At 32.9% G+C, this 72,089-nt stretch overlaps 3 protein-coding genes across 26 annotated transcripts; all 3 read left to right on the plus strand.

Annotated features, from left to right (window-relative positions):
• Positions 1-20,560: 20,560 nt before the first annotated feature.
• Positions 20,561-27,005, plus strand: LOC103498201 (protein phosphatase 1 regulatory inhibitor subunit PPP1R8 homolog). Of its 3 annotated transcripts, none has more exons than XM_017046879.2 (3): positions 20,561-20,759; positions 21,137-21,833; positions 25,921-27,005. In XM_017046879.2, the coding sequence occupies exons 2-3, from the start codon at positions 21,358-21,360 to the stop codon at positions 26,723-26,725; spliced, it is 1,281 nt and encodes a 426-aa protein (XP_016902368.2). In that variant the 5' UTR covers positions 20,561-20,759; positions 21,137-21,357; the 3' UTR covers positions 26,726-27,005. The 3 variants fall into 3 exon arrangements, with proteins under 3 accessions (XP_016902368.2, XP_016902369.2, XP_016902370.2); XM_017046880.2 differs by having other exon boundaries at positions 21,181-21,833; XM_017046881.2 differs by having other exon boundaries at positions 21,232-21,833.
• A 2,211-nt stretch (positions 27,006-29,216) lies between these two features.
• On the plus strand, positions 29,217-36,809 carry LOC103498200 (BTB/POZ domain-containing protein At5g47800-like). 15 transcript variants are annotated; one of them, XM_051079985.1, is made up of 7 exons: positions 29,217-29,403; positions 29,792-29,871; positions 31,488-31,580; positions 31,664-31,730; positions 33,222-33,641; positions 34,606-35,346; positions 36,126-36,809. In XM_051079985.1, the coding sequence occupies exons 3-7, from the start codon at positions 31,522-31,524 to the stop codon at positions 36,552-36,554; spliced, it is 1,716 nt and encodes a 571-aa protein (XP_050935942.1). In that variant the 5' UTR covers positions 29,217-29,403; positions 29,792-29,871; positions 31,488-31,521; the 3' UTR covers positions 36,555-36,809. The 15 variants fall into 15 exon arrangements, with proteins under 15 accessions (XP_050935942.1, XP_050935932.1, XP_050935935.1 ...); XM_051079975.1 differs by having other exon boundaries at positions 31,516-31,580; XM_051079978.1 differs by having other exon boundaries at positions 29,218-29,403; positions 31,419-31,580.
• Positions 36,810-39,980: 3,171 nt separating this feature from the next.
• On the plus strand, positions 39,981-44,379 carry LOC127144262 (regulatory-associated protein of TOR 1-like). 8 transcript variants are annotated; one of them, XM_051079964.1, is made up of 9 exons: positions 39,981-40,200; positions 40,384-40,466; positions 40,559-40,597; positions 40,674-40,732; positions 42,159-42,241; positions 42,321-42,479; positions 42,560-42,676; positions 42,808-42,950; positions 44,120-44,379. In XM_051079964.1, exons 1-9 carry the CDS (start codon positions 40,198-40,200, stop codon positions 44,208-44,210), a joined length of 777 nt encoding a protein of 258 aa, XP_050935921.1. In that variant the 5' UTR covers positions 39,981-40,197; the 3' UTR covers positions 44,211-44,379. The 8 variants fall into 8 exon arrangements, with proteins under 8 accessions (XP_050935921.1, XP_050935922.1, XP_050935925.1 ...); XM_051079965.1 differs by having other exon boundaries at positions 39,982-40,200; positions 40,397-40,466; XM_051079968.1 differs by having other exon boundaries at positions 39,983-40,200; positions 40,384-40,479.
• The last annotated feature ends 27,710 nt before the right edge of the window (positions 44,380-72,089 follow it).

The following is a 72,089-nucleotide window of genomic DNA, read 5'->3' on the forward strand; positions in this document are numbered from 1 at the left end:
TAATAGGATAAACAAAAAACAAAGAAGTTTAGACTTCAAATAAAGAACAAAAAAATCTTAACTATATATTAAAGGTTATTAATTGAAAAATTTTATGATTTATGAAACTTAGAATTTCCAAGTGCAGTAAATGTATTGGGAGAGCTTCTCACAAAGTTGAAAGACTATAGCCAAGGAAACAAAGTCAATATTATAGTTCATAAAAGCACAAATAAATAAACAACAATCTCAATACGTGCCTGGTTCAATTATTTTGCAAATCGAGCGATGCCACAACGATTATATGCCTGTACAATTCAATAACAAGTAAAGTACTTGTGATGAGCTCTAATAAATGCTTCAAATTCAGTGAAATATCTTGTTCAATAAGGCAGCAAACTTGAAGTATATATCACATAAATATTGAAATGACAGTTCAATAAAGAGAGCAAATGTCGCTTGTCATCGTTTATATTAAAAAGAAGTGAACAACATTGCAACCTTGTTTTTCCAAACATCTACATGCAATTTGCTTGGTAAGTAAGCGCTTTAATGAACTCATACGCATGTTAAGAATAAAAGACAGACATTCTATCAGAACAACAACTAATATATACCTCTCTAGAAGGTTCATAAAAAAAACTTAAAAACTGCTAAAGCTACCTAAAGTAAACAACACAACCTAGAAAGTCTTAAAAACATAAGAAGCAAAGGGCAATATGATTCACGAACTCCATTGAAGCTTGAATACATTAATTTCCTAATTAGCTTGAATACCTTAATTTCTGCAAACTCCATTGTAGCGAACTCATAATACATGCTCTAATAACCATAGTTGTTTCTTGCTAGAATGACTGACCTAGTCAAATGTATATGAACCAAAGTGTTGTACAGAGGTCGCCACTAAACTTTGTAGGAAAGCCTCTTCAAGTACTTGTTTAGTATACTGACTAGGATATTTCCCCATCTGACCTATACAAATTAATAGATTCTTCTTTTAGGAAGGGAAAAAGAAATAGACACAAGAATTATATACCCTTTCAAATGTAAAAATTAGCACCTGTGCATACAACTTGTCTTGTGACATGTGAAACAATTCTAACCCAAAATTCTACCAATAGTGTTAATGGATCGGAGTTCCAAAAATTTCCAAGAAGTAATTTGGCAATTTAGACCATTCAAAACTCGTGAAACAACAAGACTAAGAATCTTCATCTAAAAAATCTTTCAACGGTTAAATCCAAAATTTAAACGATGCATAAGAAATTGTTTCTCATCAACAGAACATAAGTCTCTAATTTAAGAATAGAGGCAACTGATCAATCACAACAATCTGGCCAGCAACTTGATCTAAAATTTTAGTGTCGTTCCTCTTGCTTCCACCGTAAATCTGCTTGAGTGCTCCAACACCAAGACCTCCTCTCGAGTAGATCTTCCTTGCCATGGATGCTAAATAAGTTTGAAATGGCGATTGTAAGAATACCACAATCAGAACACACAAAATGGCAACAAAAAAAAAATTGTTTGTTTTATTTATTTTATATGAACACATGAAAACTAAAGAAGAAGAAAAAAGGTAAACTAACCAACTCACATGTAGTGCCAACTGCATCATATGGAGCAAGTTCCTTGAATCCTGCAGCTTTGACAATATCTGCCCATGGTGGAAGTTCAACCTACTCATCAATTATTTATAGGGAAAAATAAGTTAAAATCACACATGTTACAGACCAATGTTTAAACTTATAAATTATTAGTAAACAAGGAAAATATAAAGTAGGGAGTTGTAACCAATCAAAGTCCAAGAACAACATGTCTCCTAAAATCAGATAATCCAAACAAGGGAGATAGGCAAAAACCTTCTAAAGTGTTCTGTTCCTTTGAAAGAAATGTCCATTGATAGTATGAAATATTATAGTAGTGGGAAAAAGCCAAATCCCAACCAATGGATAAGTACATGAAATTCTTCCACTTGGCCTTAAAAACCCATCAAGACCATTTAAATTCCAAAAATATAAGGGCTCTATGGAATGTTAAAAGGTTTTTAAGACAGATAACACATCCACAAAATGTACAAGAACCCAGCAACATTCAATGGCAAGTATAAACTCACTAAAAATATCACGATGTCTTCGATGAAGTGCGACGAGCAGAACAAACTGATAAATTGCATCGAACCAACAAACTTAATCAACAGACGAGGCATACTCAAAGCACACGCAAGTAATTTTATAAGCCGTTAAGGCTAAAAAAATAACAATAATTAGTAGCATATTAATAGAAAAATATACATCTTAAAGCTTGAATGGACAAAAATGCCCTTCCTTTCCTTTCCCTCTTCCACGTTTGCTTTCCCTTCTCTCCACGATCGATTCCTTCTCTTTCGCGTATAGTTCCCTTTCCCTTCTCTTTTCTTTCGCGTAGAACACCTAAACCTACTCCGGCCATCGTCTCTTGCCCATCGTCTCTTGCCCATCATCGCTTGCCCATCGTCGTTTGCCCTTCGTCGCTTGCCCTTCGTCGGTCGTTGTCCAGTGCATTTCGTCGCTCCTATTCGGACCATTCAATCAACTTCGAGCGTTTTCTCTTATTTAGGTGAGTTTCATGTCTAACCGATTTTCAATTTATCTGCTGTAAGTAAATGTTTGGTTGGGGTATTTGGTGCTATTTTCATCCGTAATTGTCTGGTTTTTGGAATTGGACTTATTTGCCGTAAATTAGTTTAGTCAAAGTTTGGTTTTAGGTTCTTAGAAAGTTCAATGGGTAGTGAAAAATGAATTGAACTAGGGGATGAGGATTTAGTTGGATCAAATAGAGGAGGAGTAAGCAATAGGAATAGAAGGAATGAAGGTTTTTTTTTTATCTCGCACGTATTTTTTTTATCTCGCACCTATCTCGCACGTATCTCGCACGTTCCAAACTTTCACTATTTATTTCAAAATCAACTTGGTACACCTCCTAATCCATTTAGAGCTATTCTTTGCATGTTTAGTAACTCTCTTAGGCCCTCATGCTTTATCTCACACGTATCTCGCACGTTCCAAACTTTCACTATTTATTTCAAAATCAACTTGGTACACCTCCTAATCCATTTAGAGCTATTCTTTGCATGTTTAGTAACTCTCTTAGGCCCTCATGCTTTATCTCGCACGTATCTCGCACGTTCCGAACTTTCACTATTTATTTCAAAATCAACTTGGTACACCTCCTAATCCATTTAGAGCTATTCTTTGCATGTTTAGTAACTCTCTTAGGCCCTCATGCTTTATCTCGCACGTATCTCGCACGTTCCGAACTTTCACTATTTATTTCAAAATCAACTTGGTACACCTCCTAATCCATTTAGAGCTATTCTTTGCATGTTTAGTAACTCTCTTAAGCCCTCATGCTTTATCTCGCACGTATCTCGCACGTTCCAAACTTTCACTATTTATTTCAAAATCAACTTGGTACACCTCCTAATCCATTTAGAGCTATTCTTTGCATGTTTAGTAACTCTCTTAGGCCCTCATGCTTTATCTCGCACGTATCTCGCACACATCTCGCACGTTCCAAACTTCCACTATTTATTTCAAAATCAAATTGGTACACCTCCTAATCCATGTAGATCTATTTTTTGCATGTTTAGTAACTCTCTTAGGCCCGCACACATCTTGTAGTTATTTTTTTTTTATTTCTTTACATCTTGCACGCATCTTGTAGGTTCTTAAGTTCAAATCAATTTTTGAAGATACAAAACTACTTAAGGTAGTTTAAGGATGGCACATGTTCGGATTTTAGTGCGTCAAGGTGGTGAATAGGATGAGGGACGAAGAAAATATGAAGGAGGAGTGTTAAAAGGCATTGTTGTCCCTAAAGAAATAACACACAAAGATTTACAGTCTGAACTATATGACCTTACAGAAGTTGACCCTACAAAGTTCGACATAAAGATAAGATGTATATATGAGATCAAAGGGGAAAAGGAAGCTCCTCCATTTGAGTTAAGCAATGACCGTGATTTGAAGTTTTATATTCTTAGTGAAAATCCATTGGAGGTCCCCCTATACCTATCTTTTGAGCCTACAAGCAATTGAAGCATGAAAGTGTTAAACAAAGATTACAATTCAGTATCTGGGAGCAACCAAGTTCAAAATTTAAACCCTCATCCTCCTCCAATTGGAATGGATACATTAGATGAGAATGAAGTTGATATTGGTGAAGTTCAGGTTGGCTTGTGTGATAACATGATAGGGACCAATTCGGCTATATGGGAATCATATGAGTCATATCATTCAATAGATGATACTTTTACATGGGAGTCAGTTGAGATGTACAATGAATTGTTTGACATTCCAGAACAAAGAGATGCTCCTACAAAAGATTGCAAAGGAAAAGGTAAAGTTGACTACAGCTCCTCTAGTCGGAAGTTGAAGACAAAAGGAAGTGGCTGGTCGGAAGAAAGCTCTACAAGTGAAGAGTTGGATGTAGGACAAATCTTTTTTTGCAAGAGAGATTTGTCAATGAGATTAAGTGTGTTGGAAATGAAAAAAAAAATTCAGTTTGTAGTAAAAAAGTCTACAAAAGAGGTTCTTTTCGTTAGATGCATCGACAACAAGTGTGGTTGGAGATTGCGAGCAGTTAGACTGAAGGATTCAAATATATTCAAGATTAAAAAGTATGTGAAAGTTCATTCATGTTCTCTTGAGTTTTTGAATCGTGACCATAGGCAAGCAAAATCTTGGGTTGTTGGAGAATTAATAAAGTCCAAATTCAAGGGACCCGGTCGCATATACAAACCACGTGATATCATAGACAACATGAGGCAAGACTATGGCATAAATATGAGTTATGAGAAAGCATGGCGTGCCAGAGAAAATGCATATGAACGAGTGCGAGGGTCTCCTGAAGAGTCATATAATCTTTTGCGTAGATATGGTGAAGCACTCAAATTTACAAATCCAGGTACAATATTTCACATGGAACTCGAAGATGATCGTTTCTTTAAATATCTTTTTATGGCTGTTGGTGCATGTGTTAGAGGTTTCTTAAATTGCATTAGATCGGTCATAGTCATGGACGGAACATTTCTTAAGAACAAATATCGGGGTCAGTTGATAGTGGCCGTTTGTTTAGATGGTAACAATCAGATCTATCCTCTAGCCTTTGGAGTAGTTGATAGAGAAACAGATGACTCAATACAGTGGTTCTTAGAAAAATTGAAAGGTGCAATAGGGGAGGTGCCTAATCTAGGCTTTGTGACAGATCGGAAAACATGCTTCGCCAAGGGTATTTCATCAGTTTTCCCCTCTGCATTCCACGGCCTTTGTGTCCAACATTTGAGTCAAAATTTGCATGATAAATATAAGAATGACACGGTTGCTACTTTATTTTATAATGCATCGAGAACATATCGTGAATCAACGTTTGTAGAAGCGTGGAGACATCTTCTTGCATTTCCTAATGGTTCAGGGAAATATTTAAATGATGTTGGAATAGCACGGTGGTCTCGTGTTCACTGCCTAGGAAGACGGTATAACATGATAACAACAAATATAGCAAAGTCCATGAATTCTATACTGAAAGAACCTAGAGATTTGCCTATTGCTTCATTCCTTGAAAATGTTCGAGCTTTGCTACAACGTTGGTTTTGGGAGCGTCGAGAAGAAGGCATTAAAGTGACGTCTACATTGACCAAATGGGCAGAGTTAGTTATTCAAAAGAAACAAGAAGGAGCTTTGACAATGACGGTCAACCCAATTGACTGTTACCAATTTCATGTCAAAGATTTAGATAAGGAGGAGGTCGTAAACCTACAGACTAAAGAATGCACTTGCAAGGAGTTTCAAGCTGAGCAACTACCATGCTCACATGTCATTGCTGCAGCACGGGATCGTAATATAAATGTTTATAGTTTATGTGCTAATTATTACACTAATGAATGTTTGTTGGCTGCATATGCGGAGGCCGTCTACCCAGTTGAGAATCAGTCAGATTGGAAGACAAACGAAGACTACGTACATATGACTGTTTTACCTCCAAAAGTAGTCAAAAGAGTTGGTCAACCGAAGAAAAAGAGGATTCCAAGTGTTGGTGAAGCTCCGAAATTGCATAAGTGTGGTCGGTGTAAACAAATAGGTCACAACAGATTAACGTGTACCAATCCAATTTCATATACCGACAAGTCGAGCATACAAGATTAGAAATTTCTCTACCAATGTACTAAGTATTACACTAATTAATGAATGTTTGAGAAGGGAAAGCAAACGTGGAAGAGGGAAAGGAAAGGAAGGGCATTTTTGTCCATTCACACCCAAATTGTCCTATTCACACCCAATAGAGAGCGATAGAAATTTAATGAAATTCTTGTTTGAGTAAAAAAGACTAGCTATAATACAAGCCAAGGTACAAAAATAAAGATGAGAAATAACGAAGAATAGAGCACACTCTCAAACAGAGCCGAAAACACTGCAACTTCAAATTTAGCACTCGCTCACTCTGTTTTCGAAATCAAAAATCAATTTGTCTCATCCAATAAAAGAGATAGAGGCAAATTGAGAGAAGAAAAAGGATACCTTTCCGGATCGTTTGATATGAGCGGCATAGGCCTTAACAAAGTTAAAATATTGATTTTTTGCTTGAAAAAGTGATTTTGACTTTAATGGTCAAGTAACCAAAATGTCCTTAGACTAAGTTAGTGGAAAAATCCAACATTTTCTTGGATAATCCCACTAACACTTAGTGGAATAGATGGCTACATGAGACCTAGCCCACTAAGTTTTACTAATTGTTAGTGTATTATTAGGTATTGAGATTTAAGAAAGTAATTACATGTAATTTGTCTATTTAAAGGTGGTTTTTCAAATTGAAGAAGATTTTTTCCATTTTGTAATTTGAATTACAAAATAAACGTAAGACTATCTAATCTTAGCCTATTTCCTCCAAATTCTATCTCTCTCTAATTTTTCTTTCACTTAACGAGTCCCACAACTCAGTTCTAAGTCTGGACAATAGCGGGTCAACACTAATGGTGCTCCCAGGTGTAATCGTGGGGAGATTTGCAGGATCTGGAGCTTCAAAGGTAAGTGTTTAGTTGCAATTAAGGCTAATTAATGTAATTTTTTCTTTTAACCCTAATTAATGTAATTAAGGCTTATTTAGCATGAAGTGGTTAGTTGCATATAGAGTATTTTTTTTATCCTTGTTTCCGCTGTGAATGTCTCGTATTTCATCAGTTCCGACTTAAATGATCATGCCCTCCGAAGGGATGGTTGTTCCAGAATGACACGCAGGCGAATCATATAAATCTCACAATGCAACCTAATGGAGGAGACCGTAAGATACGTTGACACGCATCCTTCTCCCACTTAATATGAACATTTCCCTCATTCACCTTTTTATTGATCTATACAAACACTTTCCGAAGGGAGGTCGCACCTAGGGTGACACGAAACCGAGTATGGATATCACGTGTGAACTCTTAGGGACGTGAGATCCAAAAAATTGATATATTTTCTTCCACTAAAATGTTCTATCAATTTAGGGTTTGGTTGTACTTAACTAAATTCCGGCTAAATGAATCTAACTAAGTCTATTCTTATTATAACTCTTATAATAAAACTTTACTCTAAAGTTTCTAGGTGTATCAAACCATTTAATTTACCCAATGACATCTTATATGCTAATAGGAATAAGGTTAATTCAATGTCGATTTCGGATCAATTCCCAGTAGAAGGTGTTCCGTAAACCATCAACTTAAGTACCCTCAACCTTAGACAGAACTTTACCGCTGGATTTCCCTTATAACCTTAAATCCTATTTATTCTACTTAGTTTCATTAAACTAAAATAAAACTTAATTCAAATCCTATTAGAATTAATGTGATCTTAGGTCTATTTAATTTTAAACAATTTAAAATTAAATCAAATTAATTCTAAGATCTTATGTTTGCATGCAACTCTTTATTATATGTTCACGGTTTCTAATTATCATAGTTTATAACTATTATAAAATTAGTTAATTAGCCCTATAATCATGCATATATGGTTTAATTAATTAAAATCAAATTATAATTAAATAAAACTATATTACCTGCAACACAATACATTAATATAACAATTATATTACATTGTAGATGTAAATATGCTCAATTCAAATTAATTTTCATCTTAATTAATATAACACTTATATTAAAAAAAAATCTTAAAAGTCAATCAAGCATACACAAGACATTAATTTAAATATGACATATTATATTTAACTAAGTAATGTCATGTATCATGCTTATCCAATTTCATATATTAAAAATATCAACATATTTTAAAATACTCATGAAATTCACAATCATGCATTAATACCATATATTATAACATTTATAATATATAAAAATGTGTGAACATGCTTAACCCTAAGGTGAGATTTATCTAAATGATATCTATAAAACATTTAAATAACAATTGAACTTGTAAAATTGGCCCCTATGACAAAATAAAGCAAAAATTACAATTATTAAGCTTTAAAAATATCCTAAAAATGCTTCTAAAGCTCCAAAACTGGTCTTAAAACTGTCAAAAGGATCCAAACCAAGCTCGAAAAAACATAAACCAGTACAAAACAACACCAAACCGGCCTAAAAATGCTTGAACTGGCCCAAAACATAAAGAATCGACCCAAAATCGGGCTAAACCAATGCCAACAATGTGTCAGATGATGAACTGAAGCTGAACTGCTGAACTGGAGCTAACCAAAGCCGACCACGAGCCGAACCACGCTGAACTGAGTCGTCCGCTAGCCATCAGTGCAAGCAGTAATCAAAGTCGCACCAAGCCGAGCCTCCAAGTCGTGCCACTCAGTGTCTACTGATGTCATGCTAACGTTATGTTGGCATAAGCCCTTCTTCAAGCTTCAAACGTACTACGAACTTTTTGTCTTGTTTCCTATGCCGTACTGAAAAACTCACCATTGAAGGCCTTCCGGTTGTCCGTTTTGGGCGAATTTGGTATCAAAATTCTCAAAAAAACACCCCGAATCCAAAATTGGACTCTAATTTACAAGGTTTACAATAAAAAAATGTCCAAAACAACAGGGGCCTTCACATTTGATCAAATCAAAAAATTGTAAATCTATGTCCAAGTTTTACAAAAAAAAAACATTCATGCAAAGCATATTCACAATGTATAGATCTCATCAAACCAATGCAAATTTTTAAAATTCCCAATTAAAATTGAGATGACTCTGATACCAATTGAATGGATGATAGCCCTTGCACAACGGAAGAATTACGAGACCATAAATCCAATTTAATTGAAATTATAAAAATACCAATATATTGGTAAAAAAAAATACAAAAACTAATTTCTATTACGGTTAAACATGCTAAAAGTTACATTACAAAAAAGAAGAAGAATACTAACAATCGTGGACGACTCTGGATCTACAAACTACCAAATTTGAAGACACCGATACTTGAAAACCTTCCTATTCTCTCGGTTATTTGGTTTGTGGGAACCAATTGGAAGGAAGAGAATTCAAATAGAGAATTTCCTTCTTGAGAGAAAATTGCAATATGCAGAACTCACAGAACAAATCTGTTGTCACATACCAGTATCTCCCTCTCTTCTTTTGGAAGTTGGAAAGTAAAATGGGGAATGTGGAAAAACCACCCACTTTCCCTATTAATTTAACTAATTATTTTAGAATTAAAATTGAAATAAATAAATAATTAATTAATTTAATTAATCATTAATTAAATATGATTTAATTAATATTTCATTTAAATCATATTTAAATGAATATTTCTCATATAACCTTTCGTTTTAATTTATTTAATTTAATTAAATCAAATTAAAATAAACTATTAATTAATTCTCTAATGAATTAATTGTTAAATTAAATATTATATATTTAATTTAATCCAAATTTGAATCATATTCAAATATAAATTTCTCTCATAACTTATAGTTTTAATGTGTATCATATACGCATTAAATTTTAACCTATAATTTTAATACGAATCAAAATCACATTAAATTAATATTTGAACTCATTCAAATATTTTATTCTCTCATAAATTAATTTTGAATCATATCCAAAATTAAATTTATATAATAAAATTTAATTATAAAATAAACTTTATATTATAATGTATCACCATACATTATATTAATTCCCAAAGTAGATTTCAACATTTCAAACTACAACCAATATAAATAAATATCATTACCCTTTACGAGCTAGGAAGGGGATCTAATGGATCTATAGATCAGAAACTACAACGATTTGAGATTAATTGGCTAAACTCATTAACCACGTTAATCAATATTCGTTAACTGTGTATACACTCCACTAAAGACTCATAGCTGAACTCTTCTCACTGTAGATATATTTATGTGTCGACAGATATAGACCAATATTAGTAAGTTAGTCCTTCACAAGTGTTCGTAACACCAGTTGGATCAAATTAACATTTTACCTCGAGGTTACTTCTAGTCCTTAAATATCAGTGCTCCTCTAACGAACAACTTGTTTATGGTCCAACCACTAAACAAAAACCCCTTTCGTGCCATAAAGAGGGTATGACCCTTTGTTCAAGTTCCAAAGATACCATTTAAGGGAACACTTATCTACTTACCCTAAAGTCGAGAAGGAGTAAATTCCGTCTTGTGTGATTATGTTCCCAGCTCCCCACTCGGTCTTGTCCCCAAAATGATAAACATATTGAGTCGGTAATTTGATCACTCTCACCCGTACAAATCAAAGGACAATCTCTTGCGAACAGGAGTTCATAATACACTCAGGATTAAGACTAAGTTACCTACGTCAACCTAATGGAATAGAAATCTAACTAGCTAACGAAGTTACATTTAGTGGTTAATATTTTGCGGTCCGGTTTTATACAAACAAATTGCATAGCTCTCACTCGCATGTCATCTGCATGAATGCGTTGGATCATTGCGTTTGTATCAAATACAAAGTGAGTCGTATCCATAGTGTTACTAGGATAAGGTACCCAACCTTATCCCTATACTATATACACTTATTAATTAAGAGGAGAGGAAAATATAAGAAGACAAAATTTATTTCTTCAGTGTTGGAGATCTATACAAATATCTTCTTTCATTTCTTTGTAAATATTATCTTATTTTCTATTTTTTTAAACTATTTTTCTTTTTATTATTTTTAAGTCATATAGATGAGTAGAATGAAAAATTTTCTTCCATATTCTTTTCTATTATATTTTTCCTTTTTATTTTCTAGCTAAAATGAAAAAGTAAAATGACATAAGAACATATTATTCATTATATCTTTTTCCTTAAATTAGTATAACTCTTTGTTATGCTTTTATAGATTGCTCTAAAATTTCTAACATTTTTTGGAGAACGTGTTTTTAAATTTAAAAATTAGTATTATTATTATATATGATAAAAATTTAATATCGAGACATAAACACAAAACTAAAAGAGTTGAAAATTGAAATATTGTGAAGCTAAATTCAAATCAATGATTTTATAGAGACATTTTCAAAATTTTAGTTTAAAAATATTATATGTTCTTTATATTTCGTAGTTACTATGGACGACTTTTGAATATTTGTAACAAATATTCAAATTCTAAAATAGTAAAAGACAATTAACTATTGAGGTCTTTTAAAAAATATAACAAAATGACAAAATATTTAATCGTATAGAATAATTTCAAAAACGAAAAAGCTCGCAATCCCACAATGAAAAATAAAAAAAATGTCCCGTCAACCACGTCGTCAACAACACGCTTAGTATATTTAATACACGATCGTTTACATTTGGCTGGCTATTGTTTGGTACACGATCGTTTAGATTTGGTCATTTAGATTTGAATAGCCAAATCTAAATAATTTATTTTTTTAAATTCTATCGTCTAATTTGGTTAGACGATCGTTTAATTTGGTTACACGATCGTTTAGATTTGGTTACAAGATCGTTTAAATTTGGTCATTTAGATTTAGCTACACGATCGTTTAGATTTGGATAAACAAAAATTTTCAAAAAAATTTTAGTATACGATCGTTTAGATTTGTTTACACAATCATTTATTTTTTCAAGATTCTTTAGTACAAAATCATTTAGATTTAGCTAAACGATTTTTTTTAATTCTTTTGTTACACAATCCTATTTTTTTTTATACGATCGTTTAACCATTTTTTTCAAGATTCTTTATACACGATCTTTTAGATTTGGTTATCTGAAAAGAAGAAAGACGATGGAAAGAAATCGCAACGGAAAAAAAAAAGAAAAAAAAAGAAAGACTATAGAAAGAAATCATATTTGGTTACCAAAATCTAAACAACGTAGAAAAAGGAAGAGGAAAAGAAGATTGTCGATGGAAAGAAATCGCAGTGAACAAAAAAAGGAAAGAAAGAAAGACGATTGAAAAAAATCGCAGCGAATGAGAGAAGAAAGACGGAAGGGCAAACCTGAAATATTTAAAAAATGACTAACTTTATGGGCTTTATTACACGAGCCGTAAATATTTTAAAAGTTTGTTATATTTATAAAAATTTACCTTAACTATTTAATCTATTCTATATATAAAAGCTTCTATATGGAGAAACTTTTTTATCTCCATTATATCCATTTTCTTAATACATTATCTAGGCTACTACTTGGATTTTATAGTAATTCTCTTCTTAAACTTTGTATTTTGTTTTTACAATAAAATAATAGGCTTTTAATGAATAATGGGTTATTAAATGGAGTTTTTTCAAAAATATAAAAAAGAGGCAAAGTATTTACACTGTATAGAACAATTCTGAAAATGGAAAAAGCCCAGAGGCCCACCGTGTAAAATACCAAAAATGTCTCGTCAACAATACGCGTATATATTTGGTAATGCGATTTGGTACACGATCGTTTAGATTTGACTATTGTTTGGTACACAATCGTTTAGATTTGTTTTTTCAATTTTATCGTTTAATTTGGTTACACGATCATTTAATTAATTGGGTTGCATGATCGTTTAGATTTGAACTTTTTTTTTTTCAAAATTTAGTATACGATCGTTTAGATTTGGCTACACGATCGTTTAGATTTGGCTACCCCAAATCTAAACTATTTTTTTTTCAAAATTTGGTATAGACGATTTTTTTTTAATATTCTTTATACACAATCTTTTAGTTTTGGCTACCCTAATTTAAATGCCTAACCAATTTTTTCAAGATTTTTAGACACCATCAGATTTGGTTACGTAATCTAAACGTAAAAAAGAAAAGAAGAAAGACGATACGATGCATGCAGTGAATGAAAAAAAAAGGAAAAAGAAGAAAGAGGAAGAAAGACATGCACGTGATGGAAAAACCTAGCAGAGACATGCAGCAGCAGAATTTAAAGGATCATGTTTTACTCTATATGCATCTAAACGATTTAGAAGTTAACATACATCAACCATGCGATGAACCTAAACGAAGAGAAAGGAAAGTAAACGATGTACTTACCTTTGTAGTTCTCAACTTCTTCTTTGGTCCAAAACTTCTTCTCTTCTTGAAAATCACGAGCAAGGACAACCACCAAGCTAACCTACTATGCTCAGGACCAAGAACGGAGTTGTGAGACTCGGTTATGCGAAGAGAATTTTTGAGAGAGATGAGAGTCAATTGTTTAGGTGTTTTTTTAGAGCAAAAACTCTTTTTATTTTCTCATTCGCTAATGAGAAGTTTTATATGAAATTTACATGCAAATTGCATGTAAAATTATTTCATATCTTATCAACACCTAATCAAATCATTAACTTTTTAATGAAATTAGTGGCCTTCAATTCATAATCGGCTGCCACATTTCCCATTAACGTTAATTAATAAAGTAATTAGTCAAATGGGCATTTTGGTCATTTGACCAACTTAAGTCAAAGTCAAACTTTGACTTTTCTTAGTCAAAAGTCAACTTTTTGACTTTTTACTAATTTTTCCGTCTTGACTAATTCTAACCTCCCGAATATGAATCCGTATTCATTTCTCTAAAATTCAAATCATATTTGAATATAAATTCGGTCAAAGTTCAAAATCAATATGTTGACTTTTGACCGTTTTCTAAACTTTTCAAGCCTTTAAATATGAATCTATATTCATATTTATTTAAATCATATTTAAATACAAAACTTAAAGTTTATTTTTACTGACTTATATCTTATATATTTGTCGGTTTCTCTCTCTTTATCTTTATTCGAACAATTCGAATTACTTCAACATACTTGTTCTTAGTTGAATCCATATGAGCTAGTAGGGGAACCTAATAGACTTTATAGATCATGTGCTCCGACGATTCGAGATTAACTGGCTAAACTCCTTTAGACCAAAGTTAATCAACATTCGTTAACTAAAGAGTCATTCCACTAAAGACTCTTAGTTGCACTCCCCTCAATATAGATATATTTCTGTCCACCTGATATAACCATAATGGGTAAGTCAATCCTTCACAGGTTGTTCGTAATCTTAGCTGGGTTAAAATACCGTTTTACCCCCGAGATTACATCTTGCTCCTTAAAACCCACTGATTCAATATTGAACAATTGGTTTAAGGTCAAACCTATAAACCAGAATCCTTCTCAGCCCAATGAGAAGGTGGGGCCCCTTGTTCAAGATTTGGATTCAGTCCTTAAGGAAACAACCTATCTACTATCCCATAAGTGGGTAGGAGTGAATTCCATCTTGCACCCTATGTCCCTAGTTATCCACTCGGTCTTACCTCTGAAATGGAAGGCTTATTGGGCCAGCGATGTTGAGCTGCCCTCACTTATGCAGATCTAAGGATACTACCGAATGAATAGAAGTTCATAGGTAGCTCAAGATTAAGATCAAGTTACCTAGGTCATCATAATTAAAATAGCCAGTTTATAGTTCACGGTGTTACAACTAAAAGTGACTATTTCGTGGTTCCAGTCTTATGCAAACCATTTACATAGGGCTACTCCCATGTCTCTATATGAACGATTCAGGATTACAACGTTTGTACTAACTACGGAGCGGGCCGCATTCATAGTGTTTATTCAGAATAAAGCGCCCAACCTTATTCATACACTATAGACCATTTGGGCTATTAACTTGAACTTAATCCATGTTCATGTCTTTACATAAAGTTCAAGTATACATGACAAACTAGTAAATAGCCTCGGGACCTTAAATTTATTGGTTTTAAGATTATAGCATTCAATAATAAATTTTATTGAATGAAATAACAAAGTATGAGTTTTAGGACATAAATTCCAACAGCACACACCTAAAAAAAGAGAGAAAAACAAGAAAGACGATAGACAGAAATAGATTTAGTTACCCAAATCTAAAAAAAAAAAAAAGAGAAAGAGGGAAGAAATCGCGCTAAAGAAGAAGAGTATAGAGGAAGACAATAAAAAAATAGTAGAGAAGAGAAAAAGATGAAAGGGCAAACTTGAAATATTTTAAAAAAATGGCTAACTTTATGGGTTTTGTTACATGGGCCGTAAATATTTCAGTAGTTTGTTATATTTAGGAAAGTTCCCTTATTAAATATCAATTATGGGGTTTGCTATTGAAATTTTCTTTTAGGTTGAAAATAATAATTTCTTTTATTAATAATTTTTTTATTTTAAATTTGAGAAGTCTATATTGAGAATTATTGAATGAATTAAAACACGAGTCTTTCTTTTACAAGTTAGTTTCAACTTCCTCCCTTTTTACCTATATATGAAGCAATTATCTCTATGCACATAGAAAAATAGAAGGATAAAATCTAGAGATTAATCCATCAATAATGTAAAGTTTTTTAGTTTGTATCTTATTTTATCATTTATTTTGATAAATTTTAATAAACAATATATTATTTGAGAAATTTATTAGGTTTTCCTTTCGTACCTCAGTTGCTTTCTCTATATGGTTATTTTTAAATGTTGAATTTACTTACTTATAACTTTGGTTTTAATGTAATTGTCATTTTCATTTCATTTTATTATATTTATAATTAATTATTGCTTTTAATCGAAGAATTGAATATTAAATATTACCTCCACATTTACTTTCTCAATACCTAACAAATAATTAATAGTTAATTGCTTTTATCTATTTTTTAAAGATTTACTTTAAATAATTAATAATTAATTGTTTTTTCATAAACTAAGCGCAATTTTTTTCCATTATTTAAGACTATTAACTACTAATTATTTACAATTTTTTACTATTTCTATGAAAATGACAATAAAAATAAGGAAAACTTTCCTAAATATAACAAACTAGTGAAACATTTACGGCCCGTGGAACAAAGCTCATAAAGTTAGCCATTTTTTAAATATTCCAGGTTTGCCTTTCCATCTTTTTCTCCTCTTTGCGATTTTTTAATTGTCTACCTGTGTACTAATAGTCTTCCTCTCTCTGTACTTTCTTTTTTAGCTGTGATTTCTTTCAATTTTTTCTTTTTTGTTTCTAGATTTGGGTAACCAAATCTATTTCTTTCTATCCTCTTTCTATCGTCTTCTTTTTAATTTTTTTTTGTTTTTAGATTTGGGTAACCAAATTGGTTAGTCATTTAAATTAGGGTAACCAAAACTAAAAAGTTGTGTATAAAGAATATTAAAAAAAATCGTTTATACCAAATTTTGAAAAAAAAATTGTTTAAATTTGAGATTGTGTAGCCAAATCTAACACGATCGTATACCAAAATTTGAAAAAAAAAATCGTTTAGATTTGGAAGCCAAATGTAAACGATCGTGTAGCCAAATCTAAACGAATGCGTAACCAAATCTAAAAGATCCTATACCAAATTTTGAAAAAAAAATCGTTTAGATTTGGGGTTGAAAAAAATGGTTTAAACGAATGCGTAACCAAATCTAAAAGATCGTATACCAAATTTTGAAAAAAAAACCGTTTAGATTTGGGGTTGAAAAAAAAATGGTTTAGATTTGGCGATCGTGTAGCTAAATCTAAACGATCGTGTACCAAATCGTGTTACCAAATATGTTACACGTATTGTTGACGCGACATTTTTAGTATTTTACACATTGGGTCTCTGGGCTTTTTCCATTTTCGAAATTGTTCTATACAATATAAATATTTTGTCGCTTTTTTATATTTTTGAAAAGACCCCTAAAAATAACCCCTAACCTAATAACATTCTAAGTTGTTATTGTTTATTTATTATGAATTTACATAAATGGATTCTTGAAAGTAAAAAAATGACATGTAAATGTATGCCTTGAAATTTTTATTTTAAGAAAATGATAATGTTTATTTGTTTAATAAATAAATTATATGTAATTAGATTTTCAAATAATACAACATTTCCCCAAATGATTAGTATCAATAAAAGAGATAGAAAGAAGTAGAAATGTAAGAAGATGAAATCCTATAATTTAAAAAGTTTTGTTGGTTTGAATTTCTAAATATTAATTATATAATTAATGATTTTACATTTAATTATATTTAATAGCTGAATTTCAAAAGTTATGCAATCGCCTCGACTCCTAGCTATATAAAGAGTTATCCTCTACTAATTTTTTCGAAAAGTTTAATTATTTTTCTTAATTTTTTTTGTTGTGTATTTTTTTCTCAATTCATTCTCTCAATTTTTTTCAAGAATGCATAACAATATTTTTGCATTAATAAGAGATGTATATATGTTTTGACAAATGTTGTCAAACTAAGGTTTCAATCCTTTCGAGTTCCATAGGTATTTTTAAGTTATTTTATATAATGGTCTTACACCAATAATAAAAGGTTCTATAATCTTTTAACTATTTCACTATAACATTTTTCAATAAAACTTCTGACTATCTATCTAAAGTCAACATTTCTTTTTATTAAATAAAACCTTTTTTTTAGTTTTCTATGGTTCACTTAGTGGTAATTTTGTCATTCAATAATAAGTATGTGAAAAGGTTTCTTCCATACTTTTATTTCTAAACAATTAATAAAATAATTTAATGTAGTTTTCTGAATTTTTAAAGTAGTTGGAATGACTCTTAAATTTAATTGATAATTAATGTTATAACCATTCATTATTGCATTTAAGTAAAGAAAACTAATGAATAAATTACGTTACTCAATAATGAAGTTACAAAATCATTTATTCTTATTACAAGTAAAACAATAACCTAACCAAATTTTAACCTTGATCAAATCACATCTATAAAAGGATCAATGGATTCAATCAAAATCAAATAACATAGAACAACATTGAACAATTAGGTACACACATACATGGAATTATGGAAAAATTCACACTAGAGCGTTCTTTTTAAGATTTTTTTTTTAGTGTCTTATTAGCTTGCCACCTTCAAATTGATAGAAAACTACAGAGAAAAATTAAATACAAGCATGAAAGTGAGGAAAAAGGGAAGTTTATCATGTATAATCTCTTATTTCCTAACTTTTCTCTCTTTCATCGTGAGGAAGGTAAACATTAAGAGGATATTTTGTTAACTTATGCTTTTCAATTCCAGCTAGGGCAAAGTGGAGAATGGTTTAAGATCAAGAAGTGATCGATTATGACAAATTAAGAACAATTCAATGGTACTAAATTTGAATAAAGGCGTTCAATGAGGTTGTCAAAAATGGTGAGTCTGGAAAAATTAATAAGAAATAAAAAAGGAAAATCTAATGTTAATTAAGCTTTGAAATGAGCGAATCAAATCAAAATTTTCAATTTGGTTGTCGTTGAAAGTTTATTATGATGAAATTATTCATATTTGAGATGTGAAATATAGTGCATGATTTTAATTTACACATTTCCAAATTAACCATATTAGATTAGTTTGGTTGTTATATATGTTTTTTTAGTTATTAACTTAAATAATAAAGTCATCTAATAGTTATAATGTATATGGGAGAAAGTTTGGTAGCTAATATTATCTTATGTGTGCTTAATTTTATGTTTATAGAAATTATATATATTATGATAATATGAGATCACATAATATGATATTTTACTATGTTTGAATATAAAAATTCATACTATGCTATTTATATAAATTTGACAAATTTCCCGTACAATGCATGTGTTACTAACTAGTCTCATAAAAACCTAACATTTTATATACGGATATTTTTTACATCAATTCTCCAACCGTCATTGCTATCATGTTTCTATATATTACTTAACTCTTTTTTTTTTTTTCTTTTTCTTTATAACTTATACTTCTTTCAATAATCTTCAATAATATAATATAATTTAAAATTATTCTATAATTTAGAGATATAATATTAATTTTTAAAAAAGGTAAATTAAATATTATCACATTTTGATTCAAAACTAAACTAAAAATAAAGAGACTAAAAAAAAAAGTTTGTATCCACTATTTTATAAAAAATAATTTTGAGATATCTCTATCATTAATTATAATTAACAATAAAATATTAATTCTAAATAAAAGTAAAAAATATGGATGTAACTCTTATTAGGTAAAACTTTTATAAAAATATAACTATTAGTTAAATACTATAACTTATATTATTAATTTTATATTTTAAAACATAACATGCACCCAAGTACTTTGTACGTGAAAAAAAACCAATCTATCTATACTATATATAAATACTCCAAAGTGGAGAATTTTTTTCCTTTCCTTTGTACCCTTGCTTTAAGTTTTGTTTTTCAAATCTCCTTTTGGTTTAGTGGTAAATTCATTTTTTATTTTATCTTTTTCTTAAAACAAATTCATATGCATTCTCCCTACTACTTTATTTATAATAATGTATATGTTTTTCTTTTAGGATGTTAAAAGTTGAATTAAAAAAATAAAGTATGAAGAATGTGAAAAGTTTGAAGGTTTTTTATTTACATTTTCGAAATTAATTAAAATTAAATATCATACATTAATTCTAACAAACAATATAAATTTGAAGAGTTGAAATTTCAAAAGTTTTTGTAACAATTTTTTTAACTTTTACTACAAATTAAAAGACTTATTTGATTGTTTTTTTTCTAATAACATTATTAGGTATCTTTTTCAAATATTCTACATTTGAAAGTCTATTAATTTGAAAGATATCAACGTATGAATCCTATTGGTTGATTAAAGATTTGAAGCTTTTCAACAAATCATGGACAATTAAAGTGACAGTTACTTGAAAAACAAACATCCAATCTTGCAGTTAAGAAAAAAATCTATCAATTTTGAAACTCATTTTGGTTGACAAAGAGGTTTGTTTTAAACTATTTTTTGTTCTTTAATTATAATTTTTTTAATTCAATCATTGTTTTCACAATTAATTAAAAAATTAGTATTAAATTTTTTTCCTAACTTCTCTCTTTCATCACAAAGAAGGTCAACATCAAAAATGATATTTTGTTAATTTATGCTTTCAATTTTGGCCGAGCAAAATGGAGAAAGGTTTAAGATAAAGAAGTGATCGATTATGATAAATTATGAAAGTTGGTTGTTAATATTATCTCATGTGTGTTTACTTTTATGTTCATAAAAATCATATAGAACATTCATACTATACTATTTACACAAATTTAACTTTTTTATATACTAAAATAAAACGTGCAGTGCATGTGTTACTAAGTCCGTAAACAAGAGGAGAGAAACTCCGTAGCCCTTTTTAGATAGATGGGATTAAACTTGAAATTTAACCTTTAAAATAAAAAACAATTTATCTATTTATTTAAATCTAATTAACAAGAAGAGAGAGAGAGCATCATCCAGCATAAGGCGTCGATAAGGCGATATAAGGAAGAACGGCAGGCAACCGTCCGCCACTTGGACGGCCGGACATATCACGGAGCTCGACGCTCTCACTTTCCTCAATTCTCCTCTTCATACTTCTTCACCATTCAAAAAATCGCTAATCCTATCAGTCGCAGGTAATTTCTCTCTGTTCCATACAAACGCCCTTCATCTATCAATCAAATCGAATTCACCTTCATCACTGTTTTCTTCATTCCCATGTTGTCTCCCTCGTAATTTCTCTTTCATGTCCTCTCCCTTTCAAACATCATTTCTACTAACTTTCATCAATGTATTCTCAATTTAACATAATCATTCAGTTTCTACTCTCTCATCAATGTTTAAGTTCTCGTTCTTATGACCCTAGTTGCACAAATTCTTGCAACTCTAACTTTTCCCCTTCCTCGTTTTTAAATACCATTTGCCGGAATTTTTTTTTTGTTAGATCCGTGATTGTTATTCACTTGTCACTTTAGTGATGCGCACATTCCTGATTATTGTATGCTTATTGCAGTTGCGTGTTGTCTTCTGATGAAGTTACGCTTTGAGGTTCTGTAGGAAAAGAATTCAAGACTAGAGTTGATGATGGTTCATGTCTTCTTCTTTCAGTGAAATTTTGTGCTTTTATGTCTGTGGACCATTTGAAGTTCGTTGCTGAAGACCCATTGTGCTTCAATTGTAATAAACCTCAGTCTACTAGCATTTCTTTGATCTCAAAGTGACAGACATTAGAGAATGTATGGAAGAAGTGGCCTCGATAGATTTAAAAAGGCTCAGACCCTAGAACCATTCGCTGTAACTGTCAATTCTACTTCACACGACTCTACTCAATCTTCTACCAAAGAAGGCATTCAACCACTGGTTCCATATTCACAATCGAGATCTTCTCACTTTCAAACCATTAATCAACATCAATCCCATGATTCACAAAAGGTTATTGGTCCTGAGGCGGGGCCATTAGTGGGGCAGTCTCAGCAATTAACTCAGGTTGGAGGAAGTCAGTCCACTTGGCAGCCTCCTGACTGGGCAATTGAACCGCGCTCGGGAGTTTATTATCTTGAAGTCTTAAAGGATGGTGAGGTTATTGATCGAATTAATCTGGACAAGCGGAGACATATTTTTGGAAGACAATTCCATACTTGCGATTTTGTGCTTGATCACCAGTCTGTATCCCGCCAACATGCTGCTGTTATTCCTCATAAGAATGGAAGGTTGGATGTCAGTTTTCTTGCCAATCAAATCATCTTTTTGGTTTTGTTAAAATTTTTAACCCATAACTTGTTTTTTGAATTGTATTTCTGATCACAGGTTATTTATATATTAATTATTTTTCTCTACTATTTGATTCATTTTAAAATAGTTTTGATACTGTATGATGCTCATGTTCTCATCAATGCCAGATCTATAATTCTATATTATGGCAGTTATAGTTTGTGAGTTTTTTTTGAGTGAAGGTGATTAATAAATAGAGTGATTTTCTTTTCTTTTTCATTTTTGTTTGAAATGTGTGGGTGTAGCCTAGTAAGGAGATTACTCCAAGATTGTAGAAATGATAGAAAGAAATAATGTTGTCAATGAATTTCGAACTTTTGTGGTTTGATGATGATGCCCCAAGAAGCACATTGGAAGATAGGCATGATTGCTGAAAGGTGTAAAAATTTTCAGCAAAGAAGTCGATGAACACCAGAGAGCCAAGAGAGATGGGAGATCTGGTAATAAACTTCAACTGGGATGAAGACTCACACGAGAGAAGTTGCTATTGAAGAAAGAACCACGCATATTAAGAAAAGGAGTGAAATTAAAGGAGGATATCATAAAACAAAAGGAGAATGAACGGTCATATATGCAAGATTGGTAGTGTATGCCTCCTTTGAAGTGTTTAGATTTTGGTGAATAGGGACAAGATGGAGATGTTATCTTGTTTTTTTGTGATCAAAAGAGTGAGCAAGATAGAGTGGTTCCCTTCCACATCCACCACACGAGCACAACCAATATGGAAACTACAACTCAAATTTAGTAGATGCTTGCAACAAAAATTAAGGTCCCGACTTTGTTCAAATATAGGATGTAGGTTATGAAGAGGGTGAGCCAATCCATAATGAAAACATGTTACTACAATTCTTTCATCTATAGTCTCGTCCATGTTTAGAATTAAACAAAGCTGTTCAAGTATAACCCAATTTGCATAAAGAAGCCACTGTACTTTGGGAAAATGCAGCGAAAGCTATCTTGGCAGAAATTTGGTTTGAAAGGAATCAAAGAGTCTTTCATGATAAAACAATGGGATGTTTTGATTGTTTTGATATAGTACACAGAAATGCTTCTTCCTGGTGTACCTCTCAAAACTTTTTGGAAGCTAGACAATCCAAGACCTCAACTTAAATTGAAGAACTTTTAGATTTCCACCTTAATTCTGTTGCTTTTATTTTTCTTTGATTCCTTTTCTCCCCTTTATTATGGTTACTTCTTTTTGTACTAAACTCCTTACTAGTCATGAACTAGTAAAGATTCATTATCATGGCTTAGTATTGGGTTTATTTTCTCATTTTTGCTTTCGTTCTTTTCGATATGATGAAGTTGCTAAGGGGGTACCAACCTAGTTGAGATGTCCAGGTGCAGCTATTGATCCCTATTTCTTGTTTAGCTCATGTATAACTCTTTTGTACTAAGAGCTACTATCTCTTTTTTATCTATTAATGAAGAGATCCGTTTCTGTTTCAAAAAAAAAAAAAAAAAAAAAAAAAAAAAAAAGAAAACAAAACAAAACTGTTTGCAGTGTACACGCTTGGCTGGTTAAAGGTCAAGAGTCTCTATCTACTAAAATGTGAGAAAACCAATGGGCTTACTGAGCACAGATTGGGATAGTTAACAGACATGTTTCTTCTTTTGTGAGTTTCTATACAGAGCCCTTTGGAATTAGGTGACGTGCCTGACTTTATCTTAGTTGTTAGCCTCTTGTGCTTTTTTTTTTCTCCTTCCTTTCTTCCTTTTCAAGATGAGGGCTATTCCTGGTGATGGTAGATGTGAATAATCTATACTTTCTGTGATCAATTTTGGAGATGGCAAACATGAAGAGCCCTTTGAATGCTAAACCATTCACCTCCATTTAGTGGTACTAATTCGAACTTGTGGAATTGGACAAATTAGCATAAGCCATAAATGGGCAGTGGACATTCTTTTTCTTTACTATGAATAATGTGATTGCGATGGCTTGATGGTTTTAGGCTATACCAGTCAGTGAGTGTGAGTTGCTTTGCCTACTGAATCAATGGTGAGCTGTGGGTCTACTTTGTGCTCAATCGTTAAAAACGTTGTACTTTTTGGTGGAGCGCTGAGAATTTGGTTGAAAGGGGAGAAATGTGTGCAATGGTTGGATGATGGGATATTTTGTTCTAGAACAGGGTCCTTTTGCTTAATGCACTATTGAAAAATCTGCATGAGCAAGAACGTCAGCTGCAAGCCCAGGTTGAAGAAGGGCTCCAGACACTATATGAAAAATTTGCTGTCCTTTCATATTTGTAGTGGGTTGAATTCATTGCCTATTGGTATTGATTAATCTGGAACTCTTTTGTTGCTAAATTTGTGGAGTGAGTCTGTTTGGAAAGGAACTTTTTGCTGGAAGATGTAAGTAGCTTATGTCCATTGGACTCATGCAAGCTTTTCAAGTAGCATATCCCCTATTACGGGAATTTCACTTCTTTGAAGCAAGCGTTTGGTACCAAAGTCTGGCTGCTCTATTTTACAACTCGTCTATTAGGTGGCACTCAATTGCTGGCTGTTGGTGTTTCTTATTCCGTTCCTGTGTTCTGGATTAATAATTGGATTGTTTTAGTGTTATATGAATCATAATTATTGATTTGTTTAGCAAATGGGTTTTTCCCCTAATAATCCAATAGGGCCTTCCCCACTAATCTAGGAGTACCTACGTTTGCCTTCAGGCTTAGATTTGGAAGACATCAATGAATTTCGTAGTAAGCTCACTTAAAGGTTTGAACACGTGATCTCTAGATAGGTGTTAGAGTTACACTGTTACTCAGGAGCCGTGTGCTTTTCCTTAAGGGGCTGCCCTTTTCTTCCTGGTGGTTGGTGAGGTTTTTGCTTCTCTTTCCTTGTTTGTACGGTATATTATGTTGTGTCCTGACTTTTGGTACGGGGCCCCCCTCGTGGACGGAGAGATAGGAAGTAGCCTTCTGTTCTAGAGGTGTCCATGTTGATTGGGGCGTACATTCTCATATTTTGATCCCTTGTTCTTCACAAAGCTTTCTTTTCTGGGTCTCTCTGAATTTTGAGGGTTTTCTTGCTTCCCCCTATCGACCTCTTCATTTTCTTTGTTTTGGAAGGTTAAGATCTCAAAAGGGGAAAGTCCAGGTCTTACACAAGAAAGTTAATCAATACGAGTTTGTGCAGAAGACTAAGGGTGAACATGGAATATTAAAAAAAGACTTAAACCGACAAAAACATTGGTTGTCTCAGTTTTATTATTAATGGTTGTCGGTATTACGGAACCTTTCCAATCCAATGAACTCTGACTGCTGCAAGCTGATGGGTCAATTTGAGCCTAAAACTGGTGCTGACTAACTGATGTGCACCCTTTTACCAAAAGCATCCTCCTTATTAGTTAGGGGTGTGTATGATTGGCTAGTCAATTTGGTCCAAGTTCTTGGATACCTCTAGAGTTTCCCTGGGGCACAATAGGGGTTTCAGGATTCAGAGGAAGGAGGTTTTGCTCAATGTGCCGTTTTCGGTAGAAGGGCAAAATCCTCTTGCAGACTTGTTTGTTTGCCATTATTTCGGGATTTGGCTTGAGAGGAATTATATAATACTCAGAGAGAAATTACGGAATACTTGAGAGGAGGCGATAGGTCCAAAGGGGAGTTGTAGGAGGTTTTAGGTTTAATGCTATGGTCTAGGCATTATTGGTTAGGTCTTTTTAACTACTAAGACTTTACATTTTTTTACTAGTGTATCCTTTTGTATTTTGTTGGAGTCCTTTTGTTGTGTTGTATTTTTGTATGCTCTTGTATATATTTTATTTTTCTCAAAGAAAGCTTGGTATCCTATGATAAAATTCCGTTTCTTCTCATGGAATACAAAGATTACCTCTAGGGTCACCAGTTAAATGCTTTGAGAATTACTTCTGCATGTTAGGAATGGATTTCTTGACCTGTTTAGAAAATGATGTAGCAGCCATGGGGTTTTGTTTTTTCTTTATAATTTATTTATGCCTCGCTCAATTTTCAGCATCTAGAGATACTTTTGATGACCATGCGAATTCACAAGCATTAGTTGATTTTGCAGCATATATGTAATTGATTTGGGATCTGCTCATGGAACATTTGTGGCTAATGAGCGGTTAACTAAAGACTCTCCAGTTGAGCTAGAAGCAGGACAGTCCTTACGGTTTGCTGCATCAACAAGAACTTATATCTTGAGAAAGAATGATGCAGCATTATTTCCTCGTCCGCCATTGCCCACCGAGGTTGATTTACCACCACCTCCTGATCCTTCTGATGAGGAGGCTGTTGTTTCTTATAATACACTACTTAATCGCTATGGTCTTACCAAATCTGGCCTACCTTCATCATCTGAAGACAGCAGTCCAGCAAGTGCAAAAGAAGATACACGACATGGAAGGCCTACCAAAAAGCTTAGGAAGATGAGAGTGGCTTTCAGGGATCAACTTGGAGGGGAGCTGGTTGAAGTTGTGGGATTTTCAGATGGTGCTGATGTAGGGACAGAACCTGGTCCAATAGGTGTTAAAGAAGGAAGTCTAGTTGGGAAATATGAATCTCTGGTGCAGACTACCATAATACCAAAAGGCAAGGAGCCGTCTTCTTTAAGGGGAGAGAACATTTCTCCAAAAGGTGTGACTGGTAAATTACAAGAAATCTTGAATAGGGTAAAAAATCCATCAAAAACCGGAGTTTATGATGACCTTTACGGAGAATCATTTTCAGGAAATGTGGGTTCATCATGGGCATATTCCTCGGCTGGTTCTGCTAATAGATTGTCTTCCCCTCCTAAAGATTTGATCACTCGGAAACTTGAGGACAATAACAGGACAAATACTAATGACAGTGATGATGACTTGTTTGGTAACTGATCAAAATGAGCAGAATGATCGTGAAAGTTTGTGTAGTTTCTTATTGTGACAAAATGGTTGGAGTTCAAAACTGCAGCAATTATCTGAAGATGAATGATTTTTTTTCTTTTTTTAAATGTAACTGGAGACTTTGTTTTAGTCCATCAGGAATTCTTCTTTTTGTAGTTGCACGACCTACTAAGGGGCACATGTAAGCTTGATTATGAATATTTAAGATTCTCTCCTCCTAAGTGTATACTGTAGAAAATTGAGGAAATGGGAAAGAATTTGGTTAGGGAAATGTTATGCCTGTTGCATTACTTTCATTGTAATTGTTATAGGCACATCAAATCAGACGGGTGCTAGTCGCCTGCATGATTACAGGTTTGTTTTGTTAGGAACAACCCCTTCCCCCCAATAGCTGAACTGAATGTTCTTTTTGCTCTGAGTCTGTCTATTGTTTTGTAAGGTTCTGTTTGAGTGAACTTTTTGAATGATGGATTTCTGAAAACTATTCTTTAGAGCAGAAAAGAGATTCCAACACCATTGTTAAGTATTACTCCTATATTATTCCTTATACGTGTAAATGCTCTTAAGTATATACTGCGTAGGTATAGTGGTGAAAAACTTTTCAAGTAATAATAATATGTGGATTTGGCTTTAGACAGAATGACAAGATTTGCAGGCTACAAAAGATATCTAGCAGGAGATCATGGGTAGCTTATTCAAGCTTTTTTGGGCTGAAAGTTCTTTTTGAGGATTCGATCAAAGATGCTTTCGGCACTCAATTATGGCAACAGGTAATTCTCAATGTCTTGGGGCTTTACGAGGTTATATCAATGGTAGAAGTTTACTGTCATAAATGTGAGGAGGAGTCCTTTATTTGAGGACACTGTTTATGAGCAAAGGAGGAAAAAGTAGTTAAAGTTTAGAAAAACAGTGAGATGTCTAGGCAAGTGGGTGCCACTGGAAGACAGAATTCCTTTTGGATGCTTTTTCTGAGTCTTTGTATTATCCCATCATAATCAGAGTGAAGTTTGACTATTCCCATTTTGTATATGTTTAATTCCATTCCATCATGCTTCTTGTATAACTGTCTAACCCACCTTCCTAATGTCCCATCTCCCCTTTGTACCAAAAAGCTCAAGTTCCAAGTTATAGCTTAATTTATATTTAGATGCATTTCCATGGTGGCTTTTTATTTCATTCATGAATCTTTTACTGCTGCAACTGCCTAATGTGTTTTTATTCCCTTCGGTACAATAAGTGGGGAGTAGGGATTTAAACCTTTGACTCCAATGAAAGGAGTGCACATCAAATATGGTGAGCGATGCTCACTTTGACAACTATTTAGATGTATGTTTTTGGTGGATTTTTTTTATTTGATTCATGAATGCCGTTACAACTATACAACACATTTCCTTTTAATATAATAAGTGGGGAGTAGCTAGCTGACTTTGGCAACTATTTAACAACTATTTTTAGGTTAAATTTTTTTATGAAGGATTAAAAATTGTCTTGAAAGATATCCAAATGGAAACAATTGAAAAGTGATGTTTAATGTTTACAAAGAAAGCATATGATGTAGAGATACTGCTCTAGAATATTAATTGTAATGACACTAGTGTGGCTGGAGAGATTAGGGACAGAGAGCAATGATAAGAAAAATCTCTTCTTCAATAATAATTCAGAAAAGTCTCGTTAATATTAAGAAACTGTAAAATTGATTATGGGGCAATGATGTAAAGGAATATGATATTGATGATTGTGATGATCATATTAGGAGGGTGATGTTGATTATGAGCATCATCATGGCCTGCAGTCATCATGATGGGATTGAAGAGGGATGGGTGTGTGGGTTCCATTTCTTCTTTCACTTAGTTACATAATTACGTTATTAAATTACTTCAAGATGATTTATAGTATAGGTTATGTGACTAATATGATCTATTCTATAGATTGTACAACCATGTCCACGAGTTTTCTTAGTGTAGGTATGAAGGGGAAGGTAGAAACAAACAAAAATTGGGGTAGAACATTCCCATCGGAGTTTGATGTAACAAAGGGTAGAGGAGTAGACACGTGGCCAACATGAAGGAAAGGAAAGAGAATAGAATATAAGAAGAAGAAGAAAGAAGAATGTAGGTGGATATTGTATTAGTGGGGGAAAGCATGATGAAGAAAGGCACAGTGTGGGGATCTCTCTCTTCAGTTTTTTTCACTTAATTGGAGCACTGTCCAAAAAGTCTTCCTTTCCCCACTTGCCCTTTTCATGCCTTTTGTTAACTCAATCATACACACCTCCATTTTCCCACTACTTTTCTCTTCCCATTTTGCTACCTGCCTACTAGTCCTTATATATACATCAAAGTAATATCCAACTTCCCTCCACGAATCTCTACTATGATATGAAGTTGTCTACTTTAAACGTAAATCCCTGTAACTTTATTTTTGAAATCATATAATTAACCTCATACTAAAAAGATGTTTAGTCCATTGACTTCTTAAGTTGATGTTAAAGTACTCAACTTGACTAACATCAACCAGAATCGCTAGTTAAAATGAAGTGCTCCATCTTCTCCTTTTTTTCTTCACCTCCCTCAAATGTTTCCTAAATCCAAACTAAACAACTCTACCTTTAAACATAAACCACCTAACTCCAACGTATCAACTTTAGACTTTAGAACTTGACTTTGGAGGTATTGTCTATGATATTTCCATTATGTAGTCATAATAATATGGGAGGACACTGCTCCTCTTTGTTGCATTTCTCTCTGTCTTCCTTTTCTTTTTTATTCAAGCAGATTATCATAACGTACGTGGTTTTGATGCATTGCCATGTTGACTAATACCAACCAACCACGACACTCTTTTTCTCTGTTAAATACATTCATATTTTCCGTTTGGTTGATGATTTTGATACTGCGACTCACAACTTGTGTAGGCTGTATTCATTTATTTTCCATCTCTATGAAACTCCAATTCATTCTTCCTCATATATATCAACCTAATTTCCACTTTGGGATCTCTTGTAGGATCAGTTTCTCTTTGTTTTATATTTGATTTAGTTGCTGTGTGTGTTTCCAGCTGAGTCAACTATGCATTATGGATGAACTTTGCAGCATTTTCCAAATCACAAACCTCTTCTTCTAAAGCTTTCTGTCATGGTATGCTCTCTTTCACTTTCTTCTATCTGTTTTGCTATCAAAGAAATAGATAAATGTCCAGGCCAAATGGAAATCCTATCCGGCTTGGATTTCTCAATTATATAGTTCTTTTATCGGAAAACTTACTGTTATATAGTTAATTTAACAGAAAACTTACTGTTTCCCAGTTAGATAATTTTCAGTGTGAAAAAGAAATAAAGAAAACTCCTAAATTCTTTAAAATTCGGAATTAAAACACCATTTTTCCCCGAAAAAAATGCATGGATTTGGATTTTATGACAAATTTTTTATCTCCTCCATAGATTTGGATTTCATCTTGCGTCATGAAAACTCTAAGACTTCATGCGTCTCAAATTACCCACAAACTTTGAGAATGCTGGTAGACAAGATTCCCATGTTTGGTCTTGATTCAATTGATAAGGTTTTACAGTTTACTTTGAAAGAAAGCTGCAAATAATTGAAGAAGAAGCCAGTGCCACGGGGGCTTTTATTTGTATGTGATGACTAAGTAGGGGTGTTTTAGTGACCTCAAAATATATATGCTTTTGTTTTTCTGTCTTCTATACGTACCCCATATATGCCTGTCATCGAACCCACAGCACTTCCCTGCCTAATTCTCCTCTACTAAAAACATTATTCTCATTTTCAATAATCATCCCTAAGTTTTACTTTTTTTTTTCACTTGTGTTTGGCCTCCTAAGTAGGGGTTAAATAACTAAATTCCAATAGTATTTCAACCGTATTCACGATAGACACATTCAAAGTCTGTACAATTATAAAAAAAACTCCATTTCTTTTGTGCAAATTTATTAAAAGATTTCATCTTATGGTTATGTATCCAAACATAGACTTTCTATGTTTGAAATACTTCATAACTTAATTGAGTATCCATTCTTTGAAATACTTAATTGAGTATCCTAAAGAATAATATGTTTGGTATTGAGGTGATACCAATTTTCATTTCCCATCATCATACATCTATTTTCCTGATCATGCTTTATTCACATGAAATATTTAATTATATTATTTGACTAATATATAATAGTGAAAAGTGTATATGCACGCAAAAGAGACAATACAATAATAATGAAGTAGGGCTATAAACCTCTAGTACATAAATTTTTCGAACCACACATATTTTTAAAACCTTATGTTGGAGATATTATTAAGACTATGTCATTAAATTTATTATACTTAATGTTTCCGATGATTGATGATATAAAATTAATTTAACTTTATTCATATATATATATAATTTAAGTTTTTGGAACTAAGATGATATCAAAATAGAGAATAAAAGAGATCATTTCTTCAACGTCAAACTTAATTAAATTTAGATATATAATTAAATTTACCTTCCTACATGAACATAAGCTTGTGTGTCAATAAATAATTAGAGTTAATTTGGAAAATTAAATGGACATGTTATTAGTTTTTCACATATTTCAAAGATATACATCAATAATCATATATATTACTCAAATCAAAACATGAATGGGAATGTGGGTGGTATGCAGCAAATTGAAGTTATTTTCTTTTTAATTTAGGTGATCTCTTCTCATTTTTGGAACTAAGAAACGTAATTATGTATAATTAAATGGAAGGGGTGTTGGTAGAGAAGCTACCATTTCAACTTGGTTTCAGGCAGTCATGAAGTTTATGAAATTAGGAACAAGGCCAGACACCTTCCACACTCAAGAAGCCACCAGGTTAAACTATTTCTTCATTTTTTTTTTATAATTTCTTTTTTAAATTTAGTTTAAAATTTTTAAAAACAAAATTTTCATTGCAGGACTGTCATTTCAGAAACACCCAGTGACCTTAGTATCAAAATAAACATCACTTATCTCATTCACAAGGTTTGTTCATTAGTTGATTTTCATCGGTCCAAAGAAATGAGTTTTTAGAAACTAGTTTTATTTTAGGGATTTCACTAAAAATTCAAATATTCCTTAAAAAAAGAAGATAAAAACAAGATCATTATCAAGGTAGGCATTGCAGCAAATTCTATTGGACAATTCTACCCTTGTACAGAAAATAATTTGAATATTTTCTACCGTTTCGAAAGAACAATTCTGTCACTTGAAAGCCAAATGAATTACAGTGAAAAATGAGGGTATTCATGGATCGGGTTAAGTGGATTGAAGTACGTTTTAAATCCAATTCAATGGTTTGGGATATTAATTAGTTTCTTCCACCATCCAAACAACATTTATTAAATAATGAATCCAACACAACCTAATCTAACTATGAAACATGTCGAGTTCGTTGGGTTATTCAAATTATTCTTTTAAAAAAAAATTAAAATTTAATTTACACCGTATACAACAATTTTGAAAAAAAAAAAAGCACACAAGCCCATAACATGAAATAACAAAAATACTCTGCGATTAATCAATCATATACAGATGAAAAAATGATTTTGTATCCAGTCTAAACGACTATATACCTGGTCTAAACTATCTTGTACCCAGATCACTAAATGATCTATTAGTGATATTGATCTATGTGTCTATCTAGACTAGACAACTAACTATTTAGATATTGATACACGATCAGTTAAATCTTATATTAAAAATGTTTAAATTTTTGGACCAAGAAGAAAAAAAAGAAAAAGAGTGAAGAAAAGAAGGAAGAAATTTTAGAAGATGAAATGAACAAATTGCAAAAAAGAAATGAAAATATGAGGAAGGAGAATAATAATACGAATAAATTAATAATATGAAAAAAGAAAATAAATTATAAAGAAGAAGAAAAGACAAAAAAAAATTGTCCCGTAATCAAAATCTAATATGGACAAATATGAAATTTATGAAAAAGTAATTGGACCATTTTCTTAAATTGTTATGAGAAAGGGTAAATATTTAGTATTTTGTTATATTTACCTGTATTTATTAAATTTTTATTTAATTATTTTCACATATAATAAGTTAAAATTGACAATCATTTTTAATTTTATATCATGAAAATTTATTTTTAATAGCGTTAGAAATTTTAACTATTAAAAGAATAAATGATTTAAAATAAAATTAGATAAGAAGAATTATAATAGATGAGAAACCTATTAAAAATATTTTAAAAGATATAAAAAATTTTAAATTCTATATACATAGAATATAAAATTTGGTTATATTTTAAGTTATATATATATATATATATATATTTAAAAATGTTAGCATGATAATCGGGTGTGCAAGGAAAGATACTATTTTAGGAGAATCCATCTAACAAACTCAACTCACAAAAAAGTTGTCATTTATTTTGAATCTTGGACTCCATCCAACCCAAATCATACGAGTCAACGGTTTTGTTTGGTTTTTGTTGAGTTTAACTGTGGTGAGTTTTGGTAGCTGCAGTTCCCTGTGGTACCAAAGTGTGGTCTTTTACAGAGACTTTGCTCTAACCATAGCAGCAGTAAGAATAATGGTGATGAGAAAATTAGAATAGAGCTGCATGAGATTCCAGGTGGAGAAGATGGTTTCGAGCTTTGTGCAAAGTTTTGCTATGGAATCACCATTAATCTCAGTGCCCATAACTTTGTGTCTGCTTTCTGTGCTGCTAACTTTCTTGGAATGTATGAATCAACGGATGAAGGGAATTTCGTTTCCAAGCTCGAATCTTTCTTTATTTCTTGCATCCTTTGTGGTTGGAAGGACTCCATTCTCGCTCTTTGTTCTTCAGTTGGGGTTTCTGAATGGTGCCATAATCTTGGTATCACTTCAAAATGCATTGATTCAATCGTCCACAATATCCTCACTCCTCCTCCTAAGGTTCTCATCTTATCCAATCACTTTCCCCTCTTACTTTTTCTCAACACTAAAAAATTTTCCAGTAAAATTTGAAATTCAATCATTAGTTTTACGACATTCTAAGTTTATTAGTCTTCGGGTTTCTTTTGGTTACCATTTGGTTTTTAAAAATCAAATTTTTGTTTGGTTTTTTGAAAACATTGGTAAAGGTAGATAACAAGGTAAATAAGTGTAGAAGTAGAAAGGATGTTTATAATTGGCTTAATTTTAAAAAACTACAATATGAACAACAAGACTTTGGTAAGCATTTGGTTTTGATTTTGGATTTTTTTTATGATTTTCTTTAGGTAGTTTGCCTATTTCTATAGGTTTTTAAAAGCTATTTTTTAGATTTTAAAATTTGACTTGGGTTTTTGAAAACATTGGTAGAAAGTAAATAACAAACCAAAAAATTATTCAAAGATGGAACGAGTACTTATTGACTTAATTTAAAAAAAACTAAAAAAGAAAAAACTATGTTATCAAATTTAGTTTTTATACTTTTAACATCTCTAACAATTTAGTCCACTTTCAAAAAAATTTAATCGAAATTAAATGTCAAGTAACAATCTTAGTCTTCATAATTTTTAATGAATTGGATTTTCAGTTAGTTTATCCATTTATATGTATTAGAAGTTTCATTATATTAAGTCTTGAAATATACTTTTCAAAATAAAAACTATTTTGTTACAAAATTGTGAAGTCCAAGAGTCAAATTGCTGCTTATTAAAGCTCGGTTAATGAATTGTTACAAACTGTGTATATGCATGTTTTAATCTTCAAAGAACCATTTCTTTTGAGAAACCTTGAAAGAATCACTTGGGACGACACACATCCTTTTACATTGATCTAGACAACAAACTCAAAAGTAATTTTTCATTTAAAAAGAAAAGTTCATCACGTGATAAACTCGCATACATTTCTGGACTTATTAACATTGTTGCAGGTCACATGGTCCTACACATACACCAGACCGGGCTACAACAAGAAAAACCACCGTTCAGTTCCAAAAGATTGGTGGACAGAGGATATAGCCGATCTCGACATCAATCTATTCCGCTGTATAGTGCTAGCAATTTCATCAACTTGCATACTACCTCCACCACTGATTGGCGAAGCCTTGCATGTGTACACATGCCGATGGCTTTCAGACGTCCGAGGCAGATCTACGTCGGATAACGTGGAGAAGAATCGACAAATCATCGAAACCATAATCGGCTTGATTCCACCAGATAGAGAATCAGTATCAGTAAGTTTCTCACTTAGAGTCCTCCACCTTGCAAATGTGTTGGGAGCATCTCAAGTTACAAAGGCAGAGATTATAAGAAGATGCAGCTTATTGCTTGAAGAGGCAACTGTGAAAGACTTACTTTTTTCTAATTCTATGTCTAAAGATGATGATAATGGGCAATGTTTGGAATTGGATGATGATGTTGATTTGGTTGTGGGTGTTTTAGAGAGTTATTTGATGATGTGGAGAAGGAATAATTCAGATGATGATGTGGAAAATGAACAGCATTTGAGATCTATAAGAAAAGTTGGGAAGCTTATTGATTGTTATCTTCAAGTGGTTGCTAGGGACCGAAAAATGTGTGTTGCTAAGATGATCTGTGTAGCTGAAGCTTTGCCTGACCATGCTCGCCCAACCCATGATCATATTTACAAGGCTATCAACATCTTTCTCAAGGTACAACTATTATTATATCCTTCCATTTTGTTAACAAAAAGGATCCTATACTAGGGTTACATTTGGCTAACTTTGGGATTTACAAAAAGTTATATTAGATTGTAAATTTGGCTTCTATGATTTGGAATAAGTTAGAGTTTAGTCTATGATATTTGATAAATCTATATATATATATAAATAGTTCATACGGTACCCATTTGCAAGAAGATTTTATCAAACCATAAGATGTAGAAATATTTATAAACCATATAATTAAGACTTTTTTGATGAGATTTTGTTAACAACATGGATTAAATTATACGTTTCAAAATTATAGGGATTAAATTATAACTTTCTCTTGGAGACAAAGGACCATGTTTGTAATTGATTCCCTCGATTATTAGATGATAAAAATTATTTAAACTCACATGTTTGATAATTATTAAAAAACAGTCATGTTGTGAAAATCTCATCAAATAACTTTTAGTAATTATGCCTGAGACGTACCTAATAGCATGGTAGAACATAAAATTTGAAAGATAAATGATTATTAAACAGAAAGCTTTTTCTTTTTCCTTTTTATTACCATTAAACGCAGTATATTCAAATATTAGAGATTTATTTCCATGTATATGCTTCTCACCACTAAGTACACGTCTTTTTTATTGTTATAATGTTGATATAACGTTAAATTTGTATCTAACTCACAAATTAAACAGTCAAAACATCGAGAAGCAGTGAGATTTAAGAATAGTTTAGAAATGTGATATTTGCTATTGATACTGGTTGTGGGAAAGCAGGAGCATCCAGATATAAGCAAAGCGGAGAAGAAGCGATTATGTCGAGTTCTAAACTGCCAGAAACTGACACCGGAACTACGAAGCCATGCCGTGAAAAACGAGCGGCTGCCACTGAGAACAGTGGTGCAAGTTTTGTTCTTTGAGCAAGAGATGAAAGGTTCCAAGACAAGTAGGCAAGGAGTAGTAGAAGGCACAGAAGAAGATCAGTTGCAAGATGAGATGAGATGTGAACAAAAACAGAGGCCAGGGAGTGGTGATCTGATGAGACCTCAGACACAACAAAAGCTGAGGAGATCAGAAAGCACAAGATCAAAGCCCAGTGGAAAAGAAAGCCACAAAATGAAGGCAAGTGAGTTGATAAAGAAATCCATTGTTGAATCAAGAAGGAAGTTTGTTGTTCATAAAGGAGAAGAAAGAGGAAGAAGTTAAAGGGAAGAAGAACGGAGATTGTTACTAATTGAAAGAAGAGAAACACAGATCGGAATCCACTTATTATAAGGCTTCATAGCTTGTATACTAAATCCAATCAATTCCACACTTTATTGTTTTTTTTTTTAAATTTTCATGAGTTGGGTGTTGGCATAAGATCGTGTTATGATGAATAAGATTGGTTTGCATAGGCCCAAAAATGTTGGCTAACCGGTGCTAATAAAGATATTCGAGATATTTATTTAGATTCTTCAAGGTAAAACTATCCAAACTTGAAAGTGTCGATCAAATTCAGCTATTTTTTAAGAAGAGTTTTTTCAAAAAAAATTTGAGGAAGGGGAGAAAAGTGATCCTTTTGATTTTTTTTTTTTTGGGTCAAAAACCGAAAATAATAAGAACATTTTAGAATACAGTGTGATTGCTATAACATGTATGAAGTATGAATAGAAATACAGTGTACGTCGGATTCAATAGACAAAGGGAGTAACATCCTAATGCTCAATTTTAATTTTGAACTGACCATTTAATAAGCAGTTTTAACAATATTTTTTCCAATATGCGTGTTGCTAATGAGCCTATCTTTATAGGGATTTCAAGAACATGAAATACTTGTTATGAAAACTGTTCGTGATATTTATGAAATGTCGTTACATACCCGTTTGCAGGAGTGGACAACCCTTCGTCTATACACTATTCTAATCGTAATAAATTTGTTTCAAAATTTAGTTAATGCCGGACAATAAAAGTTGATTCGACTAATAAATAATTATATTAACAGTGAAGTAAGAAAATAAGTGAAATTATACTTGTTATGAATATGTCAACTCACTATTATTTAGTACACAAAACCTTAACGGGTTTTACCATTCAATCTAATGTTTGTCCTTAACGTCAAATTTGCCAAACATATTCCATTGACAAACCAAATATATATCACATACATCCATAACATATTGCGCACCTACTTTATAAAAATTTAGTTCTAAACAAAAGTAATTTACATTTTTTTCTTCCAAAAGCATTCAATTAAATAAATACGTTTGATGGAAAAATCAAACACCAAACCTCGAAGTTAGTAATACAAATACTATAGTTAGTTGAGTTATGTTCAAACCTTTTTGTAGAAATTCAAATACTGATCGAATATCAATCAATATAGAGATTAAGAGTATGTTTGGATTTCATTTTCAAGTGATAAAATTAAAAAAAAAAACAAGTTGTTTTGAAAAACCTTCATGTCTTTGGTAACCACCTAAAATAGATTTTAAAAAACAAGTTTATTAAATAATGTGGTTTAGGATATAAACATTTAAAGCCAATTTTCTGAAAAATAAATTTTGAGTGTTTAATAGTTAATCTTCCTAATTTGTATGAAACACTTGGACCACCACCTTAAGTTATCTTCCCCAACCAACCTTCTACAAGCATCTTCACTGATTATAATCGACCAACGTCTCCGACTAATTGTCACTAGTGAACCTCCACCACCATTTTTCTCAAAATCATCAATAACCAAACTTTCTCTAGGATTTGTCTCAAAGTGCTTCTGACCATCATCCGGACTTCAGGTGATCATTTTCTAGCGGCCTTTGTAAAACAACTAGCGACCACCATTGACCGTTGTCGGTGAATCTCTTGTCACTTTTTTTACTACTGTTTGTTGTCGATCACTAACAATTAACTTCCATCTATTATTTTTTGACAACTGTTGTTGGCCAATCTCCAACATCTTTTTTTTACAACCATTGCCAACCAACTTCAAAAGAAAATTTTTCAATGTCTCCCACCACTACTAGAAAAAGAGGCTTTCTTGACGGTTGCTTTTTTTTTCTTGACGATTTTTGGTAAAAACGTCAAGAAAGGGGTGGTTTAATAGGAAAACCGTCAAGAATTTTGATGAAAAGGCGGAGGGTAGGCAATTTTTAGAATTCTTGACAGTTTTAAACCGTCAAGAAATATGAACTTTTTTTTTATTGTTAGAAACTGTCAAGGATTATCTTCTAAATTCTTGACGTTTTCAAAACGCCAAGAATTTTTATAAAATCGACATTCTTGACGTTTTTCAAACGTCAAATAATATGTAATTATACTTGACATTTTGAAAACGTCAAAAAATACCGATTAAAATCTTGACGTTTTAAAACGTCAAGACTTTTAATGAAAAGGCGGAGAGTAGACATTTTAAAATTTCTTGACATTTTTAAAACGTCAAGTAAGAGGATTTTCCTTGACGTTTCAGAAACATCAAGAATTACTAAATAATTGAAAAAATAAAAAAATAATTTCTTTTTTTTTTTTTAAAAAAACCTAATTTCTTTTAACTTTTTAAATAAAAAAGTAATTTCATTTTTTATAAAAAAACTAAACCCCCAATTTTCCCTCCCGTGCCCCTCACTCCCATCTCTCTCACAAAGACCCACGCCCCCGCATTGTGCCGAACTGCTAAAAACCCCTTCGACGATAACCCCTCCGGCGAAGAACCCCTTCGCTAAAGAACGTTGTCGACCCACGACTCCTCTATTGAATAACGTCGAAGAACTTGAAGAACCACGATGCCTCCGTCGAAGAACTCAAAGAACGCCGTCGACCCACGACCCTTGCGCCAAAGAACGTCGAAAATGCCTCTACCAAAGAACCCCTCCGTCGAATATTCACTGCCGAATCCGTTGATTCTTCACAACCGTGTGCGCCGCCACAGTCCCACCTGAAAAGCTTACCCAACGTCGCCGGATTCTGGTAATTTATCCTATATATATTATAGGTTGTGCATTTGAGTTTTAATTCGACATGTTTGTAGTATATTAGCGATTGGGCTATATTATTAGATTATGCTGACACTTACCCCGACATCATCCATCCCTTTCTTCACCTTTTCCTTACTTAAATCTATTTCATTACTCCACAAAATTATTCTCAAACCATAACCTAATTAACACTTAAAACTTTGGATCTATAATTGTATTTATCGTTCAACTTTAGAGGTATTTGTTTTGCAAAATGTCCTCTAAATAATAAAAAGTGTTACATTTGAAATTATGAAAGAAACTAATTAGATTTGTGCAGTTTGTGGAATTGATCAGTGTTTAGTGTATTAGCTTGGAAGATGAGGCTCAAAAGTCAATTGTAGCTTCATTGTTTATGACTTATATGGAATTAGAAAAGTGTAGTAGGTTAGGACAAATCACTAGAACAAATCTGGCCTTTAATGTCGGTTGGAAAAAATGAAAAAAGAGCTCTAATGTCGTTTTTGAAAATGCGGATGTTTAATGTCGGTTTTAAGCCGACATTAAAGCTGGAGCTTTAATGTCGGTTTAAAACCGACATTAAACATCCGTGTTTTGAAAAGCGACATTAAAGCTCCTTTTTAATTTTAATTTTAATTTTTTATTTTATAAAAAATGACTTTCTCTCTCTTACTTTACTCTTTCTCAATCACCCACACGATTTCATCCTTCCAATTTCTTCTTCACTCCTCATTCTCATCTAACAATCTTCCCTTTCTTCTCCGAAGAGTCGCTGGCACCACCACCACCATCGTCCCTCGTGCCCAGCTCGTGCCCGCCACCACCGCCGTCACTCCTCACTTTCTTCAAACACTGATGTTGCTTTGGGGTTTTTTGCTTTGGGGTTGTCGACGAAAAGAATGGTAAGTTTGAATTGGGAATTTTGCTTACTCTTTCATCACTGTATGTTGCTTTGTGTAAACTTAATTCTTTTGAAAGACTAATTTTCAGTTTCATGGGGTTTGCGGATACTGATTTATCACCAACATTTTCTTTTTTCTCAAAATGTGAAGCTGTGAGCATCAAACATGTTTGTTAATTTTCAGATTCTTGTTGCAGATCCGTTTTCTATGGCACCCCAAAAAGCACTTGAAAGTATTGGAAAAACATTGAGTGTACAGTATGAGAGGTGGCAACCCAGGGTGGAGACCATTATGCCCAGAACTTTGTCTGATTTACTGTATTGCTAGTCTATATCCTAACTTGATGATGTGTATGCAGGCCCGTTATAAAGTTCAGCTGGATCCCACTGTGGAAGAGGTAAAAAAGCTTTGTAGTACATGTCGCAAGTATGCAAAGACTGAACGGGTTCTCTTCCATTATGTTTAAATATTAGTGTTGATCCACCTGATGTAATTAAGATTTCACCTTGTGCCAGAATGGAGTGCTGGATAGGTAGATATTTTACACCATTAGTACTCTTTTTCTTGAACTTTTGCTTTTATTTGAGTTTTATGTGATTATCGTATTTCACTAAGGGTGCATTTGGCTGGGGGATTTTGGAGGGGGGAATGGGCACGGGCATTTGAAGCCTGTGTTTTTTTTCATGGTTTTGTTTTACTTTCCTGGGAAAATCATTTTCCAATGCATCCATAATGAAGTTGAAGTTGGATTTTCTTTTACCTTATAAAATGGTGGGTTTTAGAAAATTCCTTCCTTTTCAGTTACTCTTTTTCTTTGTCACTGATTTTTTAATCGATTACTTTCTTCTTCTTCAACTTTTGCTTCTTCTCGTCCTCCATGCTGCTGGCTTTTCTTGCCATCACTCTTCTTCCTTCTTCTTTGCCTTCACCTTTTCAAGGCCTTCTAGGGCTTCTTTTCTTTTTTCTACAAAAAAAACGTCTGATGCAATCATTAAATCTATTTGTTTTTGTTTTATTTATTTTGAAGAATTTGAATGAGTTAAGTTTTAGATGTGATTTGATGACAAAACCTGGGCTTTATCTATTTCAAATGTCCTTCCTCATTTTCCTAACCAAAATCTCCAAATCTCCAAATCCAAATCCTTCCCCACTATTTTCTCACTGCTTGGATAAAATCACAGCCCCTGATGTAAATGCTTTTGCCAAGAACATGGGAAAGACAGCTATTACGTGGAAGTTAAATTTCTGATAACTACTTGCACAAATTAAAAAAAGAATCACAACTTTTCTATATGTAAATTGGAGATTTATTCCTAGAAAATTGGATACCATTGCCATTTAACCAAACACTATTTCCTTATATCCCAGGTATCATATTCCCCAACATTCTTAATTCCCTGGCATTTATAAAACCTTAAATCAAACGACCCCTAATTTTTTCATCTTAATGATTTTCTGTTTAACAAACCAATTACCATATGCCATTCAAATTGCAATGATTGGAAATACTATCGTAGACGAATGTGGGTTGGATCCTATAAATTATTAAGTCCAATCTGGTTATGTTTTTTTCCGTACTCCTAAGGAATAAGGATGTTCATTACTTGTTTTCATCGCATTTGTTCTCTGGAATTTTTATGAGGTGTATCTTTTATACACCAAGTATTAAACATAAACACTGATGTTTTCGGCTCTTTTATTTCTCATTTTTACTATTGGTCTTAGGTCTACCTTTGCACTATCTTCCTGTGGTTGCTGTTTTTGTGTTTTTTTCCATATCATTGCATTTTCATTGAATTATTGCAATGCATTTGATTACCTAGAGAGGAAAGGATTCAAATTGTCTGATAGGAATTAGGATTTCACATTTCAGTTCTGGTTCCAGTTAAACATATGCACTTTATCTTCTTTAAAGTTGTCTTTTAGGTCTGTTAATTCTTTTTTTAATCTTGTTGCAGATCCGTTTTCTATGGCACCCCAAAAAGCACTTGAAAGTATTGGAAAAACATTAAGTGTACAGTATGAGAGGTGGCAACCCAGGGTGGAGACCATTATGCCCAGAACTTTGTCTGATTTACTGTATTGCTAGTCTATATCCTAACTTGATGATGTGTATGCAGGCCCGTTATAAAGTTCAGCTGGATCCCACTGTGGAAGAGGTAAAAAAGCTTTGTAGTACATGTCGCAAGTATGCAAAGACTGAACGGGTTCTCTTCCATTATAACGGACATGGTGTTCCAAAGCCAACAGCTAGTGGTGAAATTTGGCTTTTTAACAAGGTCTATATATTCATATATTATAGTTTTTTTTTTTGTTAATGTCTGTTATTGTCTTATTCTCACGATTTTTCATGGTGCAGAGTTATACCCAGTATATCCCCTTACCTATTAGTGATCTGGATTCATGGTTGAAGACACCTTCCATTTACGTGTTCGACTGTTCTGCTGCTGGGATGATAGTCAATGCCTTCACTGAGGTACTTACTGTCTTTGTATTTATTTTATCTGTACTAATTTATCATCATCAGGAGTGATATTTTTCATTTTCTTTTCATAAGATTCATGATGTTCATACTCTTAATTACATCAATATCATTCTTTTTTATAGCTTCACGATCCCTCTGGATTAACGAGGGACTGCATTTTGCTTGCAGCATGTGAATCACATGAAACTCTTCCCCAAAGAGCTGAATTTCCTGCAGATGTTTTTACCTCTTGCCTTACAACACCAATCAAGATGGCCTTGAGATGGTGAACTTATTCTCATTCATTTATCTTGAACAATGCCACTTTATATTCTGAAGTGTCTGAATCTTAGATATTAACTGGTTTCATTACTTTGTTTATGAAACACAGAAAAAATTCTTTTATGACCTACATTGTTGAATTCTTGAAGATTAGGTCTAATTTATAAATTCGAGAACTGTTAGTTTAGTTTTTCAACTGCCTGACCTATGTAGACTAGGGTAGGCTTTTCTCGAAATTGATATAACTGCATATATAAATCTTCAATGGAAAATAGCTAAAGGTTCAATATACCTATGAAAGAAATTCGAATTATTTGTTGTCAAATTCAAATGTATAAAAGTTGAAGTGTTCTCAAGAACTCAATGGTTATTCATTTATGTTACTACATTGTATTGTTGTTGATACTACCTGAGTTCTATGAAAATTCGGTCAATGGTTGATGTTGTTATTCGTCCTGGGAGCTCTTACTCTTTATTGGTTTAGTCTTGTCATCATTTATCGATAGGGAAATGATTGATATCATGGTTCTCTTGTCTTTGATTGGGGAGTATGAGTTTAGACCGCAGAGGAGGGGCTTTTGTCCCTGGGGCCTTGACCTTTCTAAGGGCTTTTGTTGTTGCTCTTCTTTTCATTGCTTGTTGAACCTTTCTCCGTCAAGCGACTATGTTTTCTTCTTCTTTATAGAAGGTGAGAATCTTAAGTACTTTATCTAACCATTTTGAGAGAGGAAGGTTTTGCTGCTCTTTATAAAGGGATTGTTCCTGGCCTTATGCTTGTAAGCTGTTAGATTTTAGTTTAATTTTCTTTTAACTGTTTGCTGTGTAGATCTTATTGCATTAGTTTAATTGGTCTTGTTAGGCATCTCATCTCCCATTTTTTGTACTTTGGCCCTGTTAATAATATCTTCTGTTACCTGTAAAAATTTATCTGTATTTGTGTGTCAGTGTGAGAAACACATATATTAGTTAGTTTTAAAATTTCATGTCTTCCATTCATTATACTGCAATTTTGTTTAATCAAACATGGGCATTACTCTAAAGTTTAACCGAGATTCACCATTATCCCAAACTGAACTACTGTTCATTTGTCCTTTTCTCTCTTTGATGCTGTGAACTGTGGTGTGGTTTTTATAGTCATTTTTCTTAGCTGATTCTTGAGTGACTTGGTTTCAGGTTATTCGAGCTCGGTTGCTACAGTTCAGGAAGAGGAATGTCAAGCCCTTGCTGCATTTGGTGCCTGTTTCCAATATTAATAATTGTTTGAAGAAGCATTTTCGAGACCTTTAAAATGTCGTGATCTTTGAATTTATATAATTCTGTTTGGTTGCAGTTAATTTTACAAGCGTGTTTTCATTGTTGGTGGAATCAGACTTGAATAATATGGGATTTATGTGCTTTAAGATATGAATGGGATTTATTGTTGCTTTAAGATATGAATGGGATTTATGTGCAAGTGCTAATAGCATTTTCATTGTTGGTGGAATCAGACTTGAATAATATGGTTTCCTACGTAATGTGACTTGTAGTTTCAAGTTTGTAGTTAATTTCACTTGTTGGATTCAATGTTGGTTTATAAAAAATGGACAATAATACAACAATTAAATAAATATAAATTTCTAAAAATGGACAAAAACAAGCCTTTGATGTCGGTTTTAAACTGACATTATTGGCCTCTTTAATGTCGGTTTTAAACCGACATTAAAGCCAAACCGACATTAAAGGGCTTCAATAACACTATCAAAGATGTCGGTTGAAAACCGACATTAAAGGCCTTTAATGTCGTTTTTAAACCGACATTAAAGAGGCCTTTAATGTCGTTTTTAAACCGACATTAAAGCCCAACCGACATTAAAGGCCTTTAATAACGCTCGCAAAGATGTCGGTTGCCAAGTGACATTAAAGGCCTTTAATGTCGGTTTTAAACCGACATTAAAGGCCAAAATTCTTGTAGTTAATGAACTATGGTATAGACCAAATATCATTTTGGAGATCTTGTGTGGATATAATAGATCTTGTATGGATATAATAGATTTTGTGTGGATATAATAGACTTGGGGGATAAATGAACTATGGTATAGACCAAAGATATAACGTTTGACATTTTAAATATATTAATCTTCTTTGATTCGGAGAAAAAAAAAAAGAGTGAATGAAGATATTTTTGGAGGAGTTTAATGATATATTTTTGTTTGGAGGAGAAAAATAGAAAAGATGCAACAAGAGATGGTTTAGGGGAAAAGCTGAGTTAGTTATCCATTTGCAGCAATTAACCAAAGCAACATTCCTTAGTTCCTATCAGATGATCAATACCAATTGAGACTTGATAGAATCGTAATATGAATTTGATTTATTTCTTCCTTAGATACGTGTCTTAGATTTACTTAAGTATTTTACCGAGTAAAGTGTAACGCCCCAAAAATTAAGATAATTTATTGGACGTTATTTTGAATTCATTTAATGGGAATTATTTAATTTATGTGGGAATTGAAATTAATTAAATATTTGTTGGATGAATATTTAACTAATTAGAGGTTTTGGCATGGGGTGTTTGTTGAGTTTTTGATTAAATAGTAAGTTAAGATAATTAAGTAAAGTTGTGGATTTTTAGTGTTGTTGAAGTTGAATTTAATTAAATAATTATGGATGTTATTTAATTAAATTGTGGGGTGGAAAGTTTGTTGGAGATTTAATAATTATATGTATATGTGGAAATATATATATAATTATTATGTTAAAGGAAAAGATAATTATATTTGTTGAAATATAATTATTTAAGGAAAAAATAATTGTATTTTGGAGAAAGATAAATAATAATTGATTATTGTAGAAGATAATTAATTATTGAAAGTTAAATCTTGATTAAGGAGTGGAGTTGCTATGGTTGGGTTAAGATAATTCATGTTGGAAGTTATAAGTGATTTATTGGAAAAGATTTGATTGATTAAATTAATTGAGAATTTAAGTTAATTTGAGATTTTGGAGGGAAAAGTTAGTTTTGGTGGACTTGGATTTAATTGAGTATATATATATGAATATATATATTTAATTAATAATTTGAAAAAGTGAAGTTAATTATATTATTGAATATAATTATATTTATTTGGAAAAGAAGATAATCCATGAGGAAAGAGATGGTTGATTTGATTGGACAAAAAAAGATATATATTTATGATGGTTTAAATAAATATATATTTATTGTAGATTTTGGTGAGAGAAAAATAATAATAATAAAGAAGTATTATTATTATTATTAATGGTTATAAATGCCTAAGATTAAGGCATTTATTTAGGAGAGATAATGGGAATAAAGATATATGTATATTTTTTTGGTATTATATATGTATCCTAAAAGGAAAAGGAAAAGAAAATAATAATAATAAATATTATTGTTATTATAATATATATATATATATATATATATATATATATATATATATATATATCCTAAAAGGAAAAGGAAAAGGAAATAATAATAATAATTATTATTGTTATTATTTGGGTCTATAAATAGATTGGAATGCTTAAGTTGGAAAGTAAAGGAAAAAGAAAAAGGTTCTTCATCTTCTTCTCTAAGATAACCCTCTACTGTCGCTGCCTCATCAGTTGGAGTTAAGATTGGTCTCTTTGGAAGCTTGAGGATTTAAAGTGATGTATTTTTCCATCAAGGATAAGAGGATTTTTCAACCTCCATTTGAGTAACCTTGGTAAGCCAATGAAATTAAATTAATATTTTATTAATTTAATTTTAGATCTATTTGGGGGTTTCTTTAAAGATTCAATTGGCTAATTTTTAAGATTTAAATCTTGGATTTTTCCCAATAAAGGTCGAATTGGTTTCAACCCTTTTTTTTAAAGTTAATTAATTTGGGAAAATTTTGGATGTTAGCCAGTTGCTAATTTCATTAATTGAGATACTGAATTTTCCTTTTATGATTAGAATCAAGTTGATTGGAGAATTTTTACTGTCAGATAGGGAGTACTTTGTTTGGCTAAAATCTCCAGGTAAGAGATTCTCCTACTAGACCTTCGAACTGAATTTAAGAGACCGCATGTAATTATGATTATGCATTGATGGTAGCTAAGATGCATAATGTGATGCTATAGATGATGATTGATATTGTGTTTATGATGATTGATATTGAAATTGATGATGATGACTGATACTATGATTGACGATGATGACTGGTATGTTTATGATGTTTATGATACACGATATATTAATCACATGAATAAGGACGTTGTGATTAATATTCATGTCATGTTATGATGTTTATAATGATGTTACATGCTTTGGGTTATGGTGTGTCTGTTAACTTTGTCTGTTAAGCTTTTTACCCCACCTGTATTGTGGTCCTATCTATGGGGTCACTCGCACGACTAGGAGTTTTCCCACGGGATCACTCGCACAATTTAGGGGTGTACCTACGGATCACATGCACGGTTAGGGGACAGTTATATTGTGTATACGAGGTCACTCGCACGACTAGGGGTGTTCCGACGGGATCACTCGCACGATTAGGGGTGTACCTACGTATTACATATATGTTTATGGAGTGTGTACGAGGTCACTCGCACGACTAGGGGTGTTCCGACGGGACCACTCGCACGATTAGGGGTGTACCTACGTATTACATATATGTTTATGGAGTGTGTACCTGCGATCATTCGCACAACTAGGGGTGTTCCTTCGGGATCACTCGCACGATTTAGGGGTGTTCGTAAGGTCTCACTCACTCAGGTGTGCTCCATTGGACACACAACGTTATGATTATGTTTCTAACGAAAAGTTAACAGATCACCTAGCGGGACTAGTAGTGGGTCCCTTACTGAGTATATTTATATACTCACTCTTTCCTATGTTTAATATTTCAGGTTAAGGTAAAGAACTTAAGAAGCTGGCGAGCGATAGCGAGGGATCCGTGGCATGCCATATGGGGACACAGTTCAGCTTCCGCACTCATTTATATGTCTTTCAGTATTCTCAAATTTTAACCATTTTACTTAAAGATTTTATTCTATTTATTTGTTTTTAGTTCCTTAAAATTGTTAGAACCCGCGGGTCACGTTTTCAAATTATTTTCTTTAATTTTGATAATTTTTATGTTTTTCGTGAACGTTTTGATATTAATTTTATAAAGATTTTAGTTATCCTCTTTTAAAAAAGTGTCTTTTGATGTTTACCTTTTTAGTAATGACCTTAACTTAGTTTAAAAAGTTCGGGTCGTTACATAAAGTGTTTGAATTATTATCCTTGGTGTATCTGTTAGGAAAGGAACTACTTAAATGGTAGAATTAGTTTGTTCATCCTTATGAATTAGTTGTATTTGTACCCATTATTCCTATTAATTAACCTTTTTTGTTACCACAATTATGTATATAGATTATTTACATAGGAAAAACAAATTACAAAGTAATAGTTAGAGAACAAAATTTATATATTGTCACGAAGTAATAGTTTAGGGATTATCGTTTGTTTTAGTCTTATTAAGCGAATGTTGTTTAATCTCCATATTTGTTTTTTCTTTTAATTATCTCAACAAGACTTTTTAAACTAATTTAATTTACTTTATTTGTCAATAGATTTACAATTATGGATAAATCATGGATGCACAAAAGTAGATTATCCAAAGAATATGAGTTGGGTGTGGAAAATTTCATCAAATTTGGATTTTTGAATACAAGTACCTCCTACATTCATTGTCCTTGTTTGAAATGTGGGAATTGTGAAAAACATAGTAGAAAGAGTGTTAGAGATCATTTATTAATGATATTGATGAAAGTTATAAAATTTGGTTTTGGCATGGTGAAGAACTTCCTAACTCATCTTTCTATGGAGAATCTTCAAAGTTTGACACACATACATGTGAAGAGAATGATGTTGGAAGTATAAAAGAAATGATTGAAGTTACTCATGAGGAGTATTCAAAAGATCCAAATGGATTTGAGAAGTTGCTTATTGATTCTGAAAAACCATTGTACGAAGGATGCAAAAAGTACACCAAGTTGTCTATTCTAGTTAAATTGTATAATTTAAAAGTTAGGTATGGATGGAGTGATACCAGTTTTTCAGAATTACTTAAAACTTTGAAGGAAATTCTGCCAACTACCAATGAACTCCCAAAGTCGTTGTACGAAGCAAAGAAAACATTAGGTGCATTAGAAATGAAATATGAAAAGATTCATGCATGCCCTAATAATTTTAGTCTTTATAGGAAAGAAATGAAGAGAGGAAGAAAATTCCCTCAAAAGTGATATGGTATTTCCCATCCATTCCACGATTTAAAAGGCTATTTAGAAGTATTGAATGTGTTGAAAACCTGACTTGGCATGTTAGTGAAAGAATTAAGGATGGTAAGTTACAACATCCAGTAGACTCTCCAGCATGGAAGTTAGTAGACTTTAAATGGCCAGACTTTGGTTCTGAACCTAGAAATCTTCGTTTAGCATTGTCAGCCGATGGAGTAGATCCTCATGGTGACATGAGTTCTAAATACAGTTGTTGGCCGATAGTGATGGTTATTTATAATCTTCCACCATAGTTGTGTATGAAAAGAAAGTACATGATGTTATCAATGCTAATTTCAGGGCCAAAACAATCGGAGGATGATATAGGCACGTACTTAGCACCACTAATTGAAGACTTAAAACCTTTATGGAAAAATGGTGTTGAATGTTATGATGCTTATCGAGAAGAAGTCTTCAACTTAAGGTCGATTTTGTTATGGACAATCAATGATTTTCCTGCATATGGTAATCTCAGTGGATGTTGTGTTAAAGGGTATATAAGGCATGCCCAATTTGAGGAGATAGTACAAATTCTATAAGGTTACGATATGGAAAGAAAATAGCATACCTAGGACATCGAAGATTTCTAGCACGCGATCATCCGTATCGACGACAAAAAAAGTCATTCAACGGTAAAAAAGAACTTAGGTACAATTCCAGAACCACTTTTTGGGGAGGATGTGTACTTAGAATTGAACGATCTTGAATTTCTTAAAGGAAAGAAGATACATAAGAACCTATCGATGAACAAAAGTGAAAAGATTTGTTGGAATATGTTATCTTCCTTTTTTGAGTTGCCATACTGGAAAGATCTTCATGTTAGACATTGTTTAAATGTGATGCACATCGAAAAAAATGTTTGCATGAATATCTTAGGTACACTTCTTGATATTCCTGGTAAAAGTAAGGATGGGTTGAATGCTAGACGCGATTTAGTTGATCTAAAACTTCGACCAGAGCTTGCCCCTATTAGTAGTGAGAAGAAAATATTAATTCCTCCTACGTGTTATACTTTTACAAAGGAAGAAAAATGATGTGTTTTGAAGACTTTGTCAAAAATAAAGGTTCTCGAAGGTTACTCTTCCAATATTAGAAACCTTGTGTCAATGACAAATTTAAAACTTAATAGTTTAAAATCTCACGATTGTCATGTGCTCATACAACAGTTGTTTTCCATTGCGATAAGATCGATGCTACCGAAACATGTTCGTTATGCTATAACTAGGTTGTGCATCTTTTTCAATTATGCTATAACAAGGTGTTAGATGGACAACAATTAGACAAGTTAGAAGAAGATATTGTGGTGACATTGTATTTATTTGAAAAGTATTTTCCCCCTTCATTCTTCACAATCATGATTCATCTCACAGTACACATAGTTAGGGAAGTCAAACTTTATGGCCCTATATATCTTCGATAGATGTTTCCCTTTGAAAGATTCATGAAAGTCATCAAAAACTCTGTGAAGAATAGATATCCTCCAGATGGTTGTATTGTTGAAAGTAATATAATAGAAGAAGCTATTGAATTTTGTTCTAATTTCATATATGGAGTAAATCCTATTGGACTTGGGACTCGCAAGTCACAAGACCATTTAGACACTTCAAACATTGGTAGGCCGTTGTCCATGAGAGTTCCATTCAAACCTGAACAAGAACTTCTACATCAAGCTCATCGGTATGTCTTGGAAAATACAATTGATGTCCAACCATATATGGAGTAAGTTTATTCATAGCTTTCTTCATTGTTTCATTGACTTTTATATAATTAATCTAACTATATTACAATGTTTGAATGATGACTACAAATAAAATATATGAAAACTTTGCAACTACAATATCGGAATAAGTCTAAAAATCAGAAATGGCTTCAAGAGGAACATAATCGAACATTTATACATTGGCTACGAGAAGAGGTATAGTGATGAACCTTGTAATTTAGTTATACATGTTATGTGTTGAACTTAAAATAAGAATTCTCATGGTAGGTATCAACTGAGCTTGAAGTTGGAAATACTGGAGTTTCAGATAACTTAAGGTGGATTGCTCATGGCGCTCATCCTTTTGTTATTACATATAGTGGTTATGCAATAAACGAATGTCGCTATCACATAAAATCTTCTGAGAAGGATCAAAGTGTACAAAATAGTGGAGTTAGCTTAGTTGAAAAAACAATGTAAGTGTCTAGTTCTAAAGATAAAAATCCCATCATTGGAGATATGTCATTCTATGGAGTGATACAAGAGATATGGGAACTCAATTATAATACGTTTAATGTTTCGGTGTTTAAATGCGATTGGGTTCAGAATAGTGGTGATGTTCGGATTGATGAACTTAGTTATGTTTTAGTTGATTTAAATAGAGTAGGACACAAGTCAGACTCATTTATACTAGCAAGTCAAGCAAAGCAAGTGTTTTATGTTGAGGATCCAAGTGATGTTAGATGATCAGTTGTACTCACTCCACCATAAAGAGACTTTGAAGATAGATATAATGATGACGAACTTGGTGATACAATACTCCAGTGTGAAGGAATACCCAATGATATGCCAGATGTCGATTAACAATGACTTGGATGACAATATCTCAACGTACATAAGATCAGATTGTGAAGGCACATGGATACCTACACAATATTATAATGATGTGTTTTCAAAATTTTAAACAACTAGACCATAAGTTTATTATGTTCATTTATCTCATTTCATTATTTATTGTTTAAAATTTGTATATCATGCTAATTGTTTCTTCATTTTGATTGACAGCCTTCGCATAATATAATATGGACGATTTTAATGAAGAACTTGGTATCGGTGAGTTGAATGCTACAGTTGAAGAGATTGATCCTAGAAATGAAATCCCAAAAGAGTTGAAGCAAGGATGAGGACCTACTATTATGTTTGATGTAACTCGCATTAGAAGTTTGGGAGACAAGAAGGTGGTGAGATACAATGAAGACGAAGCACCTATTGGTGAGAATGGAGCCAAGTTAAAGTCTTCCATAGAGTCTGCAACCCATTATCATGTCCCTATCACATATACATCTTGGAAAATTGTGCCTGCACAACTGAAAGATAAGATATTCACTACAGTTGAGGTATATATAACTTTAATGTGCTTATTATATTGATAATGTTCTTGCTGTATGGACACTTGATTAAGTACTTTTAATTATTTAGGCTGCATTCGTCATTGATCCAAGATCTAGGAAAAACGTTCTCCAAACTGCAGGTATTTCGTTTCATCAGTTTAAGAACTAGCTAACAACGAAATACATCATGCTGTATAAAGATGAACCACAACTACTTCAAGTTCCACCTAAAAAGTATTCCTTCATTGAGCAAAATCACTGGGAAGAGTTTGTAAGGTCAAGGTTATCCGAGACCTTTTAGGTATGAATAACTTTTATACATGAAAATCATTCAGAAGAATATTTGCTACTTTCTCATTAACAAATACATTTGGATATAGGAAAAAAGACAATTACAACAAGATAAACGATCGAAGAATAAATACAATCATAGAATCTCAAGGAAAGGGTATGCCAATCTTAAGGAGGAAATGGTAAGATGTTTAGATGTTTAAGGAGGAAACTCCCATTTTTGTAGTTTGTTCTTTCTTTGTTGCCGAAGAAACCTTATAGAATTTGTTTTAGACCATATCCTAAGGGATTAGATTTTTGGGATGTCTGTTTAATATTATTTCCTTCTTGTTTGGTTTGATATCTGGTGTAATGCTCCTATTTGCTTGAGTGAGGGGGGGAGGGGTTGTTTGTTTCTTGTAAGGCTTTTTCATTAGATGTTTATATGTTTAGGTGTTTTTATGTTTATGAACTCCTCTCTCCCATTTTTGTCATTAGATGTTTATATGTTTATATCTTTATGTTTATGGTTGATGTAAATGTTCTATAGTTTGTCTCTATAATATGTTTACCACTTGAACTCCATATTTTCGAATGAAGAAGGAGGGTTCAAATGAAGTTGATGTTGATCGAGCTAAAATGTGGAAGAAAGCTCGAGTTAACAAACAAGGACAGTACGACAACGACGACATTAAGCACGTCGTCCATAAAATAGTAAGTCATTACATGTAAATCACACATTTCAATGATCCATTACACAAGCAAGCATTTCTATAACTTTCATTAATTTTTCTATCTTTTTAGGATGAGATATCAATGAATACAGGTTCATCGTCTGTGAATAGACAGTATTCGAATGATGTGTTAACCTGCATTGGGTACAAAAGAGCACAATGGTCGTGTGCGTGGGGTTGGTGGATACATTACTCCAACAACGTACTTTCATTCAGTTAAGAAAACATCAAAAGATGAGGCAAACATTCTACTTGAGAATGAAGAACCCTGAAGGCGAGTTAGTGAATTAGAGGCATAAATTCGCTCAAACTTGTCTACACCATTGTCTGCACACGGGAGTTGTTCAAGGCCAATAATGTTAGAGGGGATTGAAGAGAAGGGTAAGAGAATAGAAGTAAAATCGATGGACAAACCAAAAGAGAATGAAAAGAAAGGGAAGGAGGTGATGAAGATGAATGAACCAGAGTTTGATGTCTTGAAGGTATGTAATCCACTATTAAACTGGAATGTCTAATATTGTACGTCTTACTGAATGTGGATGTTCTTGAATTAGGAGAGAGACTTAATAAAAATGCCTACGGAAAAAGAAGTTGTAAGTGAGTCGACATCAACTTTGCCATTAGCGTTGAAGTCGATTCTCAGATATGCTGAGAAGGTAATGGAAAAAGATTCCAGCATCACTTTTTCACTACCCGCTGACATTTTTGATATTAGTCGAAAGAGTTCTGTGCTTCAAGAGGATATCATTGATCTTTGTAACATGAACGAAGTCAAAACGTTTACAGTGGTGGCCTATATGATGTAAGTCAATTTCATTTCTTTGCATCTAAATTTATGTATCTCGTTTATGAGTTTATATATTTTGTAGGTACTTGTATTCATCCGTTCTTTGTTCGAAAGAAAATGTGCAGTATGTCTTCGTATATCCGTCCCTAATCTTTTCTGGAACCACACAAGAATCTCGAATTCAAAATTTATGTAGTAGATTGATGGTGTCAAAAGCAAACCAAGTAGTTCTTGCTCCTTTTAATCCCGGGTAAGTTCAGTTAAGGTATCAATTGTATTGACAATAAAATAGTTAAGGAAACAAACTTTATGGCGAACAGTAAAGGCAAGTATAAATATTTAAATTCATTGTATTTTGTAGATTACTAGCAATTAAGATTAGTTAGTTATTCTAATTTGTTGTTTTTATAGTGTCCACTACAAGTCGGGAGCACTGCGCGTGGATACTATGTCATGATTATATGAGAGAAATTGTAAATAGGGGAAGCATTGTCATCTCAGATTCGGTATGTTATATATCAAACTATTTCTTTTGTGAGTATAATAATTTTCATGAATACTATTCATTTATTTTGCATGTCTACAAATTGATACACGAAAACCATACTCACAGGCCGAGTTAGATGAGGTGCGGGTTGAGTTGGCTGAGTTTTTGGGTTCGTACATACGATCTAGGACTTATTTGTCATTCTGAAACAGGAAACTTTATTTTTTATGGCTGGTTTTTTGAAATGCTCATATGGAGGGGGGAGGGGGGTTGATTGATATACTTTTGAGACTCTGTTGTGGTTTAGGGTTTGGGGATGATATACTTTTGGACTAAGTTAGTTAATTAGAGGCTGTTTAGTTCAATTCTTGGAAATCCTGCTGAAATTGTTTATATAATATATTGGTTTTGTAAATGATATATGAATATGATGCAAAGTTTTGGAAATGATATGAATAGATGATGTAGAGTTGTCATTTGATGAATATTTGTCGTTTATATGTAGTTGAATTCTTGGGCCAATGGGAGCATAATACAGGAACAATAATATAAATAAATTACAATTAAAAAAATGAAAAATTACTTGACAGTTCTGAAATGTCATAAACAATAAATTTCTTGACGGTTTGCAAATGTCATAAACAACGAAATTCTTGACGGTTGCCAAATGTCATTTAAAAAGCATATTCTTAACGGTTCCTAAATGTCATGAAAAAGAATACTCTTGACGGTTACAAAATGTCATAAACAATCACTTTCTTGACGGTTAATAAATGTCATGAAAAAATGCACTCTTGACGATTCTAAAATGTCATGAATATTCGTATTCTTGACGGTTTCTGTCATTCGTACTCGCATTCTTGACGGTCCTTAACTGTCATTAAAACTTATACTCTTGACGGTTCTAAACTGTCATGAAAAATTGAATACTTGACGGTTATAAACTTTCAACGTTCACAATTCTTGATGTTTTTTACAATTGTCAAGAACTTTGTCTTTCTTGACACTGGATTCAATGACGATTTTAAAACCGTCAAGAATAATCATTCTTGACGGTTAGAGAATCAGTTTTTGTAGTAGTGCACCTACTAACATTTTACAATTGGTTTTCAACGACCGTCTTTGACATCTTTTTATCATTGTTTTTTGACAATCACTTTCAAATTGTTGCCAACCAACTTTCGACGATATTCTTTTAAGATCATTTTCTAATGATTATTGTTAGTACACCATCAACAACCATTGATCGTCTCTAACGAACACCTCTAGTCATCGTTTTTTTGGCAATTGTTTTTGTCGATCGTTGATGATTAACTTTTGACAACTACTTTTCGGTGACCACTGTCGGTCAACTTCTGACTACTTCTTTCATTGAATGTTTGTCAGCCAACTTTCACCAATCAATTTTTGGTTACAACTGTTGGTCAACCTTTAATAGCTATTGTCGTCAACTTTCGGTCATATTTTCCAGCATTACCACTGAGTAAGCTTTGTCACTGCTTTTTGACAATTGTGGCCACAATATTCGTTGATTTTTCTGTGACTGTTGTCGGTAAACTTTCGTCAACCATTTTTAGTGATTGTTGTCAGCCAACTTTCATTATCGTTTTTGGATAACAGTTGTTGGCCAACTAACGACAATCGTTTTTTAGTAACCATTATCGATTAACTTTTGTCTATCGTTGTTTGCTGGTAGTTGTTGGCCAACTTTCCTCGACAATTTTTCAATAACTGTTGCCGGTCAACTTTTGTCATCCATTTTCATTGATCGTTACGAGCCAACTTTTTCATAAATCATTTTTTGATAACATTTGCTGGCAAACTACCTACTACCATTTTTTATGACCTTCGTCGGCTAACTTTCGTTGATCGTTTATGAGTGATCGTTGTCAACCAACTTTCGTCGACTATTTTTCAATAATTGTTGCTAGTGAACTACCGACGATCATTTTTCAGTTACTGTTGTCAACCAACTTTTATTGACTATTGTGTAGTGACCACTGTTGGGCAACTTTTGTTGACCATTTCTTGATGATTGTTGCCTATTGACTTTCGTCAACCATTTTTTAGTGACCATTGTCGATTTACTTTTGTTAATCATTTTTTGGAATTGTTATAGCCAATTGCCAACAATCATTTTTTGGTAACCACCGTCTACATCGCCGACTGACTTCCGACAACCGCTTTCACCAACCTTTGGTTACTCAGTTACCATTGTCGGCCACCTCCACCCACCATCCTCAATGATTATTGGTCAACTCTTATCAAAACCTCCATGAAATCAAATTCTTTTGGTATTGTTTAAAATTATAAAAAAACTTTTAGTATATAACAAATCAAACAAATTTTTACCTAAAATCCCATTTGAAAAATGTTTTCAAACAACTATGTATTTTTATTTGAAGGAGAGAAAAAAAAGTTTAAATTAAATGCATTTTTTAAATTTTTTTATAAGTCATTCTAAACATCTCTAGCAATTTAGTTCATAACAAAAAGCATGTATAGAATTGTTGATTTGTGTTCAAAAGAAAAGTTATGCATGCTAGTGTCGTGATTCAAGCATTTATAAAATTTTGTTTTTGTAATATTCTTTTTTCTTTTTTGTTTATTTATGTGTTTGATGATTTTGATTTTAGCATCTTCTTCTTCTTGTTTCGTTTATGATTTTTTTCCTATTGAGTTAGGGCTTTTTTCAATCTTGAGAGGGGTTTCAATTTGATTTCTTTCTATGCAAATTTTTTTTCTACTACACGTTTTAAAGGTTTTTTTCATTGTTTCTTGTAACTTGTATTGGTAATTTTTCTTATCTCTTATTTGTAGTTTTTAGATGGATTTTTGTTTGTTTCCATATCTTGTTTGTGGTTATGTGTAACGCCTCCAGCCCAGGATTCGAACCAGGATTCGAAATTCGAATCCTCGTCATTCTCTTGCATCCTCTATGACCTGGCAACAACATTCTTAGCTTATTAGAGGGAAAGTTGTCCCCACAAACCAACACGAGTCCTTTCAGCATGCTTTATCCTCACTCACATGCATTCTAGGAAAATTTCCAAGAGGTCTCCCAACTTAGAATCGTTCCGAGCTAAGCACACTTGATATTGGAGTTTCTATGATCGAGCCACCGAAATGGAAGGTTCACCTTGTTAGTATAAATAGTAACTTTTAATTTTTTTAAGTCTTTCTTAACATGTCTCATTCAAATGTGTTCTTGGTTTATTCATGTCCCTCTCCTAAATTCAGGGCGTTACATGTCCCCACCAGCTTCCGCTTGGTTTATACTCGAACTACTTCTTACTGAGAAAGGTTTCACTCTGATGCCATCTTTAATGCCCCAGGCCCAGAATTTAGGCCATGATTTAGAATTCGTATCCCATATATTCCCTTGCATCCCTCGTGACTTGACACATCATTCTTAGCTTCTTATAGTGACAGGTGTCCCCACAAACCAACATGAGTCCTTTCAGCATGCTTTGTTCTCACTCACAATCATTTTAGGAAAATTTTCAATAGCTCACCTAATTTAAAATCGTTTCATGCTAAGCACGCTTAATATTGGAGTTTCTATGATCGAGCCACCAAAATGGAAGGTTCACCTTCTTGGGATAGATAGTAACTTTTAATTCTTTTAAGTCTTTCTTAACTTTACTTTCATGTCCTCAGGATCTCTCTCATTCAGATGTGATATCAGTTTATTCATGCCCCCCTCCTAAACTCAGGGCGTTACATTATGTTTGTAGTTTGTAGATGTTTTCAATTAATAGTAAGACTTTCTAATGAAAGTAAGGATATGTACATAGTTTAAATTTTGATTTTTGATTGACATCTAATTTTTATCTAATTGGAGTTTGATTTCTATCTGTTAGACATCTAATTTCTATATGATTGTCATGTAATTGCTATTAGATTACTATTTTAGTTATAATTTAATTTAGGTGTTAATTTTTTTGCAGCATTTTATAGTTATGGTTAAACTTCCAATAGTTTTTTCCACAGTGGATAATGGAATGATCAACAATGTTATGAAGGTTACCAAACTATTGGTGTTTTAGTGGAAGAAGTGATGGCATTTAAGTCTTTAATTTTGTTAAGTTAATATAAAATGAACTTCAACTTAATTCACATGTTGAATTTTCAGTTTTATTGAATTTGGGTACTATGGGGGTTCACATATTGTTAAGATTCTTGAAGATAAAGATATATTTTGGTTTTTGACTGTGGTTAAGAATGATCAATTTACAATCTCTAGTTGTCTATGTTGTGAATACACTTTTAGAGGTTTCAGTTGCTTCTTCTACTACAAGAAATCGGGGATCTCCTGACGCCGTTTGCCGTTGACATTTATACCCATATGCATCTAGAAAGAATCTCCTGACGTACATTGTGTCGTTAGAAAGATAGTCGACAGTACGACGTTAGGGGCGGAATTTTCGACGCGCAAACAAAACTGCATCACGAATGCTTTACTCCCGATGCTGTCAATGCTGATAGCTGGAGCACGTCGAAGTGGGGGACTTCCAACGTCCTCTCCCTGCGTTGGGAGTACCTTTCTCCTGACGCGACGTTAAAAAAACTTGCCTAAACGCATTGCTCATGATGTTAGGGGAAGGGCATTATTTTGACGTCGTTTGTGCATAAGGAGATATTTTTATATATATTTTTTCAATTATTATATTGAATTTTTTTTATCGAGAGGTACTTTTTTGGGTACTGATTCGATTTAAATTCAATAAAATTATAAAAGATAACAAACACAAAATTAATAAAATACCAAATTGTAATTTATATAATTAGAAACTAAATCCAAATATTCAAAAAAATTACAAATTTTTTAAACTATTTGAAGTAATTACTTAAAAAAGAAAAACACACTATCTCCTAAGCGTCGCGGATGGCATATTCGAACAAGTTCAATCCTACAATGACATAAAATTAAATTTAGATATATATCACCGACGACAAATTAAACAACTTAAAAGTTAAAAAATACATACCCGAAGTGTTCAAGGTCTTCTGTATGCTCGACTCATTTCCTCAAGCATCTTTTTCATTTGTTCCATATGTTGGGTAGCTTCAACTATTTGTCGAACATTTTCTTTCATTTGTTCGGCATGCAACTCTGTTGTTCTTTATTGTTTTTTAATTAATCATTTTGCTTCTTCAAGCTTACTTCTCAATTCTCCAATCTTCGATTGGGAGCACTCAAGGCTAGCTTTTAGTGTGCTAACCTCTCTAGAGTGCATTTCTTGCGAATATGAAGACGAAGATTTGCTACCCTTTTTCCGAGACTTGGGTTTGAGGCCTCAACCAAGATCTTTTGACCTTTTGAGTAGCTCGATCTTCTATCCAAAATGGTCTCACATATCTCCTCTTCGGAGAGTGGTTGAAAACCTTGTAAGGTGGGTTGGGATTGGAGTTCTAACATTTTATTCTACACCAAAAGTTTTAAGTTATGAACTCATAATTAAAAGTAGAAAGTAAAACCAAAGGTTTTGCTAAACTTAACATGTGCATCCGCGGCCTCCTGGGAAACAAATTGGCCACTTCTATTGGCATGTGTTTCTCTAAACAACTCCACACGATTGATTTGATGACCTAGTTGTTTAGTAAAGCTCAAGCTGTCGTTGTAGGAAAGACTTGGACCCGCTACTATGGTTGTAAGACTGTTTCGCTCTAGCAGCCTTGTTGGTCCTTGATTGCTCCTATATGTAAACAATTAAAATGTTACATACAAACAACAAAAATGAAGTAACGTGAAGGAACAATAGAAGATGTAAATCACTTGAAATTGTCAACTCAAGTAGTGATCGCAGAGGAAGTGCCAATCTTCCAAACAATTGACCAATCTATATGGTGGATTGGCACATGCATGTTCAACGTCGCTAAATTACTTAAAATGTATATGGTAATCTCCCCTGAACTTTTTCCACGAGGTGAGTATTTGATGCTCAACAAATTGAGTCAGTGTTTGACCTGTTAAATCAAGCACAAACCATTGCTACAAAGGAAAGAAAATATAGATTAGATTTATGTATATGTAGGTTTAATATATATAAAAAGTAATTTATAAACTTACTTATAAACTGCCTTGAAAACCTCCATGTACTCTGGAGGAACATCAGCCCACTTAAGGTAATGGACTAGAAATATATCTCGCGTTAAGACACCAATGGTGTTGCTGAATCGAACAACATGTGGCGAGATTGGCTTCTCTGTTCTTGGTAGATGGAGATTAGGATCTTTCTACTTTTCTGTGCATATCTCTCCAACTCCAAGTTTCGAGAGTGTTGACGTTTCCTAAGAGTGCGAGTGGGTTGAGAGCCATCTAAGAAAACAAAACACTAGCAATAACAGAACTTCATGTTTATTCAATTGTCATCAAAGTAACGAGACTAACATGAATTGTCACCCATCGAGGATAATCCCACATTGTTAAACGCGTCATCAAACTCCAGAAACAAATTACTTGAAACCGTTAGGGAAAGAAGACTTATCTTATGGACATAAAAACCAAAATTAATTAGACAAAGGAGACTATCTCAAAATGAATATATATAAAAAATGAAATATGTGGATACGTGATCTGTCATTATTATTCATCGTCGCTTGATCCACTTTGAGATGATAATTATTCATCATCATTGTTTATGAGGAGCGTCAACAACATGACATACAACCAGTCTTTCTACCACTATAAGATCAACGTCAGGTCTACACAGAGTGTTATCCTCAATGTGTTCATCCACAGATGTCTGACGACGATTTTTAATGCATTTAATTGCTCGTTATCAACATCCTCCACTTTGGGCACATCCCATATATGGTTTTTTGGACTACTTGAATAACTTTCCAATTGGTAACATTTTTGGGTCCTCGAGGTAAAAAACTTGATGTGCCTGGTTCGTGAGAATGAGCGGTTGCTTAGAGAACCAAAAAACGCGACGTGTTGAGTTATTTGTAGCCTAATTCTACGTGTGTTCTATGACTTTTGTTGTTGTCGATGTTAAACCATCTACACTTGAATAATCAAACACGTCGTCCCAACAAATATTGAACGTGCAACACTTCATTTAAAACACCATAGAAATTGTTGTCGGCACTTCTATTACCACTGTTTTCACGACTACCATGGCTCCACTGTTTATTGTAGTGTGTCGAGAATCATGCTCTACCATGTGAAATTGTACCCCATCGACAATGCATCCACTATAAGAGCGAACCTCAGATGAAGGTCTCATCGCAAGTAAGAGGAAATCACAAGAAAGATCTTCTCTCTTATGCATTTCTAGAACCTAAAATTCATGTAAATGAATATATATAAATTCACAAATATATGTTATACTAATTCCCAAATTCAAGTACGCTATATATCTAAGCTCTGAACCAATTAAAAAATGCTCGTAGATGTCTTTTATATAATTCCAAAGTGCTTTCAACTTGACTACATGGCAACCTCAAGTGCTTCCTAAAATAGATAATTGTGAGTTTGTGTAACGACAATAACAAAGACTTAAAATAGCCAGTGAAGTATAAAGTTTGAAAAGCATACTTGTGGTAGTCTGCTATTTCATGTACATAGTTAAGGATGTACCAATGTGCGAGGCGTTACTCTTTTTGTGATAGAGTTTGTAAACTTAATGCCCCTAATGGTCGTACTTTCTGTACAAACACTTTAAACTCACCAATTACTTCATCATCAGAAATGCTATCATCATTTCTTTCATCTCTAGTGAATCGAGTTTCAATCCTACTTAGATATCTCGAACAAAAAGTCTCTGATTCATTCATCACATATGTTTCTTCAATAGAACCCTCAGGATGTGCTTTGTTCTGAACAAACTGTTTGCACGTGCATAAGCTTTTTTCAATAGGATACATTCAATTGTAAGAGATTGAACCAACAACTTTGGTTTCATATGGTAGGTGAATGACAAGGTGTATCATTACGTCGAAGAAGATAGGTGGAAATATTCTTTCCAACATACAAAGTATGATTATGATATCTGATTGCAATTAGTCCAAATCACTTATTCTTATCGTTCTTGCGCACAAGTCACAAAAAAACCACACAATTCAGTAACATTAGTGGACACATTTTTTTGGTAGATATGCTCGAACACCAATAGGAAGAATTCGATGTAGCAAAACTTGACAGTCATATGTTTTAAGACTTGATATTTTCCCATCTCTATCGTTCACATATTGTAAAATATTATAAACGAATCCATTAGAAAATTTAACTGATTTGAAATACTTGCAAAATGTAACTCGCTCGCTGCTAGTCAACGTGTTACTTCATGTGGCTTCACCAATCTGTTACTCCCTTCTATCAAGTGTAAATCCTTTCTTATTTTCAAATCTTGTAGGTCCAACCAAGCAATTGCGGTATCTTTCGTTTTTCCTTCAATATTTAACAATGTACCAACCAATTTGTCACAAACATTCTTTTCAATATGCATTACATCCAGTTTATGACGTAATAGTAGTCTGGACTAGTAAGGAAGTTCAAAAAAGGTACTTCTCTTAGTCCAATTGAGACCTTGCTTTCTTTTCTTATCTTTCAATGAAGGATGTTTACTCATAATTGAAAAATCCAACGAATCTAGTTGTTCTAAGATTTCATGCCCGTTCATTACCACTAGAAGAGCATTACATGATAACTTGTAGAAATACAAGTTATTGTAGCTGCTTTTATTGAATAACAAGGCCAAAATGTAGAAAAATTGTATCCAAATTCCATAATTATATTTAAAAAGCATAAGAACTTAGAAATACACTTTACATAAGCACCCATGTCTGTTTTACTGCGTTTCAGTGTCTTCACACAGGAATAAAAGCAAAAGAAGAGATTAGTGAATTGTAGAGGATATCACACAAGAGCTACGAAAGAAAAGCTCGTCCGACGAGAACAAATGCTAGGCGAGGAGCTTCATCACTATGCAAGGACGGTTCACTAGAAGACAAGAATGATAGTTGAAGTTGATGTGACTTGACAAAGGATGCCTTCGACGCTAACATGATCAGAAGAATAGAAGTTTTCCATCGAAAGTTGCCTATATAAAGAACTCCTTCCCTACCAAGCAAGGGGGTGGTCGACTATGTGAAAAAGTCATATGATTGTGTTCGATCAGGGCCTGAATGGGCCAAAACCTAAAGGGTGGTGGAAAGGAGCCTTTCCATTGTCTGTCAAAAGATTCCTTCTTCTTCTCCGATCAGGTTGTGACTGAAAGCTTAGAGTTTGAAGGAAAGGAAGTTCATTTCCCATTTCCCCTAACTTGTAAACATTTTCCATTCTCTTTTCTTTCCTTTTTTTGTATTCTTTATAATATATGTTGTTTATGTTGGAAATTATGTCCTAAAACTCGTGGTTTGTAGTTAAAATTATAGTATATTCAATAAAGTGAGAACTCATTAGTGAAAATAGAATACTATAATCTTGAATCCAGTAAACTAAGGCTTAAGACTATCTAGTGTAGACTTGAACTTTATGTAGAGACATAAACATGGATCAAGTTTGAGTTTATAGCCCAAAGAGTCTATAGTGTATGAATAACGTTGGGCGTCTTATTCCGTGAACACTATAGATGCGGCCCGCTTTGTAGTTAGTACAAACGATGTGATCCTAAATTGTTCATGTAGTGACATGGGAGTTGGGGCATCCTTTGTACAAAGTTTGCATAAGATCGAAACCATGAAATAGTCATTTTGAAGTTATAACACCGTTTATGATATAAAACTAACTATTTCGATTATGATGACCTAGGTAACTTAATCTTAATTTTGAGCTACCTATGAACTTTTGTTCAAATGGTAGTATGCTTAGATCTGCATAGGTGAGAGCAGCTTGACGACATTGGCCCAATAAGCCTCCCATTACAAGGGTAAGATCAGGTGGATGGCTAGGAACATACGATGGAAGGCAAAATTCACTCATACCCGTTTTAGGGTTAGTAAATAGGTTGTTCCCTTAAGAACCGAATCCAAGTCTTGGACAAGGGATCCCACCCTCTCATTGGTTTGAGAGGATTTCAGTTTATAGGTTAGACCAAACCAAAATTTCAATAGTGGATCAGTAGGACTTAAGGAAAAACATGTAGTCTTGGAGGTAAAATGATATTTTGACCCAGCCGAGGTTACAAACAACCTGTGAAGGATTAACTTATTGATCATGGTTACATAAGATGGACAGAAATATCTCTATATTGAGGGGAGTGCAACTACGAGACTTTAGTGGAATGACCTGTTAGTTAACGAATGTTGATTAGCTTGGTCTTAAAGGGTTTAGCTAGTTAATCTCGGATTGTTGAAGTCCATGATCTATAGGTCCATTAGGTTCCCCTGCTAGCTCATATGGAATTAACTTAGAACAATATATGGGAATAATTGAAATTGATTGAATTAGGTAAAGAGAGAGAAATAAAAAAATATATGTGATATAGCCATTGGTTATAAGTTTGAGAGCTTTATGTTTAAATGTGACTTAAATATTAAAAATAAGAATATGAATTCATATTGGAAAGCTCAGAATTGATAGAAATTGCAAAGTTGTTAAAAGTCAAAATATTGACTTTTGACTATGAAAAGTCAAACTTTGACCAACTTTATATTCAAATGTGATTTGAATTTCAGAAAAATGAATGTGGATTCTTGCTCAAAAGGTTAAAATTAGTCAAAACAGACAAAATGGTAAAAAGTAAAAATGTTGACTTTTGACTTTGACTTGAATGGTCAAATGACCATATTGCCTTTGGACTAAAATTAGTGGAAAAATCGAACATTTTGTTGGATAATCTGTTGGAATTGATGTTCTAAAATTCGTATTTTGTAGTTAAATTATATTTTATTCAATAAAGTGGTTGTTGAGGACTTATTAGTGAAAATAGAATACTATAATTTTGAATCCAATAAACTAAGGTCCCAAAGCTATCTAGTGTAGACTTGAAAATTATGTAAAGACATAAACGTGGATCACGTTGGAGTTTATATCCCAAATGGTCTATAGTGTATGAATAAGGTTCGACGCCTTATTCTGGAAACGCTATGGATGCGACCCACTTTGTAGTTAGTATAAACGAAGTGATCTAAATCGTTCATGTAGAGATATGAAAGTGGGGGCATCCTATGTAAAGAGATTACATAAGATGGAACCAAAAAATAGTCACTTTGAAGTTATAACACCGTTAACTATATAAACTGACTATTTCGATTATAATGACCTAAGTAACTTAATCTTAATCTTGAGCTAAATATGAACTTCTATTCAAACGGTATTATCCTTAGATCTACATAGGTGAGAGCAGCTCAATGCCGCTGTCCTAATAAACCTCTCATTTCAGGGGTAAGACTGGGTGGATTGCTAGGGGCATAGGGTGCAAGACGAAATTCACTCCTACCCATTTTACAGTTAGTAGATAGGTTGTTCCCTTAAGAACTGAATCCAAGTCTTGAAAAAGGGACCCCGCCCTCTCATTGGCTCGAGAGGGATTCGATTTATAGGTTGAACCTAAAACCAATTGTTTAATAGTGGATCAGTGGGACTTAAGGAACAAGATGTAGTCTCGAGGGTAAAACAGTATTTTGACCCAGCCGTGATTACGAACAACCTGTGAAGGAATAACTTACTAATCATGGTTATATCAGATGGGCACAAATATATCTATAGTGAGGGGAGTGCAATGATGAGACTTTAGGGGAATGACTCGTTAGTTAACGAATGTTGATTAGCTTGGCCAAAAGGGTTTAGCCAGTTAATCTCGGATCGTTGTAGTCCATGATCTATAGGTCCATTAGGTTCCCCTGCAGAATTAACTTAGAACAACATGTTGGAATAATTCGAATTGTTCAAATTATGTAAAGAGAGAGAAACCGACAACTACATGTGATATAGTCGTCGGTTATAGCTTTGAGCAAGAGCTTTATGTTTAAATATGATTTAAATATTAAAAACATGAATAGGGATACATATTTGAAAGCTCGAAATTAATGGAAATGGTCAATGTTGTAAAAAGTCAAAATGTTGACTTTTGACTTTGAAAAGTCAAACATTAACCGGATTTACATTCAAATGTGATTTGAATTTAAAAAAATGAATGTGGATTTATGCTCAAGAGGTTGGAATTAGTCAAGACGGACAAAATGGTAAAAATTCAAAATGTTGACTTTTGATTTAAGAGTCAAAGTTTGACTTTGACTAGAATGGTGAAATGACCATTTTGCCCCTAGACCAAAGTTAGTGAGAAAATCCAATATTTTGTTGGATAATTCCACTAACTCTTAGAGTGCTATGTGGAAGCTTATGGTAATGACACCAAACCCACTAAGAGAAAATGAAATGGTGATTAATTCCACTAAATGTTAGTGGAATGCAAGGTGTTGAGATTTTGGCCAACTAATTAATAGTCCTCTTTTCAAATTGAAAAAAACTTTTTGGCCATTTTTTATTTTCAAATTTTTTTCTTCTCTTTAAAATAAAACTTATCTCAACCTAATTTCCTCCAATTTTTCCACATCTCTCTCTAATTTCTTCAATTAACGGGTCTCACAACCCGGTTCTTAGTCCGAAGATTTGCGGGGTCAACTCTAGTGGAGGTCCGTTTCGAGTTCAGGAGAAGATTTGGATAAGTCGGAAAAAGCTTCAAATGTTTGTTTTCTTTGAACCCTAACTAGTGTAATTAGGGTTTTGTTTAATGCATGTGAATCTCTTAGTGTTTAGATACAATTAGAATGAAATCTGATCCTTTTATCTGCTACGCTTGTTTCGTTTCCATAAATCCCATTAACATTTAGTGAGACATAAGATGTAAACACATAGCCGATTAAGATTGAGCACTTTTTCATGAATATTACATGTATTGGTTTTATGAAATTGGTTTGAAAATTCATTATCAATTTTTTTATAAGCTTAAAATTATTGATTTTTCCCAATTTTTTTCTCACCTCTCTCTCTTAACCCAAAGTTGGTTTCTTCCTCCTAAATTCATCTCTCTCTAAAATTTCTCCACCTTACGGGCCCCACAACCTGGTTCTAAGTCTGAAGAATAGTGGATCAACCCTAGTGGTGGTCCTAGCTTTGAGTTCGTGAGGAAATTACGAGGATCAGAAGGTTTCGAAGGTAAGTTTTTTGTTTAACCCTAATTTGTTATAATTATAGTAGTTTTGATGCATATTAATCTCTAATTAGTTAGATGCAATTAGAGTATATTCGATACGTAAAAACCGTGTATTTCTCGCTTTCAATCAACATGTCGATATAATAAACTCAAAAAATGGTCAATTCAATTCTTATTCTCTAATAAGAAAATATAATTATAATTTATGTCTCTACATATAGAATCATTCTATGATTATCAATTATAACTCATACTAATCTTATTTATTATTGTTCCCACGATAATAATCGATTACAGACATTTATAATATAATAATATATTCATGGATATTATTATACAATAATATGCAATTGAGTAATAATGGGAATAATAACTTTTATTAAATAATTATACAATAAACCAACTATCGATAAAATTATTATAGAGCACAATAAAAACCAACAACACTCATAATTGAGACAAATAGAAAGTTATCACTAATAGTAGCTATCACCAACAACACTCATAATTGATAACTACTACCAAAGTAACAGTTGCTATAAGTGATAACAATTGATAGTGAATATTAGTTATAACTTTTAATTTTGAGAAATTCGGAAAACACCCAAAATGGTGGCTGCACATGGACTTTTCAGTCTTTTAGTAATCTTTGTGTTGTACATGCAAATATTTTATCCTTTAAGCATGTTATATATTCTATTATTTTTTGTTTAAATATCATCTATGCAAGTCAGCCTTAAACATATACTATAACAACACTGAGCTTTAATGTCGATTCAAAACCGACAATAAAGAGGTACGGTGTCGGTTGGCAACTGACATCTATGATAGTGTTATTAAAGCCCTTTAATGTCGGTTGGGCTTTGATTTCGGTTGAAGATCGACATTAAAGAGGTACGATGTGAGTTCTTAACCAATATCTATGATCATGTTGTTAAAGCCCTTTAATGTCAATTGTGTTTTGATGTTAGTTTTAAACTAACATTAGAGATGCCTCTCAATGTTGGTTTAGCTTTGATGCACTTTTAAACTAATTGTACTCACTTGCAGTCATTTTTTCTATTGTAGGCATTTGTTTGGTGATAGCTCCTTATGAAAGAAAGATATCAAAATAAGTTGATTTCCAGTAAACAATCAAATTTATGCAAATACAATAACCTAATTATTATAGAACATTTCAATAAAGTAAAGATTAGTGATAATATTTGTAAAATTTATGCAAATGTGATTCATATGTTTGTAAGTATCTCTCGGCTACCTGAACATAAACTGAAATTTCAAATAAGATGATGTGAGAAGTAATGGGAGAACTTGGTGAAGCAGTAAGATGATGTGAGAAGTAATGGGGGAAATGAAAACATTCAAATAAAGAAGAATATCAATAGGAAACATTCTCGTAGTTGTCCATTATTCTATTCACATATTATTTCTATATGAGCTATGGATAAGTAAAAAGAAGCGTCTGAGGAAAGTATAATGTTCTACTAGGCAACATTTGGAGTTTGATAATAATAATGATTTCATTCTGCACCCAGAAAAGGAAAAAAAAAGAAAGTCCCAAAATGATGAATTAATTGATAAACGTACCGGAATGGGCAAAAGAATCCCTCGGTGTCCTTCCATCTTCAAAAGTTGCTCCCTCTAACTTTTATACACTTTTGGGTTTAAAAAATAAAAATTATATATTTATCAAAAACTAAAGAAACTAAAATCTATCATGAAAATTAAGGTAATTAACCATACAAAATTTCAGGGGTGTAATTGGGTTGGGTTGGATCGGTTTTCCTTCAAAATCGATCCAACTCGAGATGTGCGACTTATTCATTAACAAAGCCCGACCCGACCCGCATTCAGGTTGGGTCGAAATAGATTGGGTCAAGTAGGATTTTTTTTTTTAAATCAAGATAAATTTGTTTTTTATCCATATAGATTATCATAACAATGGCATAACAGTATTAGGATTCTTTCTATACTCTTTCAATTATCATCATTGAAGCTAAAAAATTCAAATAGTAAAAAATGCATATAAGGAAAAGATAAGACAAAATGGAAAAAAATTCCAAAAGAACAATCATTCATAAATGTGACTATTTAGAAAGAGGCAAAAGACTAGTAGAGGAATTTCTAATGAAAATAGCCTATCCTAAAATATTGCAAATGTGATTCTTAAACTACAACAATGTAACATCACATTCCTTTCTATCCACTACAAGAAATCTGACCTTTAATGTCACTTGGCAACCGACATCTTTGCGAGCATTATTAAAGGGCTTTAATGTCGGTTGGGCTTCAATGTCGGTTATAAACCGACATTAAAGGCCTTCAACGTCGGTTATAAACCGACATCTTTGAAGGTGTTATTGAAGGTCTTTAATGTCGGTTCATCTTTAATGTCGGTGGATAACCGACATTAAATATGTCTTTAATGTCACTTATGATACATCTTTAATGTCGTTTTTCCACCGACATTAAAGATGTCTTTAATTTTTTTTTAACCGACATTAAAGCTGTCTTTAATGTCGTTTTTTCAAATTTATTTTTATTAAATCATTGCATTATTGTCCATTTTGTATGACACCAAATAGTTAAAAATGAAATCTTTTACTTGTAGATATACAAAATGAAATCTTAATAATGTGTACATTTATATACAACTTGGCTCCAAAGACAAAGAAATTATGAAGCTTAATTATTATACACTGATCATCCTTTGGAAAAAAAAAAGAAAGAAAGAAAGAAAAAGAATATATTGAGAGAGCAATAACTAAAACTGCAACTAATAGCAAACTAGAACGCTTCACAAATGACCATCTTTAAGATCTTGTCACAAAGATGAGGGTCTGACTAATTGTACTCACTTGCAACCATTTCTTCTATTGCAGTCATTTGTTTAGTGATAGCTCCCTGTAAAAGACATCAAGATGGTTGAATTGATAAGTAACAATGTTATGACCTAGTTATAATTGCAAGTCCTCGCAACCGAAACCTACGTAACTAAGTACCCATATCACAAACAAAACAAAAATGTAAAAAACAGAAACCAACTTATTTAAGAGAAAAAAAGGTCGTTCAAAGCAAGCAAACCACATATCACAAAGATTTTTTTTAAAATCTTTAAAAGAAAAAACACCATACCAGGGCCAGCGGTATTTCCTCCTTGCCATAACCTGACTGAAAAATATGGCAATAAACTAAAAACAACAAATGAACTTTGTGAATAAATAATAAATATGGCACCCTGTTGGCTGTTACATGAAAAATATTTCCTACACCTACCTATTAGAACACAGCTTCCAATCTACTACAATCCCAAAACATATAGGTAAAATCACTCGAGCAAAACAAAAAATTACCGCTGGATGAACGTTGCTAGATCGAAGAACTAGTGGACTTGCAAACATTATAGAACTCAATCAACGAACATTATAGAACTCAATCAAGGAACATATGACCACATACAAGCAAACATATGCAAAAGTTAAAGATAAATACATGTCCACTGACTAATGAATGACCAGCACAGGGAGTTATCTGCAACAACTTCAAGGCTAGAATCCTCAATGAAGTCCAGCACCTGAATTTACGATACATCTTGAACTAAGACCATGGTATAGATTGAAGATAAAAATGGACACCAGCCCAAAGGGAAATGCATCATTAACAAGAGAAAAAAAAAAGAGAATAAAGAATAAGAAATACCCAAAGCTTCTGTAAATTATGACATTGACAGTTAAGCTTTGTAAGATCGTCGCATTGAATTATAGCATAGCTTAAGTTTAAGGATGTTAGCCGAGAGCATGTTGGATAAACGGAAGGAAGGAATGCAGGGACAACATTCCAAAATCCTGACAGACTCTTCAATTCTATGCAGCTTGTAAATGCCCCAGTTAAGCTCGAAAAAACTTCAGATCTCAAGTCAGCCATATAGCATCCAACATAAAACTCAACCAGCTGAGGGGCACGACGAAGTAGGTTGGCATGCCTATCAAGGGGAACTGGACGATTGAGACGCAGTGTTCTTAAGTTTGGACACTTGTCCACTAGACGCTCCAATGCTGATACACTCACCTCAGACCCCAAACAAGCAATATTAAGAGATACCAATGACGTATATGTATCAGGAAAATGGCTGAGCCATGCCCATTCAGATCTTCCACATCACTCTCTCGTAAGTCCAATACTTTCAAATTCCTGGTTTAGTCAACAGCTAGCCGTGTAAAAACAATGATACTTTAAAAGCTTAAAGAAAACCACATTTACATAAAAGCAGGACCCACCCCTTCAAAGATGAAAAGAACATGGAAAATAAACCAAAAAAATTATCCAAGGTGCCACCTTTCTCAACCACTTTGCAACAACAGGCACTAAACTGAAGAACTTTCCA

This window comes from Cucumis melo, chromosome 12 (assembly GCF_025177605.1).
Source record: "Cucumis melo cultivar AY chromosome 12, USDA_Cmelo_AY_1.0, whole genome shotgun sequence".
Classification (NCBI taxonomy): Eukaryota; Viridiplantae; Streptophyta; class Magnoliopsida; order Cucurbitales; family Cucurbitaceae; genus Cucumis; species Cucumis melo.

What these genes read in the sequence shown, in the direction of transcription:
- LOC103498201 (XM_017046879.2), top strand. Translation starts at nt 21,358, where the DNA reads ATGTATGGAAGAAGTGGCCTCGATAGATTTAAAAAGGCTCAGACCCTA. An exon ending in ATTCCTCATAAGAATGGAAG is followed by an intron (nt 21,834 to 25,920) that starts GTTGGATGTCAG and finishes TTGATTTTGCAG; the next exon opens with CATATATGTAATTGATTTGG.
- LOC127144262 (XM_051079964.1), top strand. An exon ending in CAGAATGGAGTGCTGGATAG is followed by an intron (nt 40,733 to 42,158) that starts GTAGATATTTTA and finishes ATCTTGTTGCAG; the next exon opens with ATCCGTTTTCTATGGCACCC. An exon ending in TAGTCAATGCCTTCACTGAG is followed by an intron (nt 42,677 to 42,807) that starts GTACTTACTGTC and finishes TCTTTTTTATAG; the next exon opens with CTTCACGATCCCTCTGGATT.
- LOC103498200 (XM_051079975.1), top strand. An exon ending in TCCTCACTCCTCCTCCTAAG is followed by an intron (nt 33,642 to 34,605) that starts GTTCTCATCTTA and finishes ACATTGTTGCAG; the next exon opens with GTCACATGGTCCTACACATA. An exon ending in CTATCAACATCTTTCTCAAG is followed by an intron (nt 35,347 to 36,125) that starts GTACAACTATTA and finishes GTGGGAAAGCAG; the next exon opens with GAGCATCCAGATATAAGCAA.